The following is a 72,089-nucleotide window of genomic DNA, read 5'->3' as shown; positions in this document are numbered from 1 at the left end:
TAGCAGCCTCCAGCTTATAAGTACATTCCTAGCCAATTAACTAATTAACAGAGTAAATTGCTCTATTAAGAGTGAAATTATTAAAGAGAAATCCAACACAAAAATTAAAACACATTCAGTAAAAAAACTATATATATATATATATATATATATATATATATATATATATATATATATTATATAAGGAAGTAAGAATACTTATAAATTACTTATTTTCACTACATCTTTAACCCTAATAAAATTTATACAAAAAGGGAAGAAATTCAAGGAAAATACAAATACTTTTAACCTATATATTAACAAGGACAGAGCTTGAGTTGCAGCTACTGTTTTCCCCCCTAGTAAAAGTTAGAAGCAAGTAAGGGAAACTACTGGGAGGGGGAATGCATTATAACATTCCAAAACAGAGAAGGAGGGGAATAGTACTTAACCCGTAGAAATATACATCTGTCCGAAAAGGACTTAGTTTAAACTAGTTTGTCCTGGGTTCGTGAAGTGTCACAAGTTATTAAGGCAGATAACTTGCCCTTACAATAATGCGGGCATAGTCAAGTTATTAGACCCTTCAAGGGAACTAGTATTTATTTAACTAAAAGTCAAATATTATCTATTCAGGCTCTTGAGTTTTAAAAGGCATGAAATATTACATTGTTCATTTAGTCCTGGTTCCAAGAAGGCATTTGTTCTGAACTGCCAGGATAATTCGTGTTCTTCCAATAGTAGGTTGAATGGGCCTCTTCTACTGTCTAATTTCACTTGGTCTAACCCCACAAATTTAAAGTTATGGTTGGGGTAGGTTGAAATATGTTTTACCAAAGCATTGTCCATCTTCATTTTGGAGATTGCATTGATATGCTCGTATATTCTATCTTGCAGTCTCCTTTCCGTCTTACCTATGTAGAAACATGTGCAATTCAAGCACAATGCTCCATACACTACCATTTTGGAGTTGCAATTCAGTTTGTGGTTAAGGGTATAAGTCTTATTATTAATTATTTGTTTACTACCCGTCTTGATATATTTACAATATTTACAACTACCACAGCTAAAAGTCCCTTTGTCTTTTTCTTTAAGGTTTAAAGCTCGAGTTTCTAAAAGTACTTTCAGATTTTTACCCCGCCTATATGTTACTTTTGGAGGGGAACCAAAAAGTGTGGAACACTTTTTGTCATATAGAAGTGTGATCCAATTTTTATATAAGATATTTCTAATAGTGTTACTTTCAAGACTGAATGTCGTAATAAATCTAATACCCTCTCCTTTAGTACTTGGAATGGGCCCTTCCACATTGGGATTATTCTCAATTTGTTCAAGCGCCCCAAGATCTGTGTTGGAGTGCATGTCCAATGGGACCTGGATGGTCAATGTTTCCGCTGGACTACTAAAGGTATTCCTCTCCCTTAACAGGGGGATGATAGTACCATTTTCTCTCTTCAGTCTAACCTCATCAAAAATATCTTTAAGGAATGACCTAGAATAACCTCTATGGTAAAACATATCTTCAAGCAGTCTACATTCAGAAATAAAGTCGTCCTCTCGTGTTACCATACGGGCTACTCTGATCGCTTGCCCCTTAACAATGGCTTTCTTTTGGCAGTGAGGGTGTAAGCTTGTGAAATGTAGGAAAGAGTTACTATAAGTAACTTTCCTATAAATCTTGGCATAAAATTGTCTATTTGCCCTATCTTTTATTAAGTTAATGTCAAGATAGCTGATTGTAGTCTCCTGAAAATCGAACGTAAATTTAAGGAAACTTGTGGTACTATTCAAGTAGCTAACCAGTTCGATTCCTGTGCCCTCATTGCCATGAAGACAAATGAAGATATCATCCAGGAATCTAGTATAGTATTTGATATTGGATGAAAATCGTTCCAAGTTCAGGATATATTCAGCCTCCCAGTAGGCCATAACTGTGTTTGCAAAGATGGCACCTACTGGGGACCCCATAGCTATTCCACATTTCTGCAAGTATAGGTCATTGTCGAATAAAAAATAGTTATTAGTTAGGATTATGTCAAGTAAAGATGTGACTAAATAAACTTCACTACTGGGAGCTCCTTTTTTAACTAGGTATAAGTTCACCCATTCAAGTCCTATGTCATGTGGTATTGAAGTGTATAAGTCAACCACATCTACCGTGAGGAAATTATATTCCTCATTAAATTCAATTCCATTGATTTTAGTAAGGAAGGCCCACGAGTCTTTACTAATTTGGGTTTCATTAACCAAATATTTTTTCAGAATGTTGTCGACCAATTTTGCGCTTGCATATGTTATGGAGTTTCTTCCATCAATTAGTGGCCTGAAGGGAGGATTTTGTAGATTTTTATGTATTTTCGGTGTTGCGAAAAAAACAGGTATTCTAGGCCATTCAGTTTTGATATAGTTATACATATCTATATCAATGTATCCTTCAATAACCAGGTCACTAAAATAACTTTTAACCAGTCTATATGCTAAGTTAATTTCATTCACACTCACTTTTTGGTAGGTATCATTATCAAACATGATAGAGACTCTCTGGATGTAATCATAATGGTCAAACAAAGTAAGCCCCCCTCCCTTGTCAGGTTTTATTGCCCTCACATTCAATGTTTTAAATAGTTTGAGGAAGTCCTTTTCTTCAGATGTGATGTTAGATTGCCTATTATTCTTATTGTTATTCACAAATACATTATTCTCCTTGTTAGCCAGACTCCTAAGGTCCAATTCCATGATGTCTTCAAATAACTGGAGGGCTGGGTGCAAGGGAGGGTTATAGTCACTTGGATTATAGCAAGTAGAGGTGGTATGTTCTGAATTACCTAAAAGTAGGTGCAAGTTAAGTTTTCTGACGAACAGTTTCAAGTCCTTAATGCTCTGCACTAAGTCCATGTGTTGGTTAGGGATAAATGTATATCCCTTAGACAAGAGTTCCACAAAGCAAGGATCAATTTCTAAGCTGGAGTAGTTATAGATTTTAAAGTCCCCAGCTCTATTAGTAAAAATCTTAGGTAATTCAGTCTCATTAACTATCTCCTCGGTTTGTTCGAGGGGCGTTGGTTGTTTTTTTGAACCCTTTGATTGTTGAAATTCTTTTTTGGTATAGCCCCTTGGTATGAATAGTCAAAGTTATCCAACTGGTCATAATGATTAAAGTTATTGTCAGCCCTCTCTTTGTTCCTCCTGAGTCGGTTTGCCCATGTATTCCCATCAGGTTCTAGATTACTTCTTCCATTAAGATTAGTATGAGTCCCTTCATTACTATTACTCACATTGTCAGTATCTAAATCCACACCAGCTTCCCCTTTTGTACCAGAATTAACATGATTAGTTAGGGACAGTGGTGGTTTAGGGTAGGCTGTACCATTCTCATATGCTAGGTGGTCCCTAGCCATTTTCTTATTTTTATTTAATTTAAGTCTTATCAAGAGCTGGTCAATTGTGGAAAAAGATCTGTCGTAGTCGTACTTGTAGCGAGGGAACTCTGAACTTGATACAATTTCCCCGTTCAGTTCTTTTACGTCATTAGATAAATCTATAATCTGCAGTCTGTAATGCTTTCCATAAGTTTAAGTAAGCCAATTCCTTGCATATCGAAGAAGGCTAAGAGTTCTCTGTGGAAGAGGGAGTTCGCTACCAGTCCCATAGGATAAACATGGTAGCGCAACCCTTTTGGTACCAGTTTTTCTTTTATGTATTCATTGAGGTAATTAACCTCAAGCTGTAGTTTCTTTATTTTTACTAATTTAGTGTCCAGAAGTTTTAATTTGTTTGCCAGACTCAATGCACTGACCTGTATGTTGTTGGCGTCATCTGCCGAAAATCCCGTGCCGTTCGCTTGTTGAAAGGCCATGTTGCTGGTATCATTAAGCCATTTTTTGAACCCGGGAGTTCCAATTAGCTCTCCGACACCTCCTCTTTCTCCTATGTGAGCAGTTGCATGTCCTTGTCTATTCTGGCTTGGTACAGGATTAGGGCTAAAAGTAGTTCCGTTAATTCCAGACTGAGGGTTGAAGTATTCTTCCCTTTCTGTAGGTGTATCATGCGGACGTTGTGCTGGTGTGATATTCACACCTGAACCGTTACTAGTCGCTGGGAAAGCTGTAATATTGGAGTTACCTGAATCGAATCTGGCTGCTAAGTTATCCACACGCTGAGTTAGTGCCAGGATTAATGCAGTTAAATTGCCGTCGTTGTTGGATTCATGTAGTTGTTCTGATAACAGCAAACTGCTGTTATCCGTAATATCAGATTTGTTCAGGTTTTCCGAAGCCATGAAGCTCGAGAGTTACGAACCAAAAACCAAATGTCCAACAAAAAAAAACAATAAAATTGAGAAAAGAGCTTCAGGCAAAGAAAACCAAGTCCAATAATATTATTTAAATTCTTCCGTTATTTATTAAAATTCCTCCAGTATCCATTAAGCGCTTTTCGTCGTTCTTTTTAGAATGACTTCTTCAGATAGAATACAGATAGCAGCCTCCAGCTTATAAGTACATTCCTAGCCAATTAACTAATTAACAGAGTAAATTGCTCTATTAAGAGTGAAATTATTAAAGAGAAATCCAACACAAAAATTAAAACACATTCAGTAAAAAAACAATATATATATATATATATATATATATATATATATATATATATATATATATATATATATATATAAGGAAGTAAGAATACTTATAAATTACTTATTTTCACTACATCTTTAACCCTAATAAAATTTATACAAAAAGGGAAGAAATTCAAGGAAAATACAAATACTTTTAACCTATATATTAACAAGGACAGAGCTTGAGTTGCAGCTACTGTTTTCCCCCCTAGTAAAAGTTAGAAGCAAGTAAGGGAAACTACTGGGAGGGGGAATGCATTATTGTAAGGGCAAGTTATCTGCCTTAATAACTTGTGACACTTCACGAACCCAGGACAAACTAGTTTAAACTAAGTCCTTTTCGGACAGATGGATATTTCTACGGGTTAAGTACTATTCCCCTCCTTCTCTGTTTTGGAATGTTATAATCAGCCTAATGAGGAATGAAAATAGGGGACTAAATCTGATCTGGATTTTGATGCCATACCTTTGACAATTAAAAGGGCAATGAAAAAAGTTGCCCTTCTTGTAATTAGTACTTGATAATCAAAAGACAGCTCATCATCAGTAGAATTGCCTAGATAAAAAAACACACACAAGTGGTTGAGGCACAGGAACCTTTCAGTACCTTTCAGGACCACTTTACTGAACCAAAATAAGCAGTTAAGCACTTGTGTCTTCCCATACAAGACGTCTTCAGAACTGGTTTCACATCAAATCATTTCCATTATATAATTACATTCACAAAACATGTGATTAAAAGCAGCCAATAAAAACTTTAACACTTAATTCTGCCAAAAGTCTAAATATTGTGTTATAATGCACATAACCACAATCTAAAGCAAACAATAATAACAACATTAATAATAATAATAAATACTATCCAAAATAATAATATAAATATAAATAGGTAATTATATAATGGAAATGATTTGATGTGAAAGCATCAAATTATTAGGGCAATTCCACGGGCAACGGAATTCGAAAAACAGAGGGAACAGAGTGGGTTGGAAAAAGAAAATGAACAACCATTAAAAGAGCAGGGTTATGACATAAAGATCATTAGTGCATTTGAAGGGGGAAATGATGAGTTATGGGGGTTATAATATTTTAATTATACTGATATCACTCTTACCCCAACACATTTTCCCTTTTTAGGAAGGGGTTGAAATTCATTCCCTCGAGAAATTATGATTTAGCTGACACACTTAGTGAGTTGAAATTATATGTTAGGAAACTGAATTTGCAATTATTTTTTTAAGGACAGTAACACCAGTGTTCAAAATAATGATGTTGTAAGAAGGAAAAGTGTTTTTAACCCACCCCTTCACCCTGTAATTTCAAATTATGAGAAAATATGTACTAATTTATCAACAATTAAAAATTCTAATAAAAAGTTTTATAACATTAGTAGAGAGGAGGCAGTTCTTCATGAACTGAGACAGAATGATCATGTTCGGGTTATGAAAGCAGAAAAAGGGGGTGGGATGGTGATTGTAAACAAGGGTGACTATGAACAAGATATGTTAAACATCTTGTACAATACTGAGAAGTATGAAACAGTTTCTTTGAATCAGGTTTCTATAGCACAGAGGAAAGTGAAACTATTTCTGGAAGACTCTTTATACCAAGGGGTAATTAATGAAGTGGCTTATAGATATCTCTTAAATGATTATCTGATCATTCCTATGGTGTTTGGTATTCCGAAAACCCACAAAAATGTATATAACCCCCCCTACAGGGCGATAGCAGCTAAGAGCAGCATTACTCACCCCTTAGCAGTGTTTATTGATAGAGTGATTCAACAAAATTTAAAACCTATGGGTTATGTGTTAAAAGACTCGTGGGATTTCCTTACTAAAATTAAGCAAGAGTTTTACAATGATGGAATATGTTTTTCAACCATAGATGCTGTCAACCCATTTTTCATCAATACCATATGACAAAGGATTAGAGTTGTTTAGGGATGCCTTGGTAGAACTTACTACCCTTAAACCTAGTTTAGCTAACTTTATGGCAGAAAGTATAGAGATTATTCGGTTTACTATCAAATTTTCCAATCTAACTCCATCGACTGCACTTTGTTCGAACACGGAAAGTTGAACACAGCAATGTTGAACTCCAAAAGCCAACCTAGGAACGGGTTTTAACATGGGTCAAGATAGGGGCGAGGTTTGTTGTTTGGCAATAGCAGTGAACACCTATCTCGAACCATGTCAAAACCTGCTCCTAGGTTGGGTTTTGGAGTTCCACATTGCCGTGTTTGACTTTCCGTGTTCAAACATAGTGTAGTCGATGGAGTTAGATTCAAAATTTTGATAGTAAACCAATTATTCTTAAGAACAATTATATGTTTTTTGGGGCCGAATTCTTCAAACAAGTAAAAGGGGTGGCAATGGATGCTAATTGCTCCCTACCTATGCAAACATGGTCATGTACGCATGGGAGAAGAGATATATTTTCTTTCAAGGTTATGATGAATGTTGGTATGTCTATCTTAGATTTTTGGATGACATCTTTGTTCTATGGAAAAAGAAAGATAGTAAAAGGGATGAGTTCATTCATCATATTAATAATGTGAATTAATTTTGTTAGTTCACACATACACATTGGAGATGTAACCATCTTTAAAATTAAGACAGAGGGTATGTTTGGCTCTAAAGTTTATAGGAAAACTACCTTCTCAAATAGTTATCTTGATTATACTAGTCAGCATTTGCCCCACGTTAAAAGACATATTGTAAAAGGCCAAATGGTAAGAGCTGCCAGAATGTACTCTTACCTAAGCACATTCAAACTTGAACTTGGTAATTTAGTCAGTATGTTTTTAGAGAGGGGGTACCTGAAGAATTTTCTTTTAGAAATTGGAGAAAACATCTTGAATGCATGGGGAGTAAAATATATTCCCCTATTGACTTCTAGTGAAGGGATAGTTGGGCACAAGTACCAAACACTCAAACATTTTCCCCATTCTATGTTCATTTGTTTTAATGGTAAAAGTGATGTCTTGAAATAAATTTTAACAAGAAATTGAACCATTTTTAGAGGTAACACAGACATTTTTAAACAACCTAGGGAAAAAACAAAATTTGTCTTTAAGACAGGTAACAATTTAATAAACTTACGAAAACATCCAATTAAAAGGCATGCTGACAACAACACTTTGGGGGAGACTAAAAAGTGTGGTATGTGTAACTACTGCAAATATATTAATCAGGACAGTAGTATTGTTTTTGGAGCCCCCCCCCCCCACTGAGAGTTTTCTGAGTTCAAGAAATTGCGGTACACATGATATTGTGTATATTGCAGTGTGTAAAACCTGTATTTTTTTTATGTGGGGAAAAACAACTAGAAGTTTATGGAAATGCATCTATGAGCATTTATATGCAGTTAAGAATGGTAACAATAATAATGCACTATTTAAACATAGTAATGGACCTTGTCAAGGAAACATTTTAATTTTAAATTTGGTATTTTAGAAAGAATTATGAAGGATGTTAAGGGAGGTTACTGGAAAAATAAAATTGAGGAGAGTGAGCTCAAATGACAATTGAGACTAAATGCAACATCTGAGCCAGGGGTAAATGACAATACCTCTATTATGCCTGTGCTTAAGAGAAAAGCCATGTGTGTATAAAATGGGGTAATACCTCTTTAAAATTATTTTTTATGTTATCATGTGACCTTGCATTTTAGATATTTAAGTATTTGGTCTTTTTAATTCATGGTTCTGATGAAGTCAGTTTTAATGGATGTGCTTAACCATATTTTTATATTTGTTGAATAAATGTGTTTTATATTGGGACTCTGAACTTATTGGTCACACCACCTGTGGATTTGTTGTTGCAGTTTTGGTTTCTTTATCCTTTGGCAGCACACTTTGTTTTTTATTTATGTTTCAGAAAAGGTTGAGATCCTTTGTGTGGGTGTTTATGCCATTATTAGACTTGAAAATGCATAATAGATCTGACAGGATAGGGTCTATTAAGGCTCTATACACAAGGCGTACATTTCCTCTCAGTAGCCTGTATGATACAAAGAAGATGGTCCACATATATTTTATGATTTAGGGCATTGATTCTTTTAGTGAGTAAGTATTGTGGTCATTGTAGTTACAGCAACCATTTGGACAAGTACCTACCAAAAGGGACATTATACTCAATGATTGGCCTAATGAGTGCAGAATACAGTGAAATTATTACATATCTGGATCTGGAAGCCATCCCTAGATTTATAAACTGTGCAATAAAAACAAGACATTAGTCTAATGCTCCTAATACACTTGAAAAATGCATCATCTTATAAAGAGTTAGCTACCTTCAATTAATATAAACCCCTACCCTTCCTAATGATGCATTTTTAAGTCCTGCTTGTATTTCTCCTTCAACTGACAGTGGAAGGTTGTTTTTATACAAACCATATAATTTTCTTCTCCTATTATAAAGTTTATCTGAGAATTCCACTATAGATATTTACCCCTGAATTTCTCCAATATATATATGACTAACAGATACTTACTTGGTTGAGATGGCTTTAAAAATCATAGGTAAGTATGCCTGGTGACTTTAGCAAGCTCTCCAGATGGGAACCACCCTGCAAAAATTATCACTTTCAGATTCATATGATGTTTTGTGTGTATTATTATTTTATTGAAAGAATTTTTCAGTGAAATGTCTGGTGAATTTCCCATACTGATTTACCTTTCAGTGAAATGACATTCAATGAAAATGTCTAGAACTGTTTCTTCATAACAAAATATGTACAAGAAGAAAAAGTGGCAGCAATGTTTTCGGCTTTGAAGAGAGTTGCATAATCACCACTGGCTCAGCTGGCAGAAGTCAAAGAATTTAAGCCAACCATGCAGTCATGTTTATGTAAAGAATGAAATGGGCAATATCTTGTGGTGAATGACGTTTATCTGGAAAAAATATATCAGTATTGCTCAGTGCTGTGAGTCTGTTAATATATGAATTACTCTGAAACCTGTTTCAACTAGAAAAACCTATGGCATTATGAACAGATTAACAGACTGTAAAATGCTAAACTGACAGTTTGAACTTAAACTACTGGTAGGATGAAGTATTTCAATATGATCATTGCAGCCTGATGTCCAACAAAATGGTGATGTAGTACACAGCTGAACTCAAACAATGTGTTCTGAACTATGAATTTTATGTAAATTTCAATGAAGCACTTAGATTCATGAATGGCACGTATTGTGAAGCTTTCCAGAGCACACTATTTTCTGAATTGAATTTAACATTTCCACAAGCATTTGAGATTGCTTATGTATGGAAACCGCAGACAAAGATACTCATCAGTTAAGGAAATATGAGGTACATATTGGTGCAGTGTGTGAAGTCTGCATACTGGCAAATCAAGCACATGGGGAAACACACTCTGTTATCAGTGTAGTAGAAAAAATCTCTTACTACATATTTTAACTAACTGGCTAAATTAATGCAATTGCTGTGGAAAGTGAAACACATTAAAAAAGCACATTGATGTAAAACATAACTGCATAACAAGAGTAAAAGGAATAATTGTCTTGTCAAAAATACAAAAAAAAACTTATGAAAAGGAAAAAGTATATGCAAATAGCAAAAAATGTTTTCAGTAACTAATGAGAAATGAAAAGAATCATTTGTGTCTTATCCATATAGTGCTGTCCAGTCACATCCAATCCCTACAGTGACCCCATGAACAGTTGCCATTATCCACCACATTTACAAAACAAATGGGAAGTAGACCCAGGCTTTTTTATATCATATCTCTCTCTCACACACACACACACACACACACACACGCACACACCATAGCTCTGAACCCTTCATCTCCTAAATGAGGAACACAGCCTCTCAAAATGTGGAATAAATGTGCAAAATGTGGAATACCTTCAAACAGCTTACTAACAACTTCAACTAGGAAGATCATAGAATGGCTACAATGTGCTGCTTTACACTTATAAGACGTTCTTATGAGGAATTAATATTGTTCATTACTATTTACCATGGACATCTGTTAAAAAATGCAACACAGAATGTATGACAGACCCTTTCAATGTGGAACTTTTGAAGAACATGGACTTTTTAAGACTCAAAATGAGGAACATTCCTCGTAATGAGGTACACTTGAGAGGTATGACACACACACACACACACACACACACACACACACACACACACACACACCTACAAACAATTTAGAGTTGCCAATCCACCTGTCACATGGGGTGTGGGATGTAACAGGAGCACCCAAAGAAAACCCACACTAACACAGGAAGTATATAAAGACTCCACAAAGAATACACCTAAGCAAAGAACATCTTGCTGAAAGGTGACAATGCTACTCACTGTACCACTGTTCTTCCCTGCCCACCATCTATTTTCACTACAAATGATGAAATTTGGATGTAAACGACTGATATAGATGCAACAGTATCTGTTATGCCTGAAAGAATTTTTTTCTGCAATTTTGTAAGAAACATTTACAGAATACTACTGTGAACCTTAACATGTACACAAGTGATGGCTTATCTCTTATCTGTGTTGAAGAAAATGATGACTACAGGATACTATGAAAAACAAAAAGAGTGTTAACCTCTACTTGAAGCAAAGAGTGAAAGGCCTGCTTTATGCTGGAGGAACTTGGTGTATAAAATAGTGTTAAAGTGTGTTCTATTTGTTAAAATCTGTGCAAGAAGAAACTGACATATGTGCTGAAGTGTGCTATAAGGAATTGGAATCTATGTGGAATCTAAGCTGCCATTTTGCTGAGTCATGATGTGGTGTACAGTTTTTGCAAGAGTAGACCATTGATATTTATAGTGAAGGAAAAAGTGAATATAAAAGCTGGAAAGGCTTGAAAAAGAAAGCATCTTTAGTCCAGTAAACATAGCAAGTGGGTAGTTCTAATTGTTCATTTTTTGAAATTGGATAATGTTATACATTTTTTGCAGTGGTTATAAGCTGATTGAGAATCAAGCTGTCAAGCACGGAGACAGTCGAAGAGCTGATGTCCATGATAAATGATGGAACTGTGCTTTATAAAATAGATCCAGCAACAACTTATTAATAAGTGTTACTTCATGACAGTTCAAAAAATGTGATGATAAATACATATAGAGATTTGTCTAGGTAGAATGGAATACATTTGTTGTTAGTTCAACAACAGTTATGTTTCAAAGGATAATGGAATTCTTATTCAAATAACTGACTATAGCTGTATGCATGAACTATTTGCTTATTACTTGAAAGAAAGTGAGCATCTTAGTAATCTATGAACCTATGAAACTATGAAGTTTGATAAAGTGCTATAAAGATTGCAAGGCTATGGACTGAGAGTTTAAAAATCAAACAGTGAGTTTGAAAAGTCATAGAGTGGGTAATTATGAATGCACTTGATTGAAAGGGCTTATGTCCTTCCACTTCATAATTACAGACTTATTTATTTATTAACAAGGTAGGTGCAGTAGTGACATGTGTCCCTCTTCAGGGGCAAATCAAGAACACTATTTGGGTAAATGTCTTACTTGGAGTTAAATAGTAAGCAAATTTAGGTGAACAGAATCAAACCCTGTACCCTAGACTACAAACAGCTCATTAAGAGATCAGAATCTTAATCCTCTGTACTAATGGCCAAATACCATTCACTAAATGATTTTTCCTATGTATAAAAAAGTTACAGGATTTCCTGCCATACTTAATTATTAGATGAAGTTCAGAACACACCAGGTGTTAACTATTGCTCTATAGCTTGCTAAAGGAAAATATGCCTTTGCATTGGAAACAACTGGAGCAAAAATATAAAAAAATGCATTCCCAAGCAGCATTACACCCCTGGGAATTTCTAGGCAGGTTAATAGAAAAGATGAAATACTGATTTTGCAGGACTGTTTATAAATAATACATTTAGATACAGGATGTATGTTCAAACTGCTAGAAGTATTATGTATAATTGGAATCACATCACAAATGATCATTAGTAATTTTCTCAACTATTTGCTACTAATGGTTTTCATGAACATTTTATTACTGACAATGGAATTCGAACACATATCAGAAGTTGTTTATCATTTTTTAAGCTAAACAAATAAACCACCCAGCTGGTGCACAGGACATCTAGTAATAATGATTAGAAGAAAAGATTTGTACAAACCTTCAGGGAAGTTATGAAGAAGTATTTAATGCTGTTAGAAACAAGATAAAACTCTGAACTGTACTAAAGAATAGATATTTGCAGATTTGTTCTTAAGACAAAATGTCTGAGCCACATTTAAGTGCATTAAAATGTGATTCAGTGGAGTTGTTCAAAATAAGCATCACTTGCAAAATTTCCAGGATGACAAATATACTAGAGATTCAGAATATACCTTAGCTACCACCATTATAGGGGGGGGGGGGATTACCCAGTTTCTTTCTCAGTTTAAGGAACTGGTGAAGAAATGTCATACAAAAGGCATTCTGACAACTTCCTGAGAAAGAGAATTCATTTACAAATGTATGGGACTCCAACTATATGCTGTTCTAGTATTCCAGTAACCAGTCAATCACATTGCAGCTCCGTGTTCATACTCAGATGAGCTGCAACACATCGATTCATTTATTTAACCTCTATACTGCCTTTATAAAAATAATTGCTAAAGCCTTCTCCTTTTTTCAATTTTTGTTTTTATTAATTTCAGAAAATCAATATAACTGTGATTCAAAGATGGCTGCCATTCTGTGAACACTGCTAATCTACAGCTCTTCAAATACTCAGAGGAAAATTAACTCAGAGGAATTACCTAGACCTATACAATAACAATTTTCTGAAACTACAAATCTACTTAACATCCAGAAACCCAGAAGGGGTGAATGAACTTGAAGAAACACCAAATCCATCAAGATTATAACTGATTACCTGGAACTGAAGAAAGACTCAGAGATAGAAGCCGTGTGCTCAGAACACTCTACGCTACTCATACACACCCATTTAAAACCAAGAAGTTACTACTTTCACAAAATGTCAAAGGAAGATAAAAATATGGACACTACAACAACAAAAACTAAATTGTCAGATCTTTTATCACCTGAGAAAGATTTAAACTCTAAAAGACAGAAAACAATAAAGCAACAGGATACTGTAAAGTCAGGGCTTAAAAATAAAACAGATCAGCTAGCAAACTTGGAAGATATTAAAGCAGCTTTATTACCTATACAAGATGCCATAAAATATTTATCTACCCAAGTACAAGCCTTTGGTACTTCCTTCAATCAAATCCTGGAAAGAATGGACAAAACTGAAGCCAAAATTATAGAGAATGAAGACAAAATAGCCCTACTAGCTAAAAAATCTGATACACATGAAGCAGACATTCAAACAATCCAAACCAAAATTATTGATCTTGAGGCAAGATCTAGAAGAAACAACATAATCATCAGAGGTATACCGGAAAATGTACAACATAATGAATTGATCCCATCTATCATCCAAATATTCGCAACACTACTTAAAGACCCAAAAACTGCACATCAAATAACACTAGAAAGAGCACACAGAGCCCTGAGAGAATCTCAAGCCTCTAATATCCCAAGACCTGTCTATGCCAAACTTCTCAATTTTCAAGATGTGACTAAAATACTAATAACAGCAAAGAAAAATGGAGGTCCATTAATATGGAATAACAACAGAATATCTCTAGCCCAGGACCTGCCCCTGCAAATTAGACAAAACAGACAGATTTTATCTCCTTATTGCAAATTCCTGATAGATAAAAAGCTAAAATTTCAAATGAAGTACCCAAATACCTTAGTATTCTCAGTCGATGGGATCAAGTATTCAGTTACCAGCAAAAGTGAAGCAAAATCTACCTTCATGTCTGTGTTTAAATCCAATCCTGCCATCGAGATCTAGCTTCAAGTTCCGATCCGATTAGCTGAACCACTGAGGTCGGATTCATCTCCCACCAACAGCCGAGGTCTTATTTTACATATATCTGGTGTTACCCTGCCTAGGCCGTGCTTTAGGACTGGCGTGAACTCTTTCTCACTCAACAAAAAGCGCGAGACCCGAAACAGGAAGTACATGATCTGCGCATCACACTGGCATTGCACAAGTGGAACCAAAACTGGATGTACAGCTTGAGCGGTCGTCTTCAAGATGTGGCGCTTCAGGAAGTCCGCCGAAAATCTGAGTCCCCCTTCGAGAAGCTAAACAACATACCTGGATGTCCGAAGATCGGAGGGAAGTCTAAAGGAACTGTAACTAAAGAAAAAGCACTATATAGTTACATAAGCACTAAATACATTAAATACACCTCTAACAACACTATACAACACTCCCCTTGCCTGATAATAGTAAATATCATTCTGTAAACCACGCTTTTATGTATCTAAATCTACAATAGCTTTCATGAGAGAATGTGGTTAATATCTATATATATATGTATGCCACTCTATATATTTTATATATTTTTCTTTTTATGTTATCTTTTTTAAAAAAAAAAAAAAAAAAAAACAAGAATTAGAAGTAGCGACTGTAATACTAACTGTAATAATTAAGCTCTCCAATGCTACCCCAGAAAGTTCAGTTTCATTTTTTTTTTTTTTTTTTTCCTACAGTACATAGGGCTCTTACCTAGAGCTACGTGAATACCCCCCAGATAAAAGAAATTTGGCTCACATATTAAAAAAAAAAAAAAGAAAAAAAATGTAATCAGTATACTTCTACAGATCACTAGCTAACTGACAATGAATAAAAAACGGAGCTCACACACAAGCTCATACATACACTCATACACACAAATACGAGCACATAAGCAGATGATTGAGCTTCTACTATACCTAGTGCCACTAACCTACATACCATAATCATGCAGAACTACGGGAAAGGAACACTTAGATGGTGTAGGGTCCCAAGAACATTTTATACAGCCCACCTACTTGCTTAACAAATTGCATAATAAGCTAATACATAGTATCCTTATTATGAACATATAAAACAAATCATTTTGTTTATGCTTTATGTTGTATAATCTGTACTAAAAATCTTGTTCTGTTTGCTAACAGTATTATGATCAGACTGTAGGCATCTGTAACCCCAATCTGACTCAATATTCACCTCCCAGATAGAAAAGAGTGTGATATTACTGAAGGAATAATTAATATGTGCCATTTTTTTTTTTTTGTTACTCTATTGGAATTGCTTCCATACAGTCAGGAATAATCTAACATTTGGAATTATAGATGGAAACTGCCTAACATTACATGATAACTGCAGTTTACAATGAATTACAAACAAGAAGAGACTCACTATTTGCATGTTAAACTAACAAAAGCTATAAATAACTCAAAACTTGAAGCTCACACTTGTGGAAAAGCTCTTAAGCTGCTTTACTTTAACAAATAGCTGACTGCCAACTACTAGTTGTTATAACCTTTTTGTGTTTGACAGGTGCTCCAACAAAATGCCTAACTATATATGTCTATGTTATACATATATATAAACATGAACAGATATATATATATATATTGTTTTCTCCAGGACTAAGTAAAGATCCTATAGATTCAAATACATAAAGAACACCAAATATATGATAGAGAATAATCATCATAAGACCTTATTAACACAAGGCCATTCAATGATAAAAGCCTCAGGACAATAATAGTAAAATGATGGACTCTAGGACTCGGACTTCACTTGAAGCTCAAAATCCGAACACCTCACCTAAGTAAGATAAAGTACAAAAAGAGATATAAAAATCTGGCCTAGAGAAGATAGAAACACATACAAAATAAGACTAGACAAGGAAGATATATCCATAATGTATATAGTTATAGAACTATTTAGAGATAATAATCTATAGTTTGAAATCTATCAAATAATTTTAGTGCTTAATGGAACAAACTGATGCTCCCTATATTAAGCTATATCCAGGAATGGTGTAAAGAATTATTCAAACCTTGACATCCCACAAATAAATAAACCCAACAAGAAGAGACATAGATCAGAATAGTAGTGTGTGCTAGGGAATGAGTGGGATAGCCTTTGTACAAATAATTTTAGGTTATACAGGACCAGTAAGTCTCCTTTACCTCCCATACGCTAACAAGCAAAGTTTTTTCTTACTACTAATACAAAACAAGACAACACCAAATCTTTGTAAGGTCCTGTCAAATTCCTGGTCCAGGAGAATAGTGGGTAGGCACAGGGGAGGGACAGGAATTAAAGAATGCTTCCATAACATACTTTTGACAAACAATCTACTTAAACCACTATATACACACATATTCCAATACTACTTAAACAACTTAAAAGATTTATGAATGTGGGAAATAGATTCATGGAACATTAAAAGGCTCCAGAACATAAAAAAAAGGAAACTCTTTCTTCATCTATGTCTGCAGGCTAAGGCTAGCTTTATATTACTTCAGGAAACTCATTTAACCAATGACCAATGGCCAGAAATAAAAAAGAAAAAATGGATAAGATAAATAATAGCCTCTGAAGGTAAACAAATAGTGCTGGTGTAGCAATAATCATTAAAGACCATTACCAAGACAAAATCATAGATTCCAAAATAGATAACGAAGGGAGATGGTGTTACGTAATTATTTCAACTCCCATTTATGATAAGCCTATTATAATTCTTAATATTTATGCACCATGCAACAATCAACATTCCTTCTTTGCTTCGCTATATCCTATATTAAATCAATATAACAACCACTACATAATCATTGGGGGAGATTGGAATGCCTATCAAAACCCGAAACAGGATAAATCAAGCCCACAAAGATCATCCAATAATCAACCAGCGTTAGCACTAAGTGAACTTAAATATGACTTTAAATTATACGATCCCTTTAAACATGGTAATAAAACAAATACCGTAAACAACTTTACATTTTACTCCAAATGTCATAAAATGTGGTCAAGAATTGACTTTTTTATAATTTCAGAAGAGCTAATATATCTTGACCCCACAGTATCTATACATCCCCGCTATCTATCTGACCACTCTAAAATTACCCTAAACATCAGTAAAGATAACAGAAATAACACACCTTACCGGGGATACAACTGGTCCTTAAACCCCAACCTTTTAAATAAAAAAGAAATTGTCCAAGAAATCCAAGATATACTTAAATCCTCACTAGTTAAGGTAGTAAAACAGCAATACCCCCCTGATATTGAATGGGCGGCATCTAAAGCCCAAATAAGAGGCATCTTTTTCCAAAAATCTGCGTACTATAAAAAAATCCAAATTAGAGAGGAACAGATATTAGAGGATAAAATCAAATCACTAGAACAGGATTTAATGAAAACCACAACCATAAACTGAAACAGAACTACTGAAATGCCAGAAAGACCTTTTCCTGACTCAAAATAATAAATTATCATTTCATGAAACTAAAATACTTGCAAAATATGCCAATCATATACAAACGCCATCTCGGGCACTAGCAAGAATCATTAATCAGTCGAGGTCACCCTCTCATATTCCTGAAATATCATTTAAGAATAAAACCTTCGCAAAAACTGAAGATATTATCAAAGTTTTTGAATTGATATACTCACAAATTTATGGAGAACAAAAAAACTCACTCTTAAATGAAAATTATAGTGAATTCCTACAAAATCTTAACTTTCCGAAAATTGATGAGAAATTACAGAAAGATGTAATAAAACCAATATCCACTGAAGAAATAATATCAACAATTAAAAAACTAAAACCACAGAAATCTCCTGGCCCAGATGGTCTTACCGCGGAATATTACAAAACGTTCTGCAATATGACCGCACAAATTCTATCGCACATATTAAATTACATAATAAATAATGAATTGAATGATCCTCATTTTAATGCATCCAAAACAATCCTCATACCTAAAGAAAAGACGGATTTTCAGAACCCAGATAACTATAGACCTATATCACTCCTAAACATTGATACAACAATTCTGACATCTATTTTGGCCAATAGACTGAAGAAAATATCTAATACAATTATATCTAATGAACAAGCTGGCTTCTTAACATCTAGACAACCCAGTGATAATACTTTAACACTACACACATTAATATCATATGCTAATCAAAATAATCTAAACATATATGCACTCATTATAGATGCCCAGAAGGCTTTCGATAGAGTCAACATAAACTTTTTATTTCAGATCTTACCCTACTTTAATATACCCCAAGAATTTATCCTAACACTAAAAACACTATACAAAAACCCATATACAACATTATATATAAATAAAAGATGGTCTAACAGAATCCAAATCAGGAATGGAACCCGACAAGGATGTCCTCTATCTCCTCTACTATTTAACCTATATCTAGAACCCCTATTCTTAAACATCAAACAAAATATATATCACAATGCCCCAATAATTTATGGCACAAGAATAACTATGTCAGCCTTTGCCGATGACCTTAACATATATTATACAACACCAATCTCAGACACCAAAAAAATACTATCTGCTATTGAAGATTTTGCAGTAATATCAAATTATAAAATAAACCTTAAAAAAAAACAACATTTTTTCTTTAAGAACTCCGAAACCTTTCTCACTCTTACCATTGATAGGACAATTAAAATCTGAGGAAAAGATCAAATATTTAGGAATTATATTTTCTACAGATAACAAAAACTTTTATCTTAATAATATTAAACAAAATTGGGAACACATTTTATGTGACCTAAAGAGATGGGGAAATCTGAAATTACCACCACTAGCAAAAGTTTCGATCACCAAAATGAATATCTTGCCCAGACTACTATACATTTTTATGTCTTCACAGTTGATAATACCCAAAAAATTTTTTAAACAAATGCAAACTGAACTCGCTAAATTTATATGGGAACCAAAAAAAAGTAGAATATCATATGATAAACTGATGACCCCGAAAAACAAAGGTGGTTTAGACCTACCTAACTTCGAAAATTACTACCTAATCATAAATGCCAACAGAATGCTAAGAATTGCAAATTATGACACACAAAGTAACAACTGGTCCCCACACTGGCTAAGGCTATGTTTTAAACACATTGAACGCCTGAATATAAATCCCAAAGCACTACCCTTTTTAAACAAAGACATCTATAAAACATATAATTTAATGGAACAGAAACTATATGACATTAACGCAAAATCTTTTCAGATCAGTAAATCTCCTCCATCACATGATGACCCTACAACCCTTCCACAAAAATCCTAACTTGAAAATTAATAATCAGCTAATAAACCTGAAAAAATTCCCACTTATAATTAACTTAACATTACAAGATATTTATCCATATTTAAACTCCTCCGCCCATGAACTAAGACATCAACTAAGCCTTCCTAGATCATATCTACTGATCTTGAGGCAGATTAAGGAAATCTCTACAAGCTACTTTCAAAATATAGCTATTAATAAAGATGATTTGATGAAATGCATCTCACTAAATCAAGCCCTTCTATGAAGTAACAGATTTATAACATATTCATACAAATTGATAAAAGACATCAAATATCAAGATAATCTATTACTGTCTAATTATTGGAAAAAAAATACCATTGATCGATGATAATAAAATAACACAAGCATTCAATCTAATGGTAAAATCCATCTCCCTCCAAAAATTAACATTTACCCAACTTATGATATTCAATAATGCATACTATACACGCCTTAGCTTGCATAAATTCAACCCAAAAAACTCTCCCAAATGCCCACTTTGTATAGATGAAATTGCTGACCTTTTGCATATGTTCTGGAGCTGCAAATGTATATTTAAACTGTGGAACTCCCTGAAACTACAACTACAAAAGATGGGATACCAGTCATCAACACTCACTTGGGAATTTACAATATTACATATCCCCCCAACTAACCTATCCAAAAACCAAATAGTCATCCTCATCAATATTTTTCTACTAATGAAACTCTACATAGCTACTAACTGGTTGACCCCATCCAAAACTTCTTGGGGAAATTTTAAGATCCTAGCAATAAAACATATATTAGCCCACAAATCTATAATACACAAACAAAACAAAAATCCCTCCAGCCTAAAATCATGGGAACAAATGTTCAATATTATACTGGCATAAAACATTGAATCTGAAACAAGTCTTTAATATACACAACAAAAAACATAACATTATTTGGAACTATACTACTTTAAATTATGAACCCTGGAGAAAACAACCTCATCATTTACTTTTAAGAGAGAATATGGAAGCATTCATGTAAATAATGTAAATATGTTTTAAGAATACTGCTTTGAATACTGTATGAATAACACCTCTGTTTTTTGTTTTTTTTTTTCTTTTCTTGTAAATATTTTGGAATGGAAAAAGAAAACAATAAAAAAAATATTGAAAAAAAAAAAAGAAAATCAATATAACAAACAGAAAAAAATCAGGTAAAACTATACACAAATGTGCATGGATATATTAAATCAAAATATCAATGTATAAATTAAATCTCTCTATCTCTCCCCCTCTCTCTATATATATATATATATATACACACACACACACACACACACACACACATATATATATATATATATATATATATATATATATATATATATATATATATATATATATATATCAATCACTTTTTAAAATTAGCAACCAATATTAACTTTATTTTTTTCTCATATTTTTCTAACAAAGAGTTTAATTTTATCCAGTATTTAAAATCTTGATTACTCTTTCTGGATCTTAATGTTACTAACCTTATTTCTTTTTTGGCATATAACAGTAGCTTAAGTCCAGAAAATCTTGAAAAGGAAGGCGGTATATCTCTTTTCCAGTTTTTAATAATTATTTCTCTTGCGTCTGTAAAGAAGTCCCCATAATAACAAATATTGTGGCATTTTGATGTTGTTGATGTTTTCTGTTATAGTACAGCCAACGATCCACATTGTTTAAACTTTTACCTCTTCTCTGTGTCTTAAAACCATGGAGTCAAATTATATAAATAAACAGGTAGTGGAAGGTAAAAGTTTGAATGGTCAGGGCTCACAATACTGAGTGTTGTAACATAGTGACTGAATGGAAGCAAAAACTGACTTACATATATTAACCATTTCTGAGAATATTCCTTTTTCTGTGAGGTATGGTGATGTCAGTTTCAGTATGTATACGTTTGGGGGGGATGAGCTTGCCCACCTCATCAAGGATGCAGTGGGGCATTCCCTTTTGCAAAACAACAAGTTTAAAGAGAAGAGCAATGTGTAATATTCACTCTTTTCCTGTATTTTTCATCTTATTTTCTCAGGTGTTAGGACTCAGCATTATGAGTTATGACATTTCAGTAGCGAGCCATTGTGGAAGGAGGCTTGCTGCCCACTATGGAGGTACAGAGTAGTTTGTCCTCCTACAAAAAATGTGTTTATTTCTCTTATCTACATTTAGCTACAACCAGCTTTGTTTGTCCAGTTTTAACTTTACTACTTGACCTTTCACAGTGGAATTGAGCATACTGATATACCAAAGCTGGAGAATAAATCATTACCAGTTCTGCCTTGTTCTCTGACTCTTCATAAGAAACCTCCACATAAACAAATGATGTGCAAGTTCCAGAAAGTGAAAAGTCTTTTTATCAACTAAAGAAACTGCATATGGATAGAAAAACTATGTCAGTGGCTGATCTACTGTCTAATGAGTACTGAAAGTGGTGCAGAACCCACATGTGGAGTGGCTGTGTACTAGTAGTGAACTATCTACTATTTCCAGTGTACACTGAAACATCACATAACCTTAGTAAAGTGGATGTGGTTATTTTATCCCAAAAATGCAGTTATGTAGTCTGTTAAGCTGCATATAAGCAGAGGGACTATATAAAAGTGATCCTGTGCACTAGTGTAAAATGTGACTTTTACCTGTTCTCTGTGTCTTGAAACCATGGAGTCAAATTATAATTTTATTAATTTCAGAAAATCAATATAACAAACAGAAAAAAAATCAGGTAAAAGGTGTCCTTTGTGAAAATTTAAATGAAAAAGCCCTGGCATATGCATTTATCATGGTATAATGGTATATATACACATATAGATTCATAGGTTCATAGGTGTGTACTAGACTAATGTCCCTGGAGCCTTTACAAGCCTAGCCCATAGGATTACCCTGGCATCATGCCACTCGACCTTAGTTCCCAGTGCCTCTGTTGAGTAGAGCCACTGGCGTGATCCCCAGGGTGAATTTTCTATTTCCCATCCACTCATCAAGATTTCTCTTGAAGAGGGCCAGTGAGGTGCTCTGTTTGACATGTATGGGAAGTCTATTCCATAGCATGGGGAGTCTCTGGGTTATGAACCTGTCTCTCCAGCATGTTCTGTTGATTGTGGTAATGAGGTTGAGGTCTCTGGAGTATGTGGTGCAGAGGGATTATTTCAGGACTTAAAGGAATACTATTCAAAAGCATACCTTATCTGTTGTTGAGGGATTACATTTCTAGGTGTTTGGAGGGACTACATTCTAGAAGTTGGTATACAGTTCTAAAAAGTCTGGTTATGTCCCTGCACACAACCTGAAGATCTTAATGAGATTTAAACAGGTACAACCACTCAACCACACTTGATGAATCAGAACACTATGTCAGAGTGTGAAGTCTTAGCAGAAATCAGTTCAAAGTATGTAAGGCTTGTTTATCCAGAAATAAGACTTGGCTCTTTGAAAACCAACAGAGTTCTGGACTCATATGCATGATTTGTTTGGAAGGAATACTACTGGTCATACTCTGGAGATTGGTCTACAAGGGTTGGCCTGCTCCAGTCTTACCTCCATAAATGAGGTCTTTAAGACAAGCTTTTGCCCTTTTTACTTTGATCTAAACGTCATCCCTCACAACAGAGGAGGCAAAACAGAAGAGGCAGTTTGTACTCACTGTTGAGAAATCACTCAGAAGAATCCTAGTGATTGCCTTGCATTACTTGATGGACAAATTCCCATCTTATGGGAATGATTTTAGTCCACTTCATTCATATATTAACATTTTCTTGTCTAATGGTATCTTTTCTGATCTGTGGAAGGAGTACACAGTCGCCCTCTGCTAGTAGGAAGGATTTGCACCATCATCTGTAACTAGCATCACTTATATCTTACTCTCCCCATTACTCATGAAAACACTATCTCATCTCAGATAGAGAAGTATTTGAGTATTTGTAGTCTACTGCAGAAACAGCACATTTATTGGCCTGACCACAGTATCTCCATTGCAGAGATGGATCTCAGAAATTCGACCTGTTGATTACAATATGGATCATAGTAATATCATAGTTTTACTGTTTGCTTATTTAGAAAAGGTTTATGGTTTTGTCAACCACCTGCAGTTCTTGAAGACTCCCCATGACTGTCAGCTCCCACTACAAGTCTAATTACAAATTCCAGAAAAAACAACTCACATAGCATAAATACTCAACAAATCAAGCTCATGAAAAAAATTAAGGTAAACATGTTTTGCAGGAAGGACAAGCTTCTTTGAACTTATATATACCTTCTCCATGGTCAGATAAACATGAAACAGGGAGAAATCTCCCAAAAGACAGGAATCCCTGTTGTTCCACACTTAGAAACAATATAGGCAGTTATTTCCTATGGAAAGCATTGACTGGGGAATTTAAATATGCCGTGTTGTTTACACTGAGTTGGCTGTATGGGGACTGATCATTCAAGCAGTAGTGCAGCCTGTCTGGCATTATTTCAGGTCTACCCTTGGGTTCTTTAGCTTTGCACCCTCACGGTACTAATCAGTGACTGTTTCTCTTTAACTTTAGTGTATCTCAGTCCTGGATTCATTGTAAGTTCAGTTATCCATCTGTATTATACTAAATATCAGTCAAACCACATTGAAGCGATTTATAAATCGGTAAGGAAAACTGACTAATCAGCTTACTAGTTACCAGCACATTAGAAAAAAGTAGTGTGAACTACCTATAATTGATACATGAGAGAAAAATAGTCCAAGTCACCTAGAATTCATATTTAGTCAAAGTTCATTTCTCCCAAATCACATTTAAAAATCTGACTGCCGGCTGTTAATTTCTCTGACTTCTGACTGGCTTGTAATGGAAAAAAATGAAGTCTTCCACATATCTTTAACAAACATAAAAAGGCAGAAAGTGTTACAAAAAAGAATGTAAGATAGTGGGCTGGATTCACAAAGGCTTTCACGGAGTCTAAGAGTAGAGTAAGACTCCATGCAGCCAACATGTCTGCCGAGCGATCCAGGAACAGCCGGCATGGGCGTGCAAGAGAGCTCCTAAAATTACTCTTACATGGACAGGGTTAGGTTATGCAAATTACCTCATTTGCTGCCGAAAGCTATGCAAATGAGGTAAATTTGCAATCCAGGAAACCCTAACCTGTCTGAGTAAGAGTAGTGTTATTTGCAGAAATGTACTCCGTTGTCAACTGAGTACCATTCTGCAAATAGCAAAACGGAGCCGTGACAGCTCAAAATAAATAATCATAATAAATAAATTTGCAATCCAGGAAACCCTAACCTGTCTGAGTAAGAGTAGTGTTATTTGCAGAAATGTACTCCATTGTCAACTGAGTACCATTCTGCAAATAGCAAAACGGAGCCGTGACAGCTCAAAATAAAGAATGCATCCAGTTGAGGAAGCATGCCAATGGCCAAATATATGGCCATTGGCAATTCTTTCTGTTGCAAAATAAAAAAATTTTTTTTTTACCTCGATCTCCGAAGTTTAAGCGTAGCGCAGCACTGTGCAAAAGTGCTGCGCTCTAAAAACCATGAAAAAAATAAATAAAAGCCACAAATTGGGATTTTATTCAAAATATTCAACTGCCATGCAAGTGAATGGCAGGCTGAAGACAACATGGCTACTGAGTAGAGGTTGCTAAGGGGGGAAGCTCAGTCTAAGAGATGTAACCAAGCATTAGTAGGCAATCCTATGCAAATGAGGGTAAGGATAGTGAATCCCAATTTTGCATGGCATATGAGCAAAGTCCGTGGAGTGTAAGAGTAGGATAAGGGGAGTATCAGAGTAAAAGATAGGTGACATCATGAGGGGGGTATGTATGAAAGAGTGTAAGCTCACTGGAGCAGAGTGGCATGTGTTTGCTGTCAGTTACTCATCACTGGAAGAGGCGTGTCAACAGGTATCCTAGCTAAAGCCAAGAAACTGAAGGTGTATGCCGTAGATAACACTAAAGTTTTTTGAAGAAGTGCCTGCAATGTGTTTGCACGCAGGTGCGCGCCTGTAAATCCGAGTAAGACTGTGTGCGCGCATGTGTACCTGTGTGCGTGCGTTTAAGCCGGAGTAAGCATGTGTAAGGTTGTTGAAATCTGTGTAAGTGCATTTGCGCCTGTGTGCATGCGTTCAAGCAGGAGTCAGCAAGTGTTAGGCCGTGTAAGCATGTGTGCTCGCATGTGAGATGGTGTGCGCGTGTTTGTGCTTGTTTGCGTGGCGCTGCCCCCTGTGGAAACAGAAAGGGAAAAGGAAGCACAACAAATAGTAGGAAGTTAACCAAGGAGAACTAGCAGAGCTAGCAAATGAAAACAATCAGAATCAGGCAATTACACAGGCAGTACACTAGCCCAGCCCAGCCCAGCACTTAAAACTCTGCAAACAACTTTCCACCATGTTTTCCTCAGAGACACTGCAACACTGCAGTAAACTAAGAGAAGTGAAAACTTAAAAAGCTTTACTGAGACAAAGAAATGTTAGGGGCTGCCATTGCTGTTATAAGGCGACATATGCAACATGCTGAGGGTGGTGACAATGTGAATGCTGCTGAGCAACCCACAGTGAGGAGACGGAGAAGAGTGTACAGGCCCAGGGTAACCTACCAGGGGCTACATGAGCTGGAGATAGTGGAGCGCTATAGAGTGCACAGAGACCTCACGCAGCAAATTGTTGAGCTGTGCAGGCCACACCTCACACACAGAACCAACAGAGGGGAACCCATCCCAGTGGAAACCAAGGTATGTGTTGGCCTAAGAATAATAGCAACAGGTACCTTCCAGAGATCAACTGGTGATATGATGGGGATTTCACAGGCATCAGCATCCAGGGTACTGCACCAGTTCCTGAATGCCATGTCAGCACATGTCAGTGATCATGTATATTTTCCCAATTCCCGTGAGGTATTGGCCAGCAATATGCGTCTTTTCCAGCAAATAGTGGAATACCCTGAGGTTGTGGGTGCAATAGACTGCACGCACATACGCATCAAAGCACCAGCTGGTGAGCGGGGTAGGGCCTACTTTAACCACAAGGGCTTCCCCTCCATCAACTGCCAGGTCATATGTGATGCCCAGGGCATAATACTGAATGTGTGTGCTGGCTGCCCTGGAAGCTACCATGATTCTCATATCTGTCATCTGACACAGCTGTAACAGACATTTGCCAATGGGAACATCCCTCATGGTCACCTAGTGGGGGATACTGGATATGCACTGGAGCCGTGGCTGATGACACCCATCAGAAATGCACACACACCTGAACAGGAATGCCATAATGAGGCACACGCACAAACATGAAATGTAATCGAGCATGTTTTTGGGCTGCTCAAGTCACTGTTCCGGTGCCTGGACACATCTGGTGGAGCCTTTCAGTACTCACCAACTACATGTACCCAAATTGTCATGGTATGTGCTATGCTACATAATATGATCCTGCGAAAACAGCTACAGCAGGAGCAGCATAGGGCCGGGCCAAACAGCCCCCCACCATTGCCAAGGCCATCACAGGCAGAGCGTGACTCGGAGGAGGAACAACCTGAGCCTGCCCCAGTAGGCAGAAGGAGGCCTGCCCAGTATGCTTTGGCCTTGGCAAAGAGGCAACGCATAGCACATACACTGGCTCAGTAGGAACCCTGGAAATTATACCTCTCTCTGACTCCCACATATAGTAAAAGGGATGCCTAACATGACACTACCTGTTTTCAAACATGTATAGAGAGTGTACTATGTGCATCCGACATAGACATCCCTGCAGCACCACCTGAGGCATGATTTCCATGTTTTAAGCAATATAAAGCAGTGCTAAACAGCTTTTACCACTATTTAATATATGTAAACAAAATTGCACACACTAACTAGCACAACTTTGGGCAATGTTGAGCAATATTGGGCAACGTTCAGCAATGTTGGTTAACGTTGAGCAATGTTGGGCAAGTCCGGTCAAAGTTGGGCATAGTTGAGCAAAAGCAGGTAAACATGCTCATATTTGCTTTACTGGACCTTAAGCAGTCTAGTCTGCCCAGTATGAAAATATAAAGCAGTGATAGTCCTCGAACCCAGGATACTGTGCACTATAGTCACAGTACTGAACCACTAAACCATGACAGTATTTCACTAGTCAGCCTGTATGAAGAAATGTTGATAAGTCTATACAAAGTGTCTTATGGAAACCCTGCAGGCACAGCATAATCCCTGTAGAGTTATGACACAAAGGTGAGCCCTGCAGTAAAAATACAGCTTGATTTTCAACACACATAAAGTATAAATGTTAATATTGGGCGTGTTCACACACGCCAACAAATGTAATGGACTTCAGACAGCAACATACTGAATGGTCACACTGGGCATGATCACACACTTGAATGAATAAGGCAAATGTCAGGCAACAACATACTGAAAGGCCAAACTGGGGATGCTCACACACTTAGGCCATGTCTGAGTACAGCAGTGGGCCACACATATCTGGCAGTTGCATGTGTTAACCCAGGAACCTCTCACTATTCACCAATCCTGCCTTGTGCACACAGTTATATGACAACAGACACATATATATAATATATTGGAACCCTGTCATAATCAAATATGTACTACAGATACTGAGGTTGTTCATAGAAAGTGGAAGAGCAAAGAAGATAAAAAACCTGCAATCAGTATCATCAATAAACAATGTGCACTCCAAACATTATCCAATCCAGGTTATGGAAAGATTATCTGCGAAGGAGTCCATACAGAACCATGACACTTCCTTCAGCTATGTCATAAATAGCAATGTACACTCATATATGTCCTGAGTCAGGGCCAACTGTAAATGACTGACAATGCCAACATCCTGTCAAACAGGCCCATACATACATACCCACCTCCCACTGACAAAAGGCCCTATCATCATACCAGGAGATATCACATGTAGAATGGGTAAACAGCTCCTTCCAAAGCTGAAAACATGGCATCAATTGCATTACATTGCTTCCCTATATGTGTCATAAGTGAACTGCAGAACAAACAGACCCTGCACCTGAACAGTCTGTTGAGCCTCACCCTCTCTAAACTGTTGAATGGGTTACAGCAACATATGGCACACTCCACAAGTGTTGGTGCACAACAGACCATGGGAACTATAGTCTTATAAGCCTATGAAGTCTGATCTGCAAGGTCATGGAGTCCATCATGATTGAAGTCATAAACAGAGCTATTGAAAGCCTACAAACACACAACCCTACCAACTTTGGTTTGGTCATGGGCAGATCATGGTTCCCACACCTGCTAGACTGCTTGAAAGGCAGCCACCCAGGACCTACATCAATGAAATGAGCTACACACGTCCCACATAGACTTTGAATAGCCCTTTTCCAACATCCCAGACACATGTCGTATCCACAAAATCAATAACCTGTGCATAAATATGTATTGTCATCTGATAGATTGGGAACTGGGCCACAAATAGATCACACAAGGTAAGAATTGTGGAGTCCTGTTCAAGCTGGTAACACCTGCTGTCCCCCATGGCTCAGTCCTGGGATTGCATAAAACAAAGTGCACACACATTACCATGTCTAGTCTGATAATGTCAGCATCCTACAAATATAGCAGGAGAAATGAAAACACCCAGTAAAGCATGTAGCGCGTCGTGTTAATGCGTATTTCTCTAGTATCATAACATAGTTAGGTAGGGGTTTGAATTCTGCAATTGCTGAATGTGTGTGTGTGTGGTGGGGGGGTACGTTTCTGTGTGATTTCCCTTGAGAGGAGTGCCTTTTTTGGAGACTAGGAAAACACCTTAAAAGTGGTATATTCCTCTTTGGCAAGTCTGATGATGTCAGCATCCTACAAATATAGCAGTGGAAATGAAAACTCCCAGTAAAGCTTATAGCGTGTCATGTTAATGCGTATCTCTCTAGTATCATAACATAGGTAGGGGTTTGAATTCTGCAATTGCTGAGTGTGTGTATGTGTGTGTGTGGTGGGGGGGTACGTTTCTGTGTGATTTCCCTTGAGAGGAGTGCCCCTTTTGGAGACTAGGAAAACACCTTAAAAGTGGTATATTCCTCTTTGGCACGTCTGATGATGTCAGCATCCTACAAATATAGCAGTGGAAATGCAAACTCCCAGTAAAGCATATAGCGCATCATGTTAATGTGTACTTCCCTTGTATCATAGCATAGTTAAGTAGGTGTTTGAATCTTGCAATTGCTGAGTGTGTGTGACACTGTTAGTCAATGTGTTACTACTGTATGACATATCAGTATAACAACTGTATGTGCATTGCACACTTCAGGTATCTGTGTGGCAAATACATATATGTACATGTGACCTCAATTAGTTCATAGGTGTGAAGCCTGCTTTCTACATGAATACATCTGTTACCTTTGACAGATTGTGCTGCTGCTTCTCAGACCTTAAGTCACATATGTATGTTTGTGACAAGGCCAGCCACTGTAGTGATCTGTGGCCTAGGTCATCTGTGTCACACACACCCATGACAGTTTCTATAGAATAGTGTGAGTGAGGGTTCATGCCTGGGGTATATTTCAGACATGTTCAAACACAACAAAGTCTGTCAATAATGGACATTCATTATAGGTGTACAACAACTTTGTGGATATGCATACAGACCCCTTATTGCTTATGTGATACACCGAGGAACTTCAGAATATCTTTGGAAATGTAAATACCAAAGGACAGATGACATAACACTTGGCTGTATGTACACATCGGTACCTGTTCTACATGTTGGGGGCTAATACCTATGTGGTACTGTCAGGATACTATGTTTAGTAAATGTGGATGACTATGCTATAGTTGGCGTATAGCTTTACAGCATGGGTTGGACAACAGGTATGTGTCTGTATGATACCCTTGTGGAGGATAAGTGTCTCATCCGGAGAATGCATTGTAGGCCACTGTATGCATTTCCAGATGTGGACGGACATATCCCTAGTGTGTTTGCTTGTACCTAAGAGGGCTATATGCCAAACAGGAGTGGTACCAGGAATGGGTGGCGGTCAATACCACTGGTTACTGGTATAGTATAGTACCGGAAGGATCCAAATGCTACTGAGTTTCCTACATCTGTGTGTCAGTTGTCAAGACATCATCTAACAATTGGCTATAGTCAGGCTGTTGAGGTTGTGTATACTACCAGAATGCAAACCAATGACAGATAGTAACATTATCACCCACAGCATAGTGTCAAACCATGTCATACACACATGTGTACCCAAGTTAAAACATATGTATAGTAAAATGCATACTGGCCACCAATAGAAACTATGAAGTGTTAACACTGTGTAATACAGGGCATGTCAGCCTTCCCATGTGTCCACTATACACGTACATGCAGACAGTGCACCTCCACCATGTTCACAAATGTACACCTGCAAATCTGTACTGCACACATCACACAGGTACTGTCCACTCAACAACACATGCTGACAATACTACACACATCAGCCAAGTGGCACATGGGCAGACAATACATTTTTGGAATTAACACTGGTGTAAACAGTACTACATTGATAATCATAGCTTTAATGCATCATGCGTGTGTGTGCGTGTGTGTGAGGGACAACAGTACAGCATGGGTCAATGTTGATGTAATGTATGTGTGCATGTGTTAGCCCTAGGTGTTTGGTTTATGTGTGTGTGTCTGCATGCACACAGTTCCGCCATGTGGCTGCCATATATGGGAGGTTCTGGGACAGCCACAGACTGTACCTGCCAGGCTGTACAGATCACCATCTCTGGCCACGGACACAGTACCTGTGCCTGGCAGGGGTGCCACGGACAGTATTGGGTACTAACCCAGACTGGGTACTATCATCAGAGGCAGAGAGATGTTGACTGGACCCATGTCCCTGCTGGGACTGGCCAGAGCCACATGCACATGGTCTTCTATGATGGTCTATTGACAGCCCAGGCCCAACATTGCTGGGGCTGGTACTGCCACTACAGGAGCGGCTGTGACTTGTATGTCATCCGCGATGACTGCCAGCTGGTGATGTTGCTGGCATACGTCCACATCGATGTCTCAGCCATCATGCACTTCCCTGGCACATGGACATGGCATTGCAGAGGACATCTAATGTCTCCCCCCAATGTCTATCAATGACCTTGGTGTAATTACGGATGGCACCAGTAAGGTCATGGATATTGTCATTGATAGTGGTGTTATGGGCCCTCTGCGCCCTTAGTCCCTGTCTGATGTACCGTTCCATACTTGCCTGTGCCTGCATTACAGCCCAGAACATACCTGAGGTTGTAAGACCTGTGGGGGCACGTCTGCCAGGGGCATTATGACCAGCAGTGCTCCCACGAGAACCCCTGGACATCTGCCTATGTGGTACCATTCCAGGAATCTGGGTATGGCTGCTGTGAGGGGACGCATGCGCCATAGATACCACACTATCCTGGTCAATGCCTACTGTATGCTGCCCCTCAGCTAAGTCCACTGGTGATGAGGGATGTATTGGCAGTATGAATGTGCGCATAGATGGGGTGAAAAACTGTGTACTGTCGATTGGCGGCCCAATGACAGACCCTGTCAAACCTGCCTGTGCCACAACACATGTATCATCATTTCCACTATTTGTGGCAGTGACTTCAGGTTCCCTGCTGCACTCAACCAACACAACCTCAGCACCTGTGAAAGGAAGACAGGAAACACACTTTACAATCTGTACATGATGTTAGCACACATGCACACATGCACACATGAACACATGAACACATGAACACATGCACACATGAACACATGAACACATGCACGCATGCACACATGAACACATGAACACATGAACACATGCACACATGCACACATGAACACATGCACACATGAACACATGAACACATGCACACATGCACACATGAACACATGAACACATGCACACATGCACACATGAACACATGAACACATGCACACATGAACACAAATACACTACTCACTAAAGTAGACACACACACACACACACACACACACACACACACAATCACCAACAGCAATCCAGAACATACTCATTAGTGGTTGATGGTGGAGTACAGTATCACAAGCCAAAGAGTCCTATCACACATGTCAGCATGCAGGATGTGTGTTGCTCAACAGCATGCAGTGCGAGTGTAGAGAGTCCTTGTTAATAACAGTATACATGTCTTTGATGCATGTGTGTTGTTCAATGATTGGCCTCACCCTGGAACACAATGTGTACATGGACACAACATTGCTGTGCAAGTATTAAATGTTTTTCAATGTCCTGTGCACCATCACTCACAGATATACATACCATGGCTGGATGCACACAACTGTCAGGTGTATAGCAATGAATGCTATGTGTAGTACTGTAGTTACTGTAACTGGATGTAGTGTAGTACCATGAGACATCATCAGGCAGCATCATGTGGTCACTCAAGGCCACTAATGTGTGCCACACTGGCAACTATCTTGATGTACCTGAACTGCAGCACTGTGGCTACATTAACCATTTCACAGGCAGTTGTTACATGGGTATGTAAGGTGTTCAATAGGGAGCATTGCCTAACATGAATGTGTTGTGTGTTGAAGAGTGTTGCACCACCCCATGACAGGCCTCTACCCCTCAGGTATAGTATGTGTGCTGTGTGGATGACATTTGGGATACTGGAGTCTGACCTTACAGCAGGTGTCTAAATACGCCATGTGTATCATATTAACACGTACTGCGTATGACAAAGTGGTGTATGTTGTGTGCATGTGTATTGACTCTGCCCATACAATGCCCACTACAGTGTACCACAATTGTTTGGGATGCTCTGTGTATTGATGAAGGCAGCTACTCATGTTACTGGGATGTGCATAGTCCCACAGAAAATATGCAGGGTATGCATTATGTGTAGGTGTTTTACATGTGTATATGCACTACAACTCACCTATGACATGCACATGTTATTTGCTATATTAAATGTAGAACACTCACCAGCATGGGTCTGCTGTCTTGCAGTCACACCAGAGCGACCTACAAGGATATGAGACAGTTTGTCAGTGTCAACAACTATGGCATTGCTGCTGTGAGTTTGCAATTTTACAGTAGTACAACGGTTGACATTCACAGGCATACAGATTATGTTCCAAATTATCAGTATTGCACAACACCAGGCTCCAAATCTTCTAAATACACAGTACACATCTGACATATGCGTGTTCTAACAATCGAGCTAACAGTAGTCTACAGATATGCCATGTTACCTGCACGCTCGGAGTCAACTTGCTGGGTGACTCCAGCTTCCATGATGACACATGTCTGTTGTAGTGGTTGGCCAGGAGCCACCACGCTAAGGAGCAGCTCTTCCACTCTGGTGAGGGGTGGATGTAATGCTGCACCAACACCTGTGGCAAGCTGTTGCCTACGAACATCGGAGGCATGCTGCCGGATATGTCTAATTAAATCACTGCAGTGATGGCGTACCTGCTCATAAGTCCGGTTATGCATGCCTACGTCATTAACCCGACGGACAACATCTTGCCACAGTGCAGTGCGCTCATGCTGGTCCTGGCTGGTTCTGGAGAACAGCAGGGTGTGATGTTGTACTAGGGTGGATATTATGATTTCCTCCTCTTCAGCGGAATACGCAGGGTTGCGATGGTGAGACATGTCCCTGGAAGACAATAAAACAATAATTGTGAGCAAGTCATGTGGCACACTTAACATTCTAAAGTACAGATATCAATGAAATGCCATATATAGCAACCTATTGGCTGTCAGTAGATACACACTTTTAATACCACATATCAGTGCTCAGCCCACAACTGCCTGACAGTGCCTGGCACGTTCTATATATTAAACCATGTTCTGCACAGCAACAAAGTGAAACCAGTATGTAAGACTATACAACAGTACATGGCACACTGTATGTGACACAATGCACCACCTAGCCACAGGAGGTATATATGAAGCTAATGCATACAGAAATATGTCATCCATTGAAATGATTGTAAAGTACAGTTACAGTACTATCAGTACATCACACTACTTGTTGATAGCAAACCCCTAAGTAACATATGTGCACATTCATCAATATAGGTGGCATACTGCTGTACTACACTATACATGTTGCTAGATATGCACTTATATCTTGTAACACACATATGACCGAGGCCATGTTACAGGCATACCCACACACACATCAGACATACCTACAAGATGCAAAGGTATGGCAACCCAGATGAGCTTTACCTGTGTACCATACAGTACTCTGTGTCAGCACTTACAAAACCTTATGCCTGAGGTATATAATGTGTGAGGACTACAGGTAACAAACAAAACAGTGTTTCCAGGCAGTGTGGATATACACCATACTGTGCTGTTTAGGACTACAGCTTCAGGTAGTACTACAGTTCATACAGGATTTGTACTCACTAGTGTTAACAATCAATAAGCATACATGTACTGCTTTAGCCTACAATGGCACACTCCAGTCAACACCATGGGAATACATCACACCGTATCCCATACTGATTTTCCTGCCTAGCAATAGCATACATATCTTTTGCGGGGATCAGAACTAGAACACTACATACCATGATATAAACAGTTTCCCACTAGGCTATCACACATATACACAATGTTGACACATTCACCTACGCATTCACCATCACACTCAGTCAACCTCACATAGCAATTAATGCAACAAGTACATGCGTGTGTGTATCAGGTCCTAGGTAGCGCTCGAGAGCAAGTACCCTCTTCAGTACTTTGATTATGGTGCACAGTGCCCCTGGGTTCGAACCTTGTCATTGCTTTTTATTTTACTACTGTCCAGACAGGCTAGGGGGTGTGGCTGTGTTTAGGCAACTTTGCTCTACGTTGCTCCACATTGCCCTACGGTGCACTGGTTAGCATGGTGCACAGCTCTGCACAAACCTATTGCACTGGGTAAAGCACTGCTTAGCTATGGGCAACTATACTGTGCTGGGTAAAGTGCTGCTTAACTATGGGCAACTACATTGCGCTGGGTAAAGTGCTGTTTAACTACAGGCATCTATATTGCGCTGGGTAAAGCGCTGCTTAGCTATGGGCATTTATATGTCAAGATCCTTCTTATATTTATATATATACATTTTGTTCACTGATACATAGGCCATTTCAATGCTTTTTAGTAAAATTTTATACATATATGTCAGGAATTATTTCATATACTAATTTAAAACCTAAAATAGAAAGGGCAGTGGTGGGAGTTGAACCGTGAATGCCTCCTCTTTGTGGGAAGGCTCTACCACTATGCTATTGCTATTTGGCTTAATTTGCATAAACATTTCTTATTATGCTCTTCAATGTCGCAATTGCTAACTGCAGCTAAGCAAGGGCACACCCGCTCAAACACACGTAAATACGGGCAGCTATATCGGGAATTATAAGAAAAAAATTAAAAGTTTTACATTTTATAACTGTACTGGTGGTTTACAATGTGAGGGAGTGTAGTGTTGGGTATGTAGACATTTGAGCGGACTCGCTCATGTGTGTTGACATTTCACAATTCAGACACTTGCTGGGGTGTGGACCTTTTGACTGCTCGGCAGTCAGACATGCCCCCTGCCTTCCTGCACGGTCCGTGTTAGATTTGGAGGGAGTCAGCATGCCCTCATGAATATGCATGGAACACTGACGTCATACCGTTCAACTGCAGTTTCCAAGTAAGACTTATTTAGTCTTACATGGAGGATTCATGAATCCTGGGGAGTAACTTTTACCACAGAAACTTTAAGAACAATGACTCATATAAAAAGCTAGTAAAACATGAAAATATTGCTTTGCAACAAATTCCCATATCTGCCAACATTTATCATTCTGAACTTAAGATTTTCAACATAACTTCTATGGACAACTACTATCTGAGCTACAAAACTGAATTCAAGCAACTTAGATTCAAAATGTAATTTATGAAAACATTTATGAAATGGCATTTATTTACTTATTTACTATTTTTAGCTGGTTATTTCCAATAGGCCAATGCCCTCTTGCCAGTGGTGACCCATTCGTTCTAACTAGAAGAAATTTAGCCAGGGCTCCAAGGAATACTATTTTATAGTTTGGAGCTCCTAGGAGGTTTTATAGAGCCGCTACTGCAGTCCTGGGCAGTAGCGTAGCTAGGGCGGGGTGATAGGGGCAACTGACATTGGCGAAAAGTGTTGGGAGGAGTACAATCAAACAATCCTGATCCTACTCTTTAATGCAATACTGGTTTTTAAAAGCCGGTATTGTATATGCAGTCAAACCTGAGCACTGTAGACCTCCATGTGTGGTTCTAAAGGGTCTATATTAGATATTCGAATGCTTGAAAGTTCAAATCACTAAAGAAAAAACTTTAGTGATCGAATGCTTAAAAGTTCGAATATTTATAAAAAGAATATTTAAAAGAAAAAAGAAAAAGTAAAGGGTTTAAGCAGGGAGGCAAGCCCCCCTGCACCCCCCACACCAACAGCTACTTAAATATACCAACTCCGAGATTGCACTTCAGTGTGCTACAGTGTGGAAATGGAAAATTTCCCATTTCCTACACTGTAGCATGATCTTGGATTTGGTATATTTAAGTAGCGGGGGGTGTGGGGGGTGCAGAGAGTCTTGTCCCCCCTGCTTCCACCCTTTAGTTTTTCTTTTATTTCTTTTTTTTTTTAATTTTTCTGTATATTCGAACATTTAAGCATTCAATCACTAAAGTTCATTCTTCTTTTTTTTGCTCTTCAGTGGAGGAGCTGGGGAGACTTAGCATGAGCAGTAAACTTCTCTGCCCTTGAAACTCACATTCATTGAATTGGCATTGAAACTCAGCATCTGTACAATGGATGATTAAGTTTACCTGTGGGCTGTTTTCAAACCATAGGCTCCTTGTGCACATTTGTAGGGCCATGTATACATATATGTGTTCTTTGATTCACCTTCCTGATTGCATTAAATTTTATTCCTTGTATATACAGCACCACTTGTTAGAATGTGTTTTAAATTTATACTTTTGAACATTCTTCCAGTAAGCAATGAAACAAAATATATGAACCGATAATGACAAAACTACCCATTTCAGAATATTTCAACCATAAAAGGCCACTCAGACTTCTGTCATTATAATCCACCAATATCAGCCAATATTCACAATCTCTGCAGAAGTAAAAATCATCCGAATAGTTTCACATTAATGAGATCTGTAACTAATGAAGAGGTTGCTACTGGTAAACAACTTTACATTTCAGTATTCCGTCTACATAATCAGCGTCTGCTGCCCTTGAAGAATTAATTGTCTATGTTACATTAGAAAAAGTTGGTAAGCTGGTAATATTGCAATAGGGAGTGACTGACAAACTGACAAGTTCATAGCTACTAGGCATCTCATACAAAAGAGAAGACACTCAGGAATGCAACACCCCCATTCCCCATTAAAATACACTACAGTATCAGCAATCAAAAGGGCACCGCAATACCAGCACTCCGTCTATATGGTGTGGGAGTAGAATCCACAGGTTTCTGCACCAAAGGCAATTATGGTACAAACACTGATTTCAAATTCACTGACTGCTGTTTGCTAAACAAAACAGTTGCACATTGAAAACAAACTTAGCATGAGCAACATTAAACTTATATTCCCTTGAAACTCACAGTTACATGAAAATGGATTGAAACTCATAATCCATTAAAAATGTACTGAAACTCATATTTCCCTGAAAATTTTCTGAAACTCAAACTCACAATTCCGCCAGCAGCCTTGTAGTTGGTGTAAAGCATTCAGGCTCTTGCCTCCATTTGTTTGTTTGTGTCTTTCAGCTTTTCCCGATTAGGGGTCGCAACAGCGAAACTCCTGTCCGCTAATGATTGGTAGTTGATTTTTACGTGCCGAGTTACCAGCCCTGATGCACAACCTTCAACAAAGGTACGCCCATTCATGCATGTCTCCACGCAGAAGATGCTCTAGCTGTGAATCGAACCGGACAGCATCGTACTGTGAGGCAACAACGCTACCGCAGCACCACCACCGTGGATAGCTCACAATTCCTTCAGCAGTCAGGTAGTTTGTGTAGATGATTCAGGTTCTTGTCTGCTGTAACCAAGGTACAGGACTTGAGCCTAATTAAGTTAATTGACTAACATCATCCCATTAACTAGGGTATTACACACCACATCTCTCAACTTCTTACTGCCAGAAATCTGCACAAAACCTAAAATAATGGGGGTACAATGGCCCAAAAAATAGGGATAGATTTTAAATATTGCTATTTTTAACTTAAAAAGTTACTAGAATTACAGGATTTTGAGTTAGCATGCATTTTGCAAAGAATATGAAGTCTGGAACTCATATAAATATCATTATTTAGTGACTTCAATCCTCAGTGATTTGCCAGAAAATCACAAATTTTATGAGAAACAGACCAAAAATATACAGCTAAATCTGGACAGTCTGTGAAAATCTGGACAGCTGAGAGGTATGTTATATACACACACACACACACACACACACACACACATACACACACACACACATACACACACACACACACACACACACACACACACACACACACACACACACACACACACACACACACAGATAATTTCTCTGTCATACAGCGAAACAAACACACTTTTCTCTCCTAAAACAACAAACAGCTAGTTTAAATTCCACAAGCACACATGTGCACACAAACACACACAAATACACACTTTCTCTCTCATACAGCAATGAATTGCTAGTTTACATTACACGCACACACACAAGCATGCACACACATGGACACACACACACATGCACATGCACGGACACACACACACACACACACACACACACACACACACACACACACACACACACACACACACACACTCTTTCTCTCTCAATGGAATGGCTACTTTAAAATGGAATGCATTTGCATCCATGTTGACGTGTGTGTGTGTGTGTGTGTGTGTGTGTGTGTGTGTGTGTGTGTGTGTGTGTGTGTGTGTGTGCGCGCATGTATGGTTTTCCTTAAAGGAGAAAATTCTGCCACCACAGTGTTAAAAAAATTTTTATTTTATTTTTTAAACTAAAAAGTTAATGTGGAAGCCCTCTGGTCAGTGCCCTCCCAGCCACAGGGCCCTAGTCAACTGTCTAGGTCATCTAGTGCTGGATCATATTCTACACATAGGATGCAACTAAGTACAGCTAAGAAAGTTATAATAGCAGGAAATGGGAGAAATCAGAAGAAGCTGAAAACTGAAATAGAGGAGAAAATAGTAGAACAGGTTAGCAGCTTCAAGTATCTGGTAAGTGTGGTTGAGGAGAAGAAAGGTCTGAATGGGGTGGTCAAAGCTTTTATTAGTTAGGCTTCAGCTAGCCGGTGCAGTGAGTCAGGGATACTGTATGACAGAAGAATGGCAAAGAAGCTGAAAAGTAAGTTGTACAAAACATTGATGTGAAACCTGGGCAGTGAAGGCAGAGCAGCTGAGGAAGCTAGGGGTGTTGGTGATGAATGCCTGAGATGGGTTGAAGGATACATACTGTAGGTGTGAAGAAGAAGAAATAAGGACATCAACGTTGAAACCCATGTATCTCCAATTGCACAGAAGGCCAAAGAGAACAGATTATAATGGTTTGGGTACATGTGCAGGAATGCCAAAGACAATCTGGTGAAGAAGATCTGGGACAGACAGGATGAAGGAAAAAGGAAATGAGGGCAACCAGTAAAGATATGGCTAGATTGCATGAGAAAACACCTGTGGCATCAGGCATGAATGTGGAACAGTGTGTAACTTTATTACGAGACAGAGACAGTTACCAAAACACCCTGACCAAGAAGCATAGCTGGTTCAACCAGCACCTTGTGCCAGTACCATGAACCAGCACCCTACCCTCTGAGCTCTTGAAGTGAAGAGAAAAAAATAGCACTTTACTGTAATAAGACAATCGCTTGATCCACTCCCCTCCCCAGCTCTTCCATTGAAGAACAAAACTTCACTGTACTAAGCCACAGCTTATTGCAGTCAGAACCATGCACCTCTCAGCTCTTCCATTGAAGACCAAAAAAAAAACAGCCAGTCAGATGCATGACATGACCCCCTAAACTACCTGCCCCAGCTATTCAGGTCCCATTTCTGGGCACTGACCCCCAACCCTCCTTTTGCACATTTTATTAAAAAAATCATTTGTTTTTACATTTTATACCCTGTCTGCATGGACACTGCTCAGGTTTTAGTTATAACATTTTTTTTTTACTTTTTATCCAAAAATGCTTTTTGTTTTTATAAAAGAATAACAGTGATAACATATTTACAATAAAAACTGGAACAAATAATTTACACAGTCCATAACAAGGAAATACTTCTATATACAATCAGGAAATCATCTAAAACTTTTTTAATAATGATTGTAACTTTTCCCAAGCAATTAATTTATGTGTTAAATTCTTTGTATTCATTTTTAAACTAGATATTTCTTTTTCACATAGAGTCTTGGTTAAATAAATAAATTAATTTCTTAAAGATATAGGAGAGTTCGTTTTCCAATTTTTTGTCACAACCTTTTTTGCTACTGCAAGTATTGACCAGAGAAGGTGTATATGAGATCTAGGTACGATTTCTGGTACTGGTACATTAAACAGTATGAGTGAACTTGAAATTTCACAATTATCATTCCATAAGGCCTTACAAAAACATTCACACTCCTTCCAAAATTGAGATAACATGTTACATGCAACAATCATGTGAAACCAATCAGCTTCTGTTGCTTTACACCTCCAGCATTTCATATCATTTGCTTTGTACGTTTGCAATTTTTTGAGGGGTATAATAGCTCCTATGGAGAAATTTCCATGTGGATATTTTCCAGTAAGGGGAACTTGTTGTTTTTTGTGCTGACTTTGGAAGTAATTTCTTGTCTTTAGTAGTAAATTCTCCATTATTTATTTTAGTGGAGTATTCCCAAAAGGAAGCATTCGTGAAATTATTATCAGATCTAATAACTTTATATATTAAGGATATAAATGAGGTGCCTTTCAAAGAACCTTCAACTATATTTGTCAATAGTTGTAGTGTTTTTGGTATGTTGTTCTCATGTGTTTGTAAAGAAAATATTGTTTTGTTATATATGAATTCTCTACAGGTTTGTAAGTCTATCCAGTTGTTGTTATGTAAGCTATATCTAGTAATTAGATGGCTAGCTGAATAAATTCCATTGATGGATAAGAATTGGTTCCAGTATATTAAGTCATTATTTTTAAATTCAAGCATTGTATTTTTATCAAAAGAAATTAAACATGCATTTGTATAAGCAATAGGGAAATTGAATATTAATAAACTTTTAATTGACTGGTTGAAATGTGTGATATTCATGAAATGTGCCATTATTTGACTAATAAAGGAGCAAGATTTTAACTTCTGCTTGTCTTGTATGCATATTTTTAAAGATCAAATAAAGGTATTTTGGTGTATCTCAGTTAAAGGATCAATTAACATTCTATTATTGTTTAACAATATTTTTTCAAGTATTAGTTTCCAATGAGAGTTATATGAAGGGTTTAACCATAAAAGGATTGTATTAAAAAGAAGCATTTATATAATATTCAATATTAGGAAAACTAATACCACCTTTTTCCAAACTTGCCATATGTCTTTGTAAAGATATTTTGGGTTTTTTTGAGGTACCACAGAAATTTTAGTAAGTTATTACTCATTTTTTTTATTATTTTCTTAGTTGGAAGAATAATTAAAGATTGACTTATATAGAGAATTTTAAGTAGGACTATCATTTTAATTAGCATTAGTCTGTCCTCAAAAGTAAAATAAAGTTTGTTCCAATTATCTACGAAATTGATAATTAAATTTATTAAAATGTTATAGTTTGTAGTAATTGTATTCTTAAGAGTGGAATTAATTTGAACACCTAGGTATTTGATTTGTGCATTGTCCCAGTTAAAACATTTATATGTTTTTATTTTCATAGTCGTCTTTTTATTTATTAACAATGTCTGGGTCTTGTTATGGTTAAATTTTAGTCCTGATAAACCTTCAAATAAATCTAAAGTGTTAAGTAGCTGATCTAAAGATGTTTCAATGTCTCCACTAGTTATTTATTTTTATTTATTTATTTTATTTTACATTTGTTGACCAGGCTGGTCCAACTGGATATATGTCCATTTTCAGCGGAGGCCCGGGGAGAAAAGCTCCACATGAAAAACATTAAACATTAAAAAAAAATAAACATTAAACATTAAAAAAGTTACAAATCTAGCTCAGAGAAAAAATAATAGTATCATAATAGTATTTTTACAGTGGCTGCAATAAGCAAAAATAAGAACATCAAAGGGTATTCAAATTGAATAGTAAGTTTTTGAAAAGATTTCTAAGCATGATAAATGAGAGCACTAGGAGCAGATAGCAAGCTAGTCAGGGTTAGAGCAGGGGCAGAGCCAGTGAGTTAAGAGGTGAGTTTTAAGTTTGGATTTGAAGCTGGGAAGAGAGGAGATAGCTGTGAGGTTGGAAGGAAGGGAGTTCCAGGCTTTTCCAATTGTGTTAGAGAACAAGGAGTCACCTGCTAAGTTGTTGGATTTACAGGTAGATATTAGAAGTTTGTTAGAAGAGCATATGCCTTTGAGAGTACAATAAGGACTAATGAAGGTAGTGAGTATAGGGGTGTTGGTCGGTTTGTAGAGGATTTTATGGGCTAAGGAGAGCTGGTGAAATAAGATGAGATTTTGCAGCTCAAGCCATCGCAATTGTTTTAAGTTTAAGCAGTGGTGTGTTCTAAAGGTGGAGCCAGAGGCAAATCTGGCAATACTGTTGTAGGCAACAGTCATTTTGGAGAGGTAAGTTTTAGACAAATATGTATAGATGGGGGAGGCATAAAGGAGGGTAGAAATCAGATGGGTATGGGCAATGGAAGTTCTGGCTAGAGGTGTAAGAAATTATTTAATTTTAAACATGGAGCCAAGTTTTCTGTTGACTAATTTTATTGTGCTGTTAATGTGAGAGTCAAAGCATAGGCTGTTGTCTATCTCTACTCCGAGGAGTCTGGTGGAGGGGTCAGGAGATATGTAGGTGCCATTACTAGAGAAGACAGAGAAGTTGAGTGGAGAGGATTTTCGGGTGGGGGAGAAAAGTAACAGTTTGGTTTTCTTAGGGTTTAAAATTAAGCATCTTTTTAAGAACCATTTTTCAACATTTTGGAAAGTCTGTTAGGTGATAGAGTGCAGTTCAGAGGGGGATGAGGCAGAACAAATCAAAGTAGAATCATCGGCATATTGTATACAGATAGCAGAGGACAAACTAGTATGTAGATCATTAATGAAAATTGAGAACAGAAGTGGGCCAAGTATTGATCCTTGTGGGACTCCAAGGGTAATAAGTAGGAGGTTGGATAAGCTGTTTTTCCAGCGCACTGCCTGTTATCTGTTATGAAGATATGATTTGAACCATTTTATTGCACCAAAGTCAAAAGCAAAGGTTCTAAGTAAGTTTAACAGTATCTGGTGGTTGACTATATCAAAGGATTTGGATAGGTCAATAAAGAGGGCAGAGGTAAGTATGTTATTGTTCCTGTTTTTGTTGATGCAGTCAGTAAAGAAAAGGAGGGCTGAGGTGGTGCTGTGGTAAGGCCTGAAGCCATGTTGACAGTCAGCTAGTAGGTTGTGATTTAACAGGTGTTTAAGAAGTTGTTTTGGATGCATTTCTCCATGATTTTAGCTAAGGGGGAGAGTAAGGCTATGGGACGGTAGTTTGAGAGTTCTGTAGAGATTCCACCTTTATGCAGGGGAATGATATGTTAAATTTTCCAAAGTGAAGGAATGCAGCCTTCAACAATGGTTTTGTTAATCAGAATGGAAATGGGATAGGTTAATGGATTGGCTGCAATTTTTAGATACTGAGCTGGTAGAAGATCAGCAGAAGGAGAGGAGGTTTTAAATTTTTGGAGAAGAGAACAGATATGTGAAGTGGGTACAGGTTGCAGTTGAAAAGTGGGAATGGAAGTGTTAGAGGAGGACTGAGAGGAGATATTTGGGGCTAGTTGGTTAGCTAGAGACTGGACAGTTTCTGCGAAGAAGGTATTGAAGGCATCAGCAGTTTGTTTTGGGTTGTTTTGAGAAGTGCCTAAGGGGCATGGGATGTCATTGTGGCCAGGCTTTAAGAGAGAGTTTATGCCTGCCAGAACTTTTGTGGATTTTGTTTGTTAGCTTGTTGTAAATGGCAGTAGTAGTTTCTTTTGTCTAGTACAGCTTTTTTAGTGGAGTTTCTTACTTGTCTAAAGTTAAGTTGGTCAGAAGGATCTTTAGTACTACAAAATTTGGTCCAAAGTTTATTTTTCAGGAGAATGTTATGCCTTTTATCTTTTGAGAGCCAAGGGGCAGGGTTTGTGTTAATTCTAATAGATCTTAAGGGAACATGAGAGTCTAGGATAGAAAGGAACCTGGAGTTGAAGTAAGCTACACCATCATCCAGTGGCAGTTGTTTAAGAGGAGACCAGTTGCATACATTTAGTTCTGTAAGGAAGCTTTCAGGGTTAAAGTTTTTATTTGATCTGACCATTTTGTATTTGGTTAGGTTAGGGGTAGTAGTTTTATGTCTGATTAGATAAGTAAGGGCGTGGTCACTTAAATCATCAGGTAGTGTCCCTACTGTATAAGTCTGGGAGTGACTATTTATTAGAATCCAGTCCAATATGCTTTCTTTGTTGTTAGTTTTGTTAGTTCTGGTTGGGGTTTGAATGGTTTGTGAAAAAACATGAAGATTTAAGAGGGTGGGAGAGTCTGCAGAGGTGCAGGTTTTCCAGTCTATATTGACATCACCTAACACTATGGTTTCTTGTGGGAAATGAGTCAAAAGCCAGCTAAGGATCTCTTCTAGGGAACTAATATTATTTCCAGGGGGAAGGTAGGTGCAGATTATATAGATGGCTTTGTGTGTATTAAGTTGCAGCTTGGAGATAAGGATTTCGGCATTACTTATAGAGGGAGGTTTTTCATGTTTGATAGTAATTTGCATACCTGTTTTGTAAAGAATAGCTATCCCACCACCCTTTTTGGCTATACGGTCTAGTCTGAAGATGTTGTAGCCAGGGGGAGTAATCTCACTGTCTCGGGTTGTAGGTTTGAGCCACGTTTCCGATAAGCAAAGGACGTCAAAAGCATGTATGTCTAGTAGTGCATGGAGGTGAGTAATTTTATTATTTATGTTGCGGTTGTTAAGGTGAGCTATAGAGAGAGAGTTAGGGGGTTTGGAGGGTAAGTCATGGCAAGAGGGAGGGGAACAGAGGGGTTTTAGAGTAGCATTGTTGTAAGGACCAGGGTTGGGATGAATGTCACCTGCTAGAAGGGGAGGAGTAGTCTTTTTATTTTTTTTTTTTTTTTTTTTTTAGATAGTAACAAATCATCAGCAAATAGCTGAATCTTTGGAAATATATTACTATTTAAATTATAACATTTAATATGAACATTATTTCTAATATAGTTGGCTAGTGGTTCTACAGCTAGAGTGAAAATTAAGGGGGAAAGAGGACAACCTTGTTTTGTTCATTTTGTAAATTTAAATGAGGAGGTTAAGAAAATAACCTATCTTTACAAAAGAAACAGAATCTTCATCAAGGTTTCTAATTAATTTTATAAAGTTTAGGGAAAATTTATAGTATTGTAAAGTTTTAAATAGATAACATCAACTCAGTGAATCGAAGGCTTTGTTTATGTCCAGACTCATTATTGTTAATTCGTTTTTATTTTTATTAGCTAAATCTATCAAAGTCAGAAGTCTTATTATATAGTCTTGGACTTTTCTATGTTTAATAAAACCTGTCTGATCTTCTTTTATTATGCTAGGTAAAATAGAATTGATTCTATTTGATAATATACTCATGAAAATCTTATAATCTATATTTAATAATGAGACGGGCCTATAAGAGGAACAGGAAGTAGGATCTTTATCAGGTTTAAGTATAGTGGAGATTATTGAACATCTCCATGATGGTGGGATAGTATAAGTAGTTTTGATTTCTTGAAATGTATTTAGTAGTATTTTTAAGATATTATCAGGAAGGGTTTTGTATATTTCAGGAATTAAATCATCTAACCCTGGTGCTTTGTTAGTTTTTAAGTTTTTTATTTGATTTTTAGTTCTGTAAATGTGAAAGGTTTATCAATTTTAGCAATGTTCCAGGAGATAAAATATTTAAAATATTGTCAGATAAGAATTTGTCTAGATTTATACTTTCATTTGCTGGTTGGAGAGTATTTTTCCACTCATGATGCTTTTTAAAACCTTGTAATATTGAATTTAGGTTTGTAGCTTTTATTTTTCTCATATTTTCAACATATGTTATTTCTTTTATGTGACTTCTTTCTTTCAAGTATTTTGAGCATACTACAATTTTATGTAGACTTTTAGGATTAATAGAGTATGAACATAATTACATTTTCTCTAGATTTATAAATATTTTGTGTTGCAATATATTCTGATATTCTTTGTTTAATTTATTTATATTATCTAAGGCTTTCTTATCATTTGATGTTAGTTTACATTTTAAGTTATCAAATTCAGTTTGAATATCTTGTAATCTTTTATCCCATTCCTTTCTTTTTGCACATACCACATTTTAACTTTTCCATATAATACAACTTTGAGAGTGTCCCATAGAATTGTGTCTAATACTTCTCTATTATTATTTATTGCTAAGAATTGATTAATTTCTGTTAGCATCCATTCTTGATAGCCTTTTATTTTTGTAATATAAGCTGGTATTCTTTGGCAATGTATTATGGGTTCAGTTTGAAAAGTTATACTAAAAGTAATGGAATTATGATTAGAAAGAGGACAAGATATTAATAATACATTATTTTTGATTGTAAGGAGTTTGACACTAACTTTATCTATAATAGTTTGTGTCCCAAACCTATATGAATAATGAGAGAACTTTAGAAAAGAGGGAAGTTTTATATGGTATAAGTCTTTTAAGTTTCTTGTATTAATATAATTATGTAGGTGTTTTGCTACAGGGGAGATCTTAAAGGTTTTAGAACTTGTTGTTTCATCAGATAAAAGAATACAATTAAAATCTCATGCAACTATTATTTCTCCTCTAGAATGTAAAGTTATAATGTCTAATTATTTCTTTACTGACTTTGTACCAATTCCAGGAATCCAGTAAGAGCTTATGAGTGTATAATATTTCCTTTCAAGTTTAATTACTACTAATGCTAACATACCTTCTTTGTCTATATATGAGTTTACAATTTCAGGAAGTCTTAGACTTTTTTCCAAAGGATTAATACACCTCTTCTTTTGTGATTAAATTGGGAACTAGTCAATATTTTATAGTCTTTTAGTATTAGCTTGTTTAAGTCCTGGTATATTAAATGTGTCTCCTGAAGAAATACTATATCAGCCTTATGTAAAGAAAGGTATTTGTTAATGTTTGCTCTTTTAATATAGTTATTTAGCCCATTAACATTCAATGATATACATTTATATGTTAAGACCATTTAAAATGTATAGTAGTTCAAAGTAGCCATAATGATTTCCTGGGGGAGTAACCTTATAGATTATAACAGAATTTGTTATGGACCGAGTTTCTGTAACAACTAAAGAAGGTAACATAGTATTTACAATAACAACTTTCTTCATGGAACCTAGTGTTCCTGGCTTAATATGCATTACATACAAGCCACAGATCTGTGAGCACATATTTAATAATATTGGGTCACTGCAACTGCATGCTTTGTTAATAACCAAAAGGAGAATAGGGTTATATATTATAGAGTCTATATGAACTAGTATTTAGATTAAAGTTGAATGTAAGCAATTTATAATACCATTACTATTCTTACAGTTAAATATTCAGAGAACAGTAACAACAAACTTTTAAATTTGTGTGTGCATAAGCAATCTAAGATATTTATTCCATTATAACCTTCATTTCCCCTCCCCAAAGAACATATAATTATTTAAATTTATTAGGTCATATAGAGTTTCTAAGAAAAGAAAATGTCAGTATGTTAGTATAAATGTTATACTTCAAGGGGTATCATATTGGATAAACTGTGTTAAAAAAGAAAAAAAATGTACAGAAGTACATATACTTTAACCTTCATCTGTAATATTTTAACATTTAAGGTTTTATTAATATCAATATTTTCTCATAATGTATCTTGTAAGGGAGTAACAAACACTTGGGGAAGAAGAAAAAAAACATAATTGTGTTATACTGGTGGCTGTACTACCTTTTATTATGCAATTTCATATATAACAGTGGTTGCTCAGTCATATCAGAGCTCTTAGATTCTTTATTGGACAATCAGCAACTGAAGTTAGGAATAAAGGCTTTTAAACATTGCTCTATGTAATTCATGTTAATGCAACACATATTTAATTAACATGTATTTACTGAACAGTGATATCTATGTGCTTTTTGCGTTACTGTCTAAGTGTAGTGTGGTGCTTTACCATGAAATGCAGCATATTAGGAGGGACAGCATGACAGTATAAGACACAATCAGGAGAACCATTCTGCACATTAATAGCAGTGTGAATATAACGTTGAAACTGTTGCCCTGGTAACAGAAAAGCACTTTTTTAATTTTGCAGCATTAAAACTCTTTAAAACATTTAAATTGTCATTTTTATTTAACAGGTATGATGAAAAACAGTTTGGTTTATATTTTGAATTAATTTGCTGTTTTTCCGGTGTTCTGATTGGTTTGTTGGTCTCAGAAGGGAACTGTAGGTTCAAAGGTCAATTATTCAGTTCCTGTTTAACATCGTAGTTGTTTCTGTGAAGAAATGGAACTCGTGGATGGATTATATAGCTCGAGCTGCTTTCAAAAGTTCTGATTTCAAAACCACATAGGTAAGAAGGCAGAGATTATGTTTAACATGCATAAAATGAACAATAAAACATTTGAGAAATGTTGCATATAGTATGTATGTGTTGCAAATGTATTATACTGCAAGAAAAAAAAAAACAGCCAAAGCACAGCCACTTCTAAATAGTTTAAAAAACAGATCTAAAATATAAGCACTATCATAAAGATTATTAATAATTAGTATGTCATATTTACTTTACTAAATGCACATGTCAGGTACTTTGTTAAACAACATAAATAAAGTCGTTTAGAAGGTTTTATAGTTTCATAATATCAAGACATAGTATGTCATAATCACACGATATGAGAAACATTGCACTCATATAGGTCCCAACACATCTCATTATGTATATTTTGTAAACTTTTTAAAGCGTGCTTACTTTTTAGGTATTCGTAGAAGGAGGGAAAGAGAGAAAGAAAAAAAAACATGTGTATATATATATATATATATATATATACACACATACACACATACACACACACACACACACACACACATATATATATATATATATATATATATATATATACATATACATATATATATATATATATATATATATATATATATATATATATATATATACACACACACACATATATACACATACACATACTTCCTAAGATGTAGTTTGATTGATGTAGGTTGTTAAGAATAACAACTAGACATTTTTAGGTATCTTGCAGTTTATGCTAAATGTGATGAATAAAATTACTGAAGGTTATTGAGAACAGTTAGGCATTTCTTGGATATCTTGTAACTTATATTAAATGTAGTAGATGAAGTTATGCTACTTCAAGTATGTGTATTATTGATTTAAAATAGCATTAGAGATATTAATGAGAATAAAATCATTATTTACCTTGTTTATCTTTGTAGCAATCTGTGATATCAGAATAATAGTTGGTTATTCAAGAGATTTAAGGTACAAGAGACAAAAAAGACAAAAAGTACATTTTTGTTCATTTGTCTTTGAGTTTGTTCTTTTCTTTCAAAGACCAGTCGGAGTTTGTTACAGCTTGTCTCTTTAATGTTAAAGTAGTATCCATTTGTTCTTCTATAGTTATCAGATTTTTCTTATTTATAAAAGTGTTTGCTTCTTCTAAGGTTTCGAAAGTTCTTTTCCCCTCAGGAAGGCAAAGTCTAATTTTGGTAGGATATGTTAATTGTGCTTTAATACCAGCTTGCTTGAGGGATGTGATGAGAGGAATGAAGGTTTTTCTTTTTGTAAACACAGTAGTGGAGAAATCATTGTCAAATCTGATTATCTGATCATTTAATTCTATAGGAGAGAAAGCCCAAGCTGATTTTAAGATCAGATCTTTATCCTGGCTGGATATCAGTTTTGCTATTATTGATCTGGGGTATGTCTTCTTATTGTTTGATGGGATTATAGTTAGTGATCTGTAGGCTCTTTCAAAACCAAAAGAAAGAGCCTCTGGTAAATTTAGTGTTTTAGGGATCCATGTTGTCAAAAAGTTAGTCATATTGTCTCCCTCCATTCCTTCCGGTATGCCATATAGCCTGATGTTATTCCTTCTGGTTCGGTTTTCTAAATTATCCACTTTATTAATGAGTTTGTTGTTTTGTAATAGGAGGGTTTCTATATTTTTCTTTGAGTCTATCAGTCTGTTGTCAGTATCTGAAACAGATTCTTCTATTGCTGAGATTTGTATTTTCTGTTGTTTTAGAATGTCACTCAGTATTTCAATTTGTTTATTGGAGTCTTCTTTAATTGTATCCACTTGTGTATCTAGTTTGTCCATTTTTATTATTAAGTCTTGGATACTTGTCAGGATGGAGTGTATCTCTTTCTTCAGAGAGCTGTCTTGGTGTGTAGATTTTAACAGACTCATCTTTTCTTTAAGTGTAGTTTTCTCTTCCTTCTTTCTTCTTGTTAGTTTGACTGGAAAATCTGAAAATTTTTAGATGAAAAATACACCAATAGAAAGCTTTCAAGTTCTATTTTATAGAACTGTTAATTTGAAATTATTTGTTGGTGATTTTTAGTTATAAATCCTGTCAGAAAAATTGAAAAGCTGCAGAGCAGAGATTTTATGCTGCTGTCAGGATTCCATCCAAGGCATGCCCCCGTTTATTTATTTATTTATTTTTTACTTTTAAACTGCAGCAAACTGCAAAAATAGGATACAGTGCTCAAGTCTGAATACAAATGTAATACTGGCTTTTAGAAGTCACTGTTGCATTAAACAGAGATCTGGATCGGCTGATTGTTTCCCCCCTCAGCTCTTTGCTCCCAGGGCAGTTGCTGCTCTCACCCCACCCTAGTTATTTTACTGCACTGACCAAAGGGGGTTGATGATGGTAATGATGATGATGAAGATGCTAACGATTAGGATGGTGATGCTGATGATGATTGTACCCATGTCATTGTTCACAATGTATGAATTTTATAAAGGTGTTAAAAGAAAGAAAATCTACATAGATAAAATGTATAAACCTACAGAATAACTAACAAGGTAAAATGGAAGCCACTAAAACATGGTAAATAATGTTGCAGGTATCCTTCGGGTGCTCATAAGATATTAGCTCAATATTCATCTTCTCACTGTCACTGGTATGAAAACCCAAACACCAATTGTAACACTAAAAATGCCACCCACTCTCTAACCTTAATTTCAAACCATGCTCCCTAGCCCTAACCTTAAAACTCCCTAATCACAAACCCTACCCTATGAATCTAAAACTCTCATTTGCTCCCTAACCCTAATCCCTAACCTTGACCTCTAAACTTAAATCTCATAATCTCTCCATAATCCTAATGCCAACCCCTGCACCTAACCCAGTCTTAAACTTCTAGTCGCTCTCTCTCTCTCTCTAACCTCATTCCCTAAGCCTAAAACTCCCACTCACTCTCTAAATATAATCCCAAGCATTCGTCCCTGAATCTAAAACTTACCGTTTTAAGTTCCAGGGATAAGAAACAAATCTACTTCACAGATGAATGTTTACTCATCTCTGTATGTACCAGCTAATTTCCAGCTATGTTAACCTTTTAATAACTAAAATACTAAATGCACCATACCTCTCAACCTCTTAGTACAATAATTCGGGACAAAGCCCAAAATAGTGGGGGGACAAAGGCGCAAGAATAGAAACAATTTTAAATACTTTCCTTACAAACTTAGAAAGTTGATAGACTAGCAGATGTTATATTAGCATACGTTTTCTGAAAGGTCTGAAGTCTGAAGTTTAAATGTCTGTCATTAGTTAATGAATTCAGTCAGCAATGATTTGACAGTAAATTAACTCTATGAGGAGCAGATCAAAAAAATGAGACAAAAATCTGAACAGTTGAGAGGTATAGTACGCACTCACTTTCTTGTGCTAAGAAATGTGGAACTCTATTTTTGTTTGGTTAGCGTAAATCTTTAGTTCAGTAACATCCATTTTGACTGTATAATAAGCAATTAGATGTCTTTCAAGGTTGTATTGTCATTTTCTAATTGCAGTCAAAATGGAGTCTACTGGACCAAAGATTTACATATACAAACAAAAAATTAAGAAGGCCAGGGCAGATTACCAGACTTTTGTTGAAACAGAGCTAGTTGTTTTCCCAAGTATCTAAAACAATTCTTTAACTGAGATGAGGGGTGCCTATTACATATAGAAAACGTAGGTGAGGCAGCAAAAGGCAAATCTGAAACAAGGCCAAAAGAAAATACAAAGACAAATAAGCAAATTGTTTAGATAGTTTTAAAAGCGAAGCAACACACAAATGGACTCACAATGCCAGTTTTAATTAGTAAGGGCTTCCGGCTTCCCCTAACTATGTAAATGGAGTACATAGATAATGTTATGTGCATTTGTTTATCCACCTTAACATCTTATTACTGTGCTGCCCTCCCTCAGTGTTGTGTTTAGGTTGACAACTGAAGTAATTTACCTTTATGTTTCATAACCCTTACATGGCAGTAGGAGACCATTTTTTTGTAACAGTTGACTGCTGCCCAAGGACAAGCTGCTCTATGCTGCTTCGCTATGCTGTGCAGTGCTTCACTACCCTACCTACTGCCATCATTCCCACCCCAACAATGTTTCCTTTGCACCCTACCATTATCCTACCCCCTAACCAGCCAGCCACAATTCCTCCTGTTCAAAGGTCCCTCCCATTCAACCCTCTCCCTGTCGGTGTGCCTCTTGACTAGCCCCTTTAATATCACTACCTTCATCCTAAACATTGCATTACAACTAACATAACTAATTTTAATCCACATCAGCACATGAACTAATTTTACAAAGAGACAGAACCTCAGTTCATTAACATAACCAACCTCCTGTAATTTTCAAAACCAAAATGTCAACCTTATATTCAACAACAGTATGCTACATTATCTCTTAGTCATACTCTCCACTTTAACCTTCCTATCTACCTTTAACAACATATATACTGTCATAAAACCTTCAGCATTTTGCAAAGGGTACTATTACTGAGCCAATGACTACACTTGATGACTACACCCACCAGATATGTGCCTCAATCTACAATTGCCTTTAATTCTCCTAAAACAAACAAACCTGTGTAATAAACCTTGTGCTAGACTCAAAAAGGCACTAACTTCCCAATTCATCCAAACATTTGTACCCAACAAAATACTGATATAATGTGGTGATATACACCCACCCCCAGGATTTTCCATCACAAATAGTTGTCAAATCCCTACCCGTTCAACTCAACCAATAATGCGTACCCAAGTTAGTATCCAACTAAGGTATCCATGGGCACCCTAAAAGATAACAAACAAAATATTTCCAAAGCAGCATGATATATAACAAATGCTCACAACATCTGTAATAAAATTATTAAAATTCATTCTTGGATTCAAAACCACCCTCTACCCACACAAATTAATACTCATTGAAACACATTAAAAATCCTATGTCAACGATAAAGAATTACTCCCACCAGGATATAATATAACAAGAAATGAATAAACCACTAAACTTGCAGGAGGGGTAGCTGTCATGTTCCTTAACACCCTAAAAATATCACTATAAACCTGCAAAACACCACCATTTGACTCTGAGGAGCTAATAATGAGCCATTTTAAATCACATTCATATAAGACAGCATGCATAATAAGTGCATACATACCTCCAAATAGAAACAATATTAATACAACTGAAAATACACTCAACTGGATAACTATCAATGCTAAGCAAGAAACTCTTCTTGACAACTTCAGCATAGATTAGTCTATGATGCAATTCAGACTGAACCAGTCTGTGAAAATGGAAAATTGATAGATGTTTCCTTGAGCAGTAGAGATTCCAACTTGTTTGCTGCCAGGGACATTAAATACTCTTGTAAAAGCTAAGGTATTAGTCTGAAAATAGTCTTAAAATGGAGAACATTGGCATCTGTACAGTGACAGAAACCTGGTTCAAAGCTCCAGAGAGCACCCCTGCATTACCAGGCTACAATTCATACCACACCTTTCAGCCACCTAACCCAGAACGAATTACTAAAGGCAGAGGCGTGTCCATATTCATTAAGGATATCCACACCTCCAGGCTAGTTGCACAGCATAATGCATCCAAGATTATCCAAGTGCAACTAACTCTGGGCAAGACCGCAATCCAAATTGTAGCTTGCTACAGGCCCCCCCCCCCACCATGCCCCAGGATTCCCACTCCTCATTTCTTGATACACTGGAAAGTATTAGGGTACAACCCAACATCCTAATAATGGGCGATTTCAACTACCCCACCATTAACTGGGAAAACAAATCATGTACCAACTCTTTTGCTCAACGTTTTCTAGAATTCATAAATTCCAACGCCTTGGATCAACTTATTGACATCCCCACCAGGGGCAGCAATATCCTAGACCTGGTCATTACCAACATGGGAAACCAGTGTTCCACACCAGAGGTCAATTCCTCGTTGGTCAGATCCGACCACAAGCTAATCAGCCTAGACATCCACATCCCACCCCCACCCCCAGTTAGGGAAACCATCGTAAAAAACTTCTCCAAAGCCAACTTCACACTTCTTAAGACAGAAGTGACAAACTTCATGACACCCATGCAGACGGACAATAGAGGTATGACTGCTGAATCCTACACAAATGCACTTTATAAGTACTTACACGAGTGCATGGATCATGCTATCCCTAATAAAACCAAGATGTTATCTTCCAAAAACAGGAGGCCAATCTGGTGGTCCTCTGCCATAAACAAACTCTACAACAGAAGAAAGAAACTGTTGCAAAAAAGAGTAAAATTAATTCCATGACTGGAGGAACTCCCTGGTCAACCTCAGTAAGAAGCTGAGATCCCTCATAAAATCCTCCAAAGCTAGTTACAAAAACAAATTTGCCACTGACTCTAAAGACAACCACAAAGCATTCTATAGCTATGTCAAGAATCTCAATGGGAACACTCAGATCTGCACTGAGTTACAGCACAATGGCACTAAATATACAGAACCAACTGATATTGCCAACATCCTAGCAGATAGGTTCAGTGCTAACTTTACCCCCCTCTCACCCCCTAGAGGGCCCATCTCTATACTGGAAGAATGCAAAGTTCCTATAATCATGGCTGCACAGGTAAAAAACACACTCTCCAAAGCCAAAAACACAGCATCCATGGGACCTGACAATATCCCAGGCTGCGTTCTACACGAACTACAAAATGAACTGGCACCCTACCTAACCATGTTCAATCATAGCCTCAACTCAGGCTTTGTACCCACTGAATGGCGCACCACGACGGTTATCCCACTCCACAAAGGGGGAGCCACGACGGACCCCAGGAACAACCACCCCATTAGCCTGATGAACCTGGTCTGCAAGGACATGGAATGTATCATCATGGAACTCATAAACAAAGACATTGGTAATCTCCAAACTCTGGACCCTACCCAGTTTGGAATTGTAAAAGGCAGATCATGTCTCCTAAACCTGATTGACTTCTTTGAAGCAGTCACCAAAGCCATAGATGAGGGTAAAATGGTTCAAACAGCTTATCTAGATCTAGCCAAGGCTTTCTACACCATCCCCCACTCTGGAATTATAGATAAGCTCACTAAACTAGGTATAAATCCCTATGTCACAAGATGGGTTGCCAACTGGCTCATGGACAGAACCCACACTGTGAAAGTAGCGGATTCCAAATCCGACTTCAGACCACTGACAAGTGGAGTACCACAGGGTTCAGTCCTGGGTCCTCTCCTGTTTGGTATCTACTTCTCTGAGGTGCAGGCTAACACAGAACGTCTTTGGCTAACAAAGTTTGCAGATGACTGCAAACTAGGAGCCATAATCGAAACTCCTAACATTGTGGACAAACTACAAAAGGGCCTCACTGAGACAGATACCTGATGTCAAAGCCATGGCCTGAAGCTCAATGCCAAAAAGTGTATTGTCATCCCCTTTGGTAAAAACTCTGTACCCATGAACTACCACATAGCTGGTAGTCTACTTAATGCTGAAAATGTGATAAGAGACCATGGGACACAGGTGGACAGTAGTCTCTCCTTTGATAACTACATCGCCACAGTGGTCAGGAAATCCTTCTACGTGGCTCATCTCATCACAAAAGGATTCTCATCCAGAAAAAAAGAGGTCATTGTTCCCCTCTACTCATCACTCATTAGACCCATTATAGAGTACAATGCCCCTTTTGGTATGTACCTCACAAGATATCTACAACAAATGGAAAGACCACAGAAATACCTCACAAAGAGGATTACTGGCCTCAAACAGATGCCCTACGCAGACCGTTTCAAAAAACTCCAGCTTTACTCCATCGCATATCGCCTACTCAGGGGTGATCTCTGCCTAACATACAAAGCTATGTCAAACCCAGAGCTGTTGGACATGCTCCACTTAAAGAAATCCCAAGCCCTCCGAGCTACACGCTCTAGGGACCTAAACCTTGTCACCACAATAAACAGAACATGCTGAAGGGATAGATTCCTGTCCCAAAGATTTCCCATACTCTGTAACAGACTACCTATCTATGTCAAACAGAGCTTCTCATTAGCACTCTTCAAGAAAAATCTTAATGATTTAATGGGAAATGGGAAAGTCACCCCAGGGATCACTTCTGTGGCTCTGCTCAACAGGGGCACAGGAAAATAATGTTCTTGGGTGGCGAAAGCCAGGGTACATTTTTTGGCTAGGCTTATATAGGCCCTAGGGCCAATAGCCTAGTACCTACCTATGAACCTATAAACCTATGAAAAAGATACTAACACTTCCTCATTAATTATCAGTCTAATTGATCTAACCAAAGTACTTAAATATCCAAGATATGACAAAACCTCTAGTGAAGCTATCCACTATGGCTCACATACGATCCACTAACTCAAAAAAAAAATAAAATAGGCTGTAATCTTTGCTGATACATTTAGTGACCACCATCTAACGTATGTAATCAGAGACTTCTTAATAATCAACAGGGATCAGCACCTAAACTGTGTAAGAAACCTTGCCAGCTCCAGCTTCAACAAGAACACTTTCACTGAGACCCTGAAACACTGCAACTGGATCCCATTAAAAACATTCCCACTGGATGATGCTATCATGCTTCAGTTTCACCCTTCTACAAGTTCTAATCCACAAAGCATCTCTGTAAAATAAATAAGTCAAAATGAGCACTGTACCCTGGCTGACACAACAACACAGACGACACACTTCAATGATCTCAAACAGTTCTGGCCTACTATAAACTATATCCAAAAGCCCAGAACTAAGTGCACTACTAACTCTCTTCTCACTGAAACTACTTCTCATATCTGCCAGTAGAATGTAGATACACCCCGTCTCACCTCAAACTGCAGTAGTAATCCAACAAACAACTTCTTATTTACAAAGAATTGTACATTCCAATAATACAGAAAACCTCTTACATTATACCATTACATAAAGGAGGTACTTCCACCAAGCTTTCAGACTACAACCCTTTGGCAATACTCCCTCTACTTGCTTAAGTACTAGAAAGATGTTTCAACCATTAAATCCTAAATGTTCTGCTAGACAAACACTTGCTTTCCCTTTCTCAACATAGTTTCTGGTACTGAAACTGCCCTACTACATTTTCTAGACACAGTTAATGAAAATAAATATGGATAACCCTGTCTCCACCCTATTTCTAGACTTCTCAAAGGTGCTTCCTCATCTTCATCTCTTCACCATGCTCTTACAACTAGTAGTAAACATATCAGAGCCTTTTGTAAGTTGCCACCACCAATGAATGGTTCTCTAGTTACCTCAACGACTGTACACAGTCTGTAAAATGGCAGAACTTCTTCTCTCCTCACCTGTCACTGCAAACGAGAGTGCCATATAGGTTAATACTAGGACCTCTCTTATTTAATATATTTATAAATGACATGCACAATCAACCAAAAGTGTGACAATTACACAATATGCTGATGACTCAACACTTGTTTGCTGAGCTCCAACACTATCCCAACTACAGTCACCCAAGACCCCCCCCCCTCTTTTATATCTTGGCAAGAATAACCCCAACTATTCCTGAATCTTATCCCACAAAAAACACAATTTATCATATTTACCTCCTGTAACCTCCCTCCAACAAGTGCTGCACTAAATATAGTCTCATTTAACAACCACAAATTAGAATAAGTCACTCTCACCAAGTTATATGTTTCATTACATATGAAAAACTTAACTTTGAGCAACACATCAGTGTTGTCATCCAAACGTTCCACTGCAAATTAGGTCTAAATTACAGAGACAAACAGTATCTCACATGGAAAGTAGCTACAACATTTTTCTTATTTCTAATCTTACTGTATGCATCAACAAATTGTATGAATTGTCAAACTACTCTGATGAATGTTTGAATAATCTTATAACAAAATAAATAAATTCAAATCCAACTTTCCAAACTGAACCCATCACTGCATTCCCTGTGGAACTTGAACTGACTAAAACTACCACACTAGCGTCATATAGGCACATAAAATATTACACTGTTCCTCAAACACCCCAACTACCATTAATACAGTAAAATGGTGCAAGCCATAAAGGAACCTTCAGTCAAAGGATCAACACCTAATAGAAGCCCAAAAATCCAACAACTCCTAATACTCAGCAGGCATAGCTAAACTATAGAACAACATCCATTTCACGACCATACAAACATCCTCACAACTTTTAAACTCAACCACAAACTGTATCTTACATCCTCCTAACTTTCAAACTCAACCAGAAACTATAAAAAATTACTCTAGAATCTGCAACTGTTCTGACTTTCTAGGATAACATACTCAAATACTCAAATTTTCTATTTCTCATTTATTAAACCATATATTTTCTACTGGCTTTTTTATATCTTACTGAAATGAGTTTATTATGCTCTTCCCATGATAAATGCATATTACATTACTCTACCTCCCATTTTTGATACCATTTACTGCTTAGTAATGTTGCTACATTTATACTAATAATTCCTTGCTCCAGTGAAACTCCATAATGTGCACCAATATCACTTCTTAGAACTTAACTGCACTTTATATATTTGTATGATCTTTTCTGTTGATTCAGTTTTAATGAATTTCATTATTTTTGGACACTATACTTTCTTTATTCTGTTAATTCAATTTTAATGAATTTCATTGTTTTTGGACATTGTATTTTCTTTAGTTTATCTAAACATTGTTATGTTATACGTCTATATATTGGAGCTTTTATCCACAGGCTTCCCCTAAAATGGACAATGTAACCCAGTTAGACTTCCTCAGTAAACAAAAACAAATAAATATATCTAAAGAATGCATGTCTTTCATTAACACAGATGCAGGTAAGAGTTCTTCACTTTCTATAGTCACCACAACAGACACAGATGCTTCTCAGTCACAGCTTTTACAAGTGTATTTAATGTCCCTGGCAGCAAACAAGCTGGAATCTCTGCTGCTCAAGGAAACGTCTATTGATTTTCCATTTTCACAGACTGGTTCAGTATCTGCACATTTCTAGCTGAGCTCATCAACTTAGCTCCTCACAGATGATGTAATTCAGGAATCTCTACAGTGTACATCTTAATGTGTGAACAGAGCCTTTTCAATAGTTGGGATATTCTTTGGAATGAACTACCATGTTCACATCTCCTGATTTGAAAATCGTCACTACAAAGTTTAAAAGCTATCTTATTTTCAAAGCAGCATGCACATTCTGCATCTTAAAATCTATAATGAAGATGCTTAATTTTTGATGAATGGAGCCATAAATATGTATACTCCTTGGCATTCTGGGACTTTTGCCTTCTTTTTTTTTTCCTGTACTAACAAGAGTGATTGTCATATTTGAAAGGGTCCATTTCGAATCATCTCCCAAACAATGAAGATATAAAATAAGCAAACTAATCAATAAATAAATACATAGATAAATGGCAATAACATGATCGATGGCGGCAGTACCATTAACCTCATTCATCCTGCTGGTAATCTGTTGTATGTGTATCACAGAATACCACTGGCCATCACTGCAACCTGGTCAGGCTGTTCCTGACGTGATAACTCGAGAGCTCTTTCCTCTTTAGTAACCAATTTTAACATCTCCTTCCTCTTTAAGTATAAATTAGTTATCACTGTTATTATACCTAGGGCAACATTTTGCTGTCTTTCCTTAAATCTTGTGTACCACACTGTAGATCACGGTTTCTGTTAACCAATTTTCATCTAATTTTTCCACTGTTTCTAGAACATATATTTTTTGAGGCATGTATGCTTTTTCTTCCAGACCCTTTGTAATATCATTAATGGAGTTGTTTAAGACTGGATACTAGACAAAGACCACTGTTACCTGGTAGCCATTGCTGCAAGATACTGAAAAACAACATGAAAAAGTGTCTGTTTACTGCACAGTATGTGTTTTATAATATTTTCTGTTGCTGCACTGTATAATTAAGCAGCAAAAATGATAAGGTAAGTAATGTGCAGAATGCTGAACATAAATGTGTGTCTAGGTTATTACTTCAAGGTGGCGACATCATGATTCAGTTAAAATGTAAGACGTGTGTTCCTGTACTTGCTTTAAACCTATGATTAAAACAGGAAGAAAGTATGCCTGACAAGTTGAAAAAAACAGCCTGAATTGTGAGTTTACCTCATTGGTACCTTGCAGAATGACATTGCATTTACCATTGATTAACTGTTGGATTCTTGCCTGACTGAGGCTATGCTATTGTTTAAATAGCAGATTACACAGTATTTGGGAGAAAAGATGATTACAAATGTAGTTAAACAAGCCAGAAAAATGTGCAAAGGTATTGAAGAGGAAGGACTGATATGCCTAAATATGCCTAAATGCAACACGCTCACAGATGAGGAAAAATATAAGACTACAGCCCTGTGGAATTTCTTTGAAGGTCAGATAATACTGAATGTTAACTTTAGAGCACATAGACTGGAACTTCTGCAATGCAGAAAAGGTCAGCTGAAAACACTGATGATTTTGGAACTATAGCACATACTTTGCCATTGAAATATCAGTTTGCAGATGAAGAGCTTAGTGAGCTGCTCATATGGCACATTTTTTGTAGCACTATTTATGATGCATTTCAGAATGGTCTCTGCAGCAAAGCAAAATGATATTGAATTGCTTACGTGCTCACAGGTAGAAAGTATGAAGGTATATTAGCAGACAAAAGGAGGTCATTGTCCCACTGTACTCATCCCTCATTAGACCCATTATAGAATACAACACCCCGTTGGGTATGTACCTCTCAGGACATCTGCAACAACTGGAAAGGCTGCAGAAATACCTCACTAAAAGAATCACAGGCCTAAAGCAGATGCCCTACTCTGACCGCCTTAAAAAACTCCAGCTATACTCTGTCGCATATCGTCTACTCAGAGGCGATCTCTGCTTAACATACAAGGCCATGTCAAACCCAGAGCTGTTGGACATGCTACACTTAAAGAAATCCCAATCCCTCAGAGCCACACACTCCAGGGATCTAAACCTTGTCATCACAATAAACAAAACATGCTGGAGGGATAGGTTCCTGACCCAGAGACTCCCCAGTCTCTGGAATAGACTGCCCATACATGTCAAGCAGAGCGCCTCTTTGGCCCTCTTCAAAAGGAACCTTGACGATTGGATGGGAGAAAGGAAATTCACCCCGGGGATCACATCAGTCACTCTGATAGACAGAGGTCCAGGGAAGTAAATAATGTGGAAAGAAATAGCCAGGGGAATTGTTATGGCTAGGCTTGTATAGGCCCTAGGGCTGATAACCTAGTACCAACCTATGAACCTATGAACTTACAACAACTTTCCCTGTTTCACTCTGAGAATATGAATACTGTGATAAGAGGATGAATATGCCAGAGATGTGACAAGGACCATAAACCATGTCACATTCTACATATAATCCAAACTAAAGGGTAAAAAGGTCACACAAACAAACCATTCAGTAAAAACTGCAAGAAAGACCCAGCCAAGAGACATAACTGTGTTGTAACTTTACCCTCCTGTAGTTAAGGCACATGGGATATATGCAGATGACCCCTTAAGGACGTACAAGGGTTTCAGCTTCTGAATACCCATGACTTTTTACTTTTTAAGTCTTTTTGTATACATTCAGTTCAATAAAGCCAACCCCCCATGAGCCATAAACATGTATATTTTGACCTTTTTTGACCTCGTCAGTACATCATAAGTGGCTCGTTTGGCTATATGTTAGAAACACAGAGCTTAAAATCAAACCTGATGTCCATAAACATTAGGGTTGAAACGTTCTTTATATGATAAGAAGGTACTCTGGGCAAAATGCTGCAAAGCAAACAAACAACAGAAGTGATTTCTGCTCTGCAAGTGTAAATCTCAATCACCATATGAGAAGGTTCAAATATATGCTAAAGTCTAAGGAAAATGTGTCATGCATTGATACTGTTGTTCATTTTACACTTACTGAGGGCAGTAATTACCAAAAACAGTTTTATTCCATTGCATTTAGTGCAGTGTGCATGCACAGTGTAAGTTTCAAATCAAGCGAAGTTGAAGCCTTTATTACGTTGGACATTAAACCATCTCACTGATCAGGAGATGAGTGCACAAGTTCATAGGTTCATAGGTGTATATTAGGCTAATGACCATTCGGCCCTTTATAAGCCTAACCATGCAGCTCAATGTGTCCCACAAGTTATAGATTTTAGATGTTTATATAGGGGTGATTATTGGTCCTGATATGATTTACCAAGTGCTTCTATCCATCACAGACATAGGCACCAGACCAGGAATGAATTTTCAGGAGCAGCAGGGAATATATTTCCAATACATATGCCCAGACATATGTATGGATTTTCATTACATCCCCTAAGAGTTCTACAGTCTGAGCATGAACCAAAACTAATGTCAGTCAGTGGCAATGAGATCCCTTGCTTAGAAGATGCAGTTGTGTTATGCCACTATAAGAATTTGGGATGTGAATTTGCTATGTTTTATGTTGTGGATGTAATAAGGACAGCCATAACTGACCTACCCATGAGTAAGCCATTTCTGCTCATCAGGGTTAGTGTTGATAAAGTAGTGAATGGTGTATATATACACAGACAAAGAGGTACAGGCATGGCCAATCCAGGTGTCAAAATTTGCAACTTAAGTGGAACAGATGGATGTAAAAAGACTTTATGTCCATCTAGATATATCAGGGATGAACTAGCAATGGAATTAATAGCTATATTCAAAGTTACATAAGTGCTTGTTCTCAGGACAATGATTAAAAACATTGGAGGCATGATGCCAGGGCACTTCTATGGACTAGGCTTATAAAGGCTCCAGGGCCATTAGCCTAGTACACACCTATGAACCTATGGACATATGAAATAGCTTCATGAAGAGCAAGGCATTAAAAAGACATAACATTTTGTGAGACACGGAGTGTCCTCGATAAAAATTGATGATAGCATTGAAAACAGTGAATCCTGCACTATATTTGCATAATACCAATGCAAGAGCTCCTGTGGATCCATACAAGATACCATCCATGTTACAGCAATACATTGCATCTAATCTTTTTTGAGCTGAATTGTCACTAATATTTGCCAGCTGTAGACAAGATACTCAAAATATCCAGTTTTTGACAAGATGATTGTGCCTGTATGAAACCAAGTTGTTGCAGATGCAATGCAGTTCTGCATGTCTGTTTGAAACACTTGATGATATCATTACTGAAAATGGACACCAATTCACAAGTCAAACAATTAAGAAGTTCATTATAAAAAGAGCAGTAAACCATGTGGTTCAACAGATAACCAAAAAATGTATGGGTGTATTGAAACAGATATGTTACGCATCAAGTCAGTTATCAAGAAAACCTTGAAATGAGGTGGCAGTTTAGAAAAGCCCCACTAAACAGGGTAACCCCCACTGATAAGAGTCTACCACCACCTGCAGAACTGATATTTGGTACACCTGTAACTATTCTTTTGCCAAGCTGTATTAGTCCAGGCAATGAAAAGATTTGATTTCACCTAGAATCAAGAACCACAACCATGAAAATAATAGCTTACCATGTGCCTCAAACAGTTAGAACAGTGACATAAAACAGTGAAGAACCAAAAGGTTTTAATATCAAAAATCTGAATAGTAAGCCTGGTTCAGTGGCATAGAGGGACCAAGCCCTTACTGCAACCCAGGCAACTGGGATTCAATTAGCAGCCCTGTCACTGGAGAAACTAATAAGGAAGGGGGAGGAGTGAAAGAGTGCAGTCCACTCACCTCACCCAACAGGGAGGGAGAGGGATGGATGCACTAGGCAGCACATAGAGTCACTGAGATTCCCCTGGTGGAGAGGACACTCTGGTGGCATAGATGGATAAAGCCCTGAATACAGCCTATGTGACCTGGGTTCAATTAGCAGCTTGGGTGCTTAACATAGCAGCAGGGGGGGTTGATTATTACCATCCCTGGTAGGAGGGAGGTTCTGTGGGTGTTTCCTATGATGATCCCTGGTGTAGGTAGGTGGCATTGTCATTGAGAAGCATTGTCCAAAGAGAAGACAGAATGGTAGACATGGCTGAGTTGCTGCAGAGATGGAATGATATGCTGCATGTCCCCATTGCATGCTCAACCCACTGACATTACCATGAGGACCATGGAAGGGAGTAAGTAACAAGGGTAGTCATTAAGTAAGCTCCCCTGTTGGATGCAAACAGCCAAAACCCTCAGAATCCCATTCAGATCTGTGTCAGCCACAGGCCTGATGGATATATTGCAGGGGTAGGATATGACTAGTAGACCTAGAGATGGATGTGAGGCACTGGGTAGGTGGGCCATTGGATGATACAGAGGTGAGAAAAATAAATTCCCGGGTGAAGACTGGGGAAGTCACCACTCGTGCTTCTCAGGGACACACCTCATGGAAGTGCGGGGACAGCCGCTGTAGTCAGACCATTCTATGATCCACCACACCGCTGGTGCTTGTCTGATTGTATGCAGGGAAGATCCTGCTTAGCAAGAAATAAAAATACTAATAACCACACCAATGGTGCAAGGAGACGAAAAACTGATTTAGCATCTTAAATTTAATTAACTGCTTTTGTCTTAATCAAACTTCTACAGAAACATTTTTAAAACCAATTTAACTCTGGTATAAGAACAGTTAAATAACCAATCACAGTAATGACTGTCATCTCATTGATGGGGATCAAATGGAACTATGGTTCAGTAGGGAGCTGGTGATCAACAGGCAGTGGGAGCAAAAAAGTAGCAAAAAAGAAAATCTAAAGAGTAACTGAATATGATATAAATGAAGTCAGCTTCATGAGCTGATAATTCCTGAAGTAATGTCCACTCCAAAGAAGGGTTATTTTAAGACAGCAAAGTGTCAGTGGTTCAACAGGTGGCACATTTGCGTTTGGTGCAGAAGGCTGTGGGTTTCTAATACTGCAGTCTATCATAAGGGGGAGGGCAGCTGCACTCCTGAGTATGTCATCCTTCAGATGAGATGTTAAACTCGGGTCTCATTTGCTTGAACTGGTGGTAGTTCAGGTGGATGTAAAAGATCCCATGGCACCTATCCAAAAGAGTAGGGGTTCTTTATTAAACATCATATTTACAATATTTACATATTATATATTATTTACACCTACTTAAATAATTGTATGCTTCTTTTTCTTCATTTGCATAAACTTTATACATATATTTCCTTTTTTCCATTCATTTTCTGACCCTCACCCTTTTTTCCATAACCAAAATCTTAATTTTTTTACTATATCTGCCAATATTAATTTCCCATTAAATTTTAATTCTTTCATTCCATGTAGTCTATGTGATATAAAATATCTTCCTTTTTTAATGAATTCCTTTCTTTTATTAATATAATATCCATATTTCAACATATCCATTCTTATATCCTTCATTTAATACCTTCCAGGACATTGTCTTGACATAAGTTCCTATAACTTCTTTGCTTTCACTGGCAGTTTTTTATTGATAATCTCTACAGAAAATCTCTACATTATGTGTGTTTCTTAGACATTCCAGTCTTGTTTGTGTGGCTTTTACTTTGTCTTTCTCCAATTTTTCCCAAGAGAAAATGCAGTAACATTTATTCATTATATTTAAAAACATTCTTTTCTATTATGTTCTATATAACTTATGTTTATTTTCTATAATATAATTTTTTCTTGATAAACTTTTATGTCCCCATTCATACCTTCTTTCCTTCTTTTAAATTTGCACATCAAATACAATATTTTCTTATATTTTTCTTTCATTATGAACTTAATAACATATTTTTTTTCTAACCATGTTTAGCATCTTATATAATTTCAGTGAAATTGCAAAAACAACTGGGTTTCTCAAACCTAAACCCACCTTCCATTTCTTTGACATAAAATGCACCTCTCTTCAATGGATTTAACCTAGATCCTCATATAAATGAGTATACTCTTGACATTAATTCCTTTTCATACTGTATAGGGACCATAAATACATTTGTTAAATATGCAATATTCCCAATAATATAGTACTTATGTAATACACTTTCTTCCTGTATGACAATGTATATGTTTTCCAGAACAAATATACTTTTCCTACATTACAAATTATCCCCAGGATTCACAAATCCTCCGTGTAAGAGTAGAGTAGGCTTACACGGAAACGCCAATGTAAGAATAAGATGGCAGTGCGCCATGCATATTAATGAGGGCGCGCTGCCTCAACTCTAAGGCTTACACGGAACATGCACGAGTGTAGGGGGCATGTCTGACTGCCGAGCAGTCAAAATATCCACACCCCTGTAAGTCTCACAATAGGGAAATGTCAACTGACATGAGAGAGTCCACTCAAATGTGTACATAGCCAACACTACACTCCCCCACATTCTAAACCCCAGTACAATTATAAAAGGTAAAACTTTTAATTTTTATTTTAATTCCCGATATAGCTGCCCGTATCTGCGCATGTTTGCGCGTGATTGCCCATTGCATAGCTACAGTTAGCAGTTAAGACATCAAAGAGGATAATAAGAAACCTATATGCAAATTAAGCAAAACAGCAATAGCATAGTGGTAGAACCTTCACACAAAGAGGAGGCATTCCCAGTTCGAGTCCCACCACTCCCCTTTTTATTTTCTGTTGGGAAATCTTTATATGAAAAGAATCCCTGGGATTTATCATTGAAATTATAGTAAAAAGCATTGAAATGGCCTATGTAGTAGTGAACAAATTCTAAATATAAATAAGAAAGTGAAATGGTTCTGCATACTGATGAATGCATAAGTAATGTATCTTAAGCAATGTGAAGTACTGCTAAGAAAAGTTTACCAGTATTAAGCACAGTACAGTATAATTGCCCATATCTTAGCACTGCTTTAACTAGCGCAATAGCTTTGCACGGAGCTGCGCACTGTGCCAACCAGTGCAATGTAGAGCAACGTCGGGCAATGTAGAGCAAAGTCGGTAAAACATAGCCCCACCTCCTTGTTGGTCTGGCCAGTAGTGACATAAAAAGCAATGAGAGGCCTCGAACCCGGGATACTGTGCACCATAATCACAGGACTGAACCACTAAGCCATGTCAGCTTTTCATAAGTATGCATTTTCAACACACACATACATATGAATGGAAGTTTACCCATTGCTAAGCAGGTGTACCCTCAGCTGCATTTTTTCAAAACTGGCCAATCACAAATAAGTGTGGGAAATGATGCATATTTAATCTCCATAGGCAGGAATACTTGCCATAACTGGTTGTAGTTCCCATCTGCAGGCAGCAATGGCTGGTGCTGGAGAGGGCTCTCGTTTTTGAGCTCAACGTTGGGGCATTGAGGAGTCTAAAGTAATGGTTTGGCTCCTTATCCACCATCATGAGGATAGACTCCTGCGGGACAGTACCAGGGCACCCAATACAAAGCAGAAGCCTGGGACGGTCTAGCTCATGAACTCACCAGTGCCACAGGCGTCCCTCAGACTGGTGAGCAGGTCAGACACCACCATGCAGACCTGAGAATACGTAAAGCAGATCAACTGGGACCAGTGGATCCAGGAGGCCCGTGGGATGCCCAATGCCCCACTACTGAGTAAGTAGCCATGGAATTAAGTATGTAAGAATTGCTATTCTACTGTATACTATGGATAGGTATGTCTCAATATCACTTCAATTATTTCACAGCTGCAGGTGTCCGTGCTGCGAATCAGCAAGCCTATGCAGATAGGCTGCTAAGGCTGAGCCACCAGGCAGGTTAGTAAGTATTCTGCATGTACTGTTATGTAAAATAAATGAGAGAGCCTGAAAAATGTGTTTAAACACAATAAATAAAGGTATAATAATTCTCTAATAATTATTCTGCATGTACTGTCATATGAAATAAATGAGAGAGCCTCTAGAAAAGTGTTTTAAGTCTTTAATAAAGGTATAATTCCTGGAATGTGTCTGTGTCATTTTATTTGATATGCTGTTGTACTCTTGCATTATAGAAATAGTACTGTTGTATTAAGTGCTGTCAACACACAGTTGGGTAGGCCCATATAAAGTGGATGAAGGCAGTGCCAGTAGCTTTTAAGCATATTCACAGTCCACAATTGTTGGTTCATGCCCAGCATGTACAGGTTAATCTGGCACATGAGTAGCTTGGTATTGTGTTCCCCAGAAATGTCATTGTGCTGGAAGAAATGTAGGGAGCTGTTAACATATAACTGATAATTTCACCTACACATATCTAGATAAGTATATGAAAGTAGAGCTGTCAGTGTACCATCTCAGCAGTAGTGTGTCTGAGCAATTCACAAAATATGTAGCAGTAACATCTGCATCCCGGACAGTTTGTATGTCAGATACAGCCCATGTATATAAAGATCTAGCAAGACCCATTTCACGATCTAAGGACAATTGTGTAGTGTAATAATACATGTAGGGGACATATAACTGCAGTCAGTAGGAATGTAGTGTAAACTAGAAGGATACATAAGTTGTTAATGGAGCTATCATTTTCCACCCTACTGTATGTGCATAAAAAATGCAATTCCACACCTCAATGGGTATGTCTAATCTCAAAACATTTGTTGGGACATGTGTCCTATTGGTTTATAAATATCTGCATTTATTTTGATGCATGTGCCCTGTTCAAATACCACAATATTGGTGGCCTGTTCCCATCAATTAAACCTGCATGCTGTTGCAATGTCCACTGTTGTCCCATATATGCATGTGTCATGCTTGCTGTTCAACTGTTGGAACTCTGATGTGTTGGGTTAATGGGAACACTTCTGCATGCTGTTATAACTAATTGGGAATGTTGTTGACTGTTACTAACCCATATTTTCATTAAATCCTCCTAAACATAGAATGTATGGGAAGGCCGGTCCCAGCAGACCCACCTGTCCCACCTCAGCTGGCGATGGCACCTGGCACCAGCAGGTCCGGTGCCCAGCCTAGGACCTCCTCCTCCATTGGCCCTGTGCCACCTTCAGGTGGAAGCACTGCAGGGGATGGGGCTCGTCCCCCCCATGCAAGCGTGGGTGGAGGAGGGCCACCTATCACACTCCAAACGGTCTGGGCTGTGGTGCGTAGGGAGATTGAGCGTTCTGTTGCTGATCCTCTACGCCAGCTTGAGGCACGGGTGGCGCCACTCACAGGTGAGCCTGCCCCACCTATGCAGCCCCCAGCACAGCCACCCTCTGGGCTGTGAAGGTGCAGCGGTGACTGCCCATGGGTGAGGATCTCAGTTCCACTGTTGCCATCTGTGGGCTCATGGGCTTGCGATTTCCAAACATCCTTCCCCTTTAATGGTGTTCACCCACCCCATGTGTCATATTCCGCCCCTATATGCATCTTGTTTGTCTTGTCTGTGTACCTCCCCAACCTACCTCCCCAAATATACCTACTTCCCCTACCCCACATTCCACTCTCACCTGAAAAAAAAAAGGGCATTCTGCTCCCAAAAAAAATTACGCCCATACATAGCTGCCCATTTTGCACACATGTCCACTGGACACAAACTGATATTTAATTGGCAGTACAACACACTTTGTTTTCCTCAACCCTCTCACAGGGGTTGAAGGTTTCATATTTCACTCCAAAATTATTGCATATGCACAGCTGTTGCTGTTAAAGAAATGGGCAGCTATGGGCCTTCCCTACACCCATCCTGCACATCCCGAGCTGTTTTCCCTACTGTCTTTCCCTCTTTGTACCCTGTTTTCACCACTTTCCTTTCTCCCCATTTTCATTTCTTTCAAAGAAATGAGCGTGGGGGTTAGCGGGAGTAAGCACTTTTAAGCAGTAGTTAGTGGGTTTGCACGAGTGTGCGTCTGTGTGCACTTGTGTGCACTTAGCTAAGCATTGCACAAACCCACGCAAACCCACTTACAACTGCTTAAAAGTGCCTTAGTCACTCTGTATGTCAGGCCCCTTGTTCTGCTCAGCAGCAAAATAAAATACCGCTGTCAGTCTCGAACCCCGGCCCTTGTACACACTAGACTGCATGAAGTACCACTGAGCCACAGTAAACATACAACAAATTGGTGCTCAAATCAATATATCATGCATCAGAATGAGTGAATGTAAAGGACAAATAGAAATGCCATAACACAAATCCTGTTCTGTGGATCTTTACCAGCAGTTCTTGTGGAATTGCATTACATGACTGTGAAAAGAGAACCAGCCATTCTAGCAGGAAATAATGTTACAGCAGCACTTTACAACTCCCACACAGTATCATAGCAGGACAAACACTAGCATATCTGATTAGGACAGAGGCCATACTTCCCAACTGTGACTAATTTACAGGCATGCCCCTGATTTCGAGACAGGTTTTAGATGTGTCCCTCTGAATCCCTCTGAAAGCTACTGATGTTAGGCAGAAAGGTGGTGAATTACACATAATAAATAACGACAATAAGTAAGAGTTAGACACCGCTTGTACTTCAGGAAATGTGTATTAACCCATATGCTCTGGTTCTCTCAAAGTTTCAACCTAATGTCCCAAATATTGTAAAGGTGTACCTCACTTCTACTTTCTTTTCCCGGAGTCTGTTCA

This window comes from Protopterus annectens, chromosome 9.part0, assembly GCF_019279795.1.
Source record: "Protopterus annectens isolate FY-2018-M chromosome 9.part0, PAN1.0, whole genome shotgun sequence".
NCBI lineage: Eukaryota > Metazoa > Chordata > Ceratodontiformes > Protopteridae > Protopterus > Protopterus annectens.
This window is presented reverse-complemented; position numbering follows the sequence as displayed.